General features: G+C 40.1%; 1 protein-coding gene and 1 long non-coding RNA gene across 4 annotated transcripts; one reads left to right on the top strand and one right to left on the bottom strand.

Annotated features, from left to right (window-relative positions):
• The first annotated feature begins 18,269 nt into the window (after positions 1-18,269).
• Positions 18,270-30,434, top strand: LOC307172952 (uncharacterized protein). 3 transcript variants are annotated; one of them, XM_079895717.1, is made up of 7 exons: positions 18,270-18,880; positions 20,043-20,152; positions 20,294-20,488; positions 27,064-27,159; positions 27,264-27,447; positions 29,018-29,212; positions 29,339-30,434. In XM_079895717.1, the coding sequence occupies exons 2-7, from the start codon at positions 20,045-20,047 to the stop codon at positions 29,377-29,379; spliced, it is 819 nt and encodes a 272-aa protein (XP_079751843.1). In that variant the 5' UTR covers positions 18,270-18,880; positions 20,043-20,044; the 3' UTR covers positions 29,380-30,434. The 3 variants fall into 3 exon arrangements, with proteins under 3 accessions (XP_079751843.1, XP_079751844.1, XP_079751845.1); XM_079895718.1 differs by having other exon boundaries at positions 18,775-18,829; positions 29,339-30,259; XM_079895719.1 differs by having other exon boundaries at positions 18,775-18,838; positions 29,339-30,259.
• Positions 30,435-40,363: 9,929 nt separating this feature from the next.
• LOC307172765 lies at positions 40,364-41,356 on the bottom strand. Its single transcript, XR_013823766.1, has 3 exons — positions 41,299-41,356; positions 40,771-41,185; positions 40,364-40,557 (listed from the first exon to the last, which is right to left on the bottom strand). It is a non-coding gene; the product is annotated as an uncharacterized lncRNA (long non-coding RNA).
• Positions 41,357-72,089: the final 30,733 nt, after the last annotated feature.

Here is a 72,089-nt window from a genome sequence, read left to right as displayed (position 1 = left end):
TTCCCCACGGTTCCCGTAGGATCCCACTCGCTTCTCACATTGCCACAGCAGTGTCATCTCCTCCGCTACCACAGCAGCTCCGTCTCTGGCGTTCCTCTGGTTAACCTTCTTCACTGTCACAGCAGTCCATTCTGCTCCCACTGGAGTCTAGTTTCTCTGGCTAACCTTGCCTTCACTGCCGCAGCAACGATGTCCCCTCACGCTCCTGCAGGAGTTCAGTTTCTCTAGCTAATGTTCTCCACTGCCGCAGCAGTGATGTGACCATTGGCTCACGCAGGAGCTCAGTTTCTGTCTAACCTTCCTTAAATAATGGAACGGCCTGTCCTTTTTCTATAATAATCTGATTTCTCTCCCTGTGGATATCCAACTGTTCACCGACGCAGCTCCCTCTATCGTTTTCGGGGGATTCTACCAAGGCCATTGGTTCACGTCTACATGGCCCGCCCAGCTGTTAGACTCACCACAGTCACTAACATTCTCAGCACTGTTAGAGTTGTATCCTTTAGTTGGTAGCAGCTTTCCTGTGGGGTAAAGAATGGTCGTCTAACAGGATCATAGTGCACTGCAACTACAAAGCAACCGTGCATTGCATCAACAAAGGCCGCTCAAATTTCCCCGCACTAATGCCTCTCCTAAGACGCCTCATTTGGATTGCAGCCTGCGACCAGTTCATCATGTTCCCGGGACCAAAAATCAAATAGCTGATTCTCTCCATTTTGCTCTCCAGAAATTCAGGTTGCTGGCACCAGACACAGACCCATTCCCAACCTCAGTACCTCACTTCAGAGTTGATATCCACATTAACCACCCATTGAAACCACTTCTTGACGCCTCTCTTAATTCCATTCTTCAAGCCGTTTCACCCAGCACTCTCCAATCCTACTTAACCGCATGGAAGCATTTTAAGTCTTTCCACTTCACATACAACCTGCCTTTTCCCAATTTTTCTCTACTCGCCATCACTTCATTCATATCCTATCTCAACAGCATCATGCAACTGCAATGCTCTTCTGGCTGGACTTCCATCATGTGCAACTAAACCTCTACAAATGATTCAGAACGCTACAGCTCGTCTTGTCTTCAACGAGCCCAAAAGGGCCCATGTCACTCTGTTCATCTCTCTGCACTGGCTACCTCTCGCATCAAGTTCAAGGCATTGACGCTTGCTCATAGATCTATCACAGGCTCAGCTCCCTCCTACTTTTACTCACTCCTACAAGCATACATCCCTACCAGAAGCCTACGATCGGTCAACGAGCGACTTCTCGTGGTTCCATCACAGAGAGCCACAAAATCACTTTCCAGAACATTCTCATTTACAGTTCCATGCTGGTGGAATGCTCTCCCCACCCTCATCCGGAATCCCTGGCAACATTCAAAAAACAACTGAAAATCCATCTCTTCCGTGAGCAATTAACCTCATAACCCAACCTACTCGCCCAGATGCCAGACAACCAATAACGTTAGACATACTTACTATATGCATCTCCACCCTCCCCCGAGGCTACCACTCCACCAACACTGGGCACACTGGGCAAACCAGGAACCAGGAAAGGCCATTTCATATACCTTTTCAATCTCATCACCAATCCAACCATACCAAACTCTCTCAGCCTACTTGCTTTTCAGAAATTCACAGACTAAATCCCCTTCCGACCCACTTTTCGCAGACGACTCCAACCGCCCCATCAGACTTTTCTGGTTTCAAAAACACCTGAAGTCTGTTTTGCTCAATTCAGGCCAAAAAAAGAGGCCTCTCTCAGCAGCAGATCCAAGCACTTGGCCGCTGGTCATCGGAGGCCTTCGAGAGTTACATCCGCTCAAATCGCTTCCATATCAAAGAAGCCCAACGAACCCTCATCAGCTAAATTCTTTTTGTTAACTTCTCATACACCCAACCCTACAGGCCACCACTCCTGCAGGAGCCACGTTCCCCATCCTACATTGCTTTTCTGCCACAGCAATGCCATTTCTGTTCCAGCCGGAGCTCAGATCTCCGTCCCACTCACCTTTCAGATCACAGTTTGAAAGCAAGTTATTCCCAACACCACAGCAGCATCACCTCTTCCTCCAACAGGAGCCCTTTCTCCACCCAACTGGCTCTCCAGTCAGTTAAAGCAAGTCAACCAAATCCTTCTACTACAGCTAATCTACTCCACTCCCGCAGAAGTTCCGTCACTCCGTCCAAACTTATTCCACTTCCGCAGCAGTGTCTTCTACTCTGCTCCCGCAGGAGCTCCATTACTCTGTCTAAACTTGTCCACTGCCGCAGCAGTGTCATCTACTCGGCTCCCGCAGGAGCTCCGTTACTCCATCCAAACTTGTCCACTGCCGCAGCAGTGTCATCTACTCCGCTCCCGCAGGAGCTCCGTTACTCCATCCAAAATAGTTTGGATATTTAAAAGCAAATTGAAAGCAAGTTTGGTCAACTGCCGCAGCAGTGTCAGCTACTCCGCTCCCTCAGGAGCTCCGTTACTCCGTCCAAACTTGTCCACTGCCGCAGCAGTGTCATCCATTCCGCTCCCGCAGGAGCTCCGTTACTCCATCCAAACTTGCTCCACTGCCGCAGCAGTGTCATTTACTCCACTCCCGCAGGAGCTCAGTTCTATGTCCAAATTGTTTTGGATATTTAATAGCAAGTTGAAAAGCAAGTTTGGTACATTGCCGCAGCAGTGTAATCTACTCCGCTCCCCCAGGAGCTCAGTTCTATGTCCAAAATTGTTTTGGATATTTAAAAGCAAGTTGAAAAGCAAGTTTGGTCCACTGCCGCAACAGTGTCATCTACTCCGCTCCCGCAGGAGCTCTGTTACTCCGTCCAAACTTGCTCAACTCGCAGGAGCTCCGTTTCTCCATCCATTTCACTGCCGCAGCAGTGTTTCCTCTTCCGTTCCCACAAGTACTCAATTCTCCATCCTTTTGCATCAGATAGTTGGAAAGCAAGTCGAAAGCAAGTTTGATCCACTGCCGCAGAAGTGTCATCTCCTCTGCTCCTGCAGGAGCTAGTTCTCCATCACACTTGCTTCCACTGCAGCAGTTATACCATTTTCTTCCGCAAAAGTACATCACGTACGACCATCCCCAGCCTACTACCTGAGAGGCACACCCATCCAACGTCATGACAACCAACTCCCGTCCGATGTTACAAGAAGCCTTTCAGCGACTAACCCCTTCCCACGTCTAATGCCTTAAGCTTTGCACTCTGCAAGATTTTGGGGGGTCATCAGCATCATTCTGGCGGCTGTCCTGCATTTATTTGCAGCTTTTGGGGGAGTACTCTGGGTTCGGGCCAAATACCGAGCCCGGAGCCCTCTCCTCGGACAGCACGCCAAATACGCATTTATTCTATCTGACTTATTTGTAAGTGTGAACTCGTGAAATGATGTTTCATTAACAAAGTTCGGGAGGAGCATGTTCAAATAATCAATCAATTAATCAATCAATCAACTCATCAAACAATTACCATGTCTACCCTATCAGCATGAGAGGAAGCATATATATATATATATTCACTCTGTCAACTCACCTAACTTCCTTGACAGTTTTCAGCATCCCTCCACCACCCCGACTCCTCACTCTTGGCTTGTTCTTTCACAGCCAGGAATACGGGGGGAGTACTCTGGGTTCGGGCCGAATACCGAGCCCGGAGCCCTCTCCTCTGACAGTATGCCAAATACGCATTTATTCTATCTGACTTATTTGAAAGTGTGAACTCATGAACTGTCTAAAAGAGCAGAGCGTCTTTGTAAAGATGTCTCGCACCTTCTGCGCCTTCAGAAGGATCACGCAGCTCTCGCGCTCGCTGCCCTCACTGCGAGCTAATGCCCATGGTGACTCTGAGGACTCGCCTGGCATCTTTCACCGAGACTGCACCTCCGCCTGCTGCGGTGCCGCGCCGTAAAAAGCGCCGTGCTCAGCGGGTCCCGGAACCTCCTCTATCCCGCGAAAGCTTGCCGGTTCGCCCGCTAGCTTCGCCGCCTGCTTCGCCCGAGTTTCTCGCTGACGGACAGAGGCCGCTGTCTGCCGCCGCTTCCGTCATAGATGACGATGATGAAGCCGCGTCTGTGGAGGATGCTAGCTGCTCTATCCTGGCGTCGGGCAGTGAGAACTGGTCGAGCTCTGTGGATCTCGCCCCCTCTGCTCGCGAGCCTTCTGGGAAAAGGGCCAGCATTGAAGCAGAGCTGATGCGTCTGCTCACGCAGGCCGCAGCGAGCCTCGGCCTTGAGTGGTCGACGCCCGAGGAGCCTGCACACAACCGGCTGGTTGGATGTTTCCTGCAAGGGGACAGCGTTCCTTTTCTTCCTGAGCTTCACGAAGAAGTCGCGAAATCTTGGAACCCCCCCTTCTCAGCCAGAATGCGTACCTCTGTCTCAGCAGCATTCTCCGTAGCGGACGGTGCTAAAAACAGAGGATACCATTCTCTTCCTCATGTGAAAGAAGCTGTAGCAGCCCATCTTTGCCCGCCCTCTGCTGGATGGCGTGCCAAAATAGCGCTACCATCTAAAGCTTGCCGCACGACTTCAGCCATGCACAGTCGCGCTTACATCGCCGCTTACAGGCTGCATCTTCATTGCACTCAATGGGCGGAGCATGGCCTCTCTCACCGTAGCGGAGAGACGCTTATGGTTGACGCTCTCTGAGATGTCGGAGTCAGAGCGCACCGCGTTCCTCGACGCCCCCATCTCTTCTGCCGGCCTCTTTGGATCGTCCGTCAAAGATCTCGCGGATAGATTCGCTAAGGTGCAGAAAACGTCACAGGCCATGAATCAATTCCTGCCTAAGCGCTCCAGCTCTGCAGCAGGCCGCTCAAAACAGCCACCTGCTCGAAGCTCTCAGCCGCAGCCTCCGCCCGCCGCGCTCTCACTCTTGTGGCCGCCGCCCCCCTCCGCATGGGCCCCGGCCTAAGATTGTGATAAAGCCCGAGGCCTCAAAGTCTTCCTAGCCCGCCTAGGAAAACAACGGTGTTCGAGTCTCGCTGCGGTCAGACTTCCACCAAAACCTCTCGCTCGTTCAGTTCCAGAAAATGCGACTGTTCCAGTGTATTTTGCAGAAAACAAGCTGGTACTACAGCCCGTTTGCCTGCACACAAACGCTGTTTTTACGGCGACCCAGATAAATCTCATAAAGAGTGTATTTCTGGTATTCCGGCCACGGCCGATGGTGTTATGAGTGTAGTAAAAATGCCCACAGCCCAGTGCTCATTTCTACACACAAGCACAGCCCGCCACATTCCAGGGCTCGCACACATAAAATTCGACTCATGTCGATTGTGCATTAAAATGTAGTAAATGTGCCCACGACCCAGTGCCCACAAACACTACACACTGCATGTCAAACGGTTTCTGTTAAAACGAAACCAACGCACATACGGTTTCTGTAAAAACGAAACCAACGCACATACGGTTTCTGTAAAAACGAAACCAACGCACATACAGTCAGCTCAAGCCGGCGGTGTTTTCAGTGTAGTAAATATGTGCCCGCTGTCGCGCGCCCACATTCACTCACAGACATGACAAGCCCCACGGCGCTCCCCTCCCCCCCGCTCTCTCTCTCTCAGCAAGCCGCCATAGGAGAGTCGAAAGCGGGCAGGCTGCCCGCTGTGATCAGTGCACCCCCCGCCTCGAACGCTGCAAGCACGCCGTCTACGTCCCCGCCATTGCGTGGTGCGAATCGAAACTATGATAGAAAAGGAAGTAGCACATCTACTTCGAGCCTAAATAGCGAAACTGTTAAGCAAAGGGACCATAGAGCCTTTATCTTAAGCTCAGAGTGAAGGGGGTCTATACAGCAGATATTTTTCTGGTACCAAAAAAAATACGGGGTCTCAGACCCATTCTAGATCTAAGACAGCTGAACAAAGTGCTTTCGAAACGCCGGTTCAGAATGCTCACAACCAGGAAAATCCTCACGCAAATTCTCCAAGGGGACTGGTTTATGTCAATAGATCTGAAGAACGCATATTTCCCAAATACAAATAGCGTCACGTCACAGGCGATTTTTGAGATTCGCCTTCGAGGGCCAGGCATACCAATACACAGTCCTGCAGTTCGGCCTGTTCCTAGCACCCCGTACATTTACAATGTGCATGGATGCGGCGCTTGCACCCCTGAAACTTCGGGGCATGCGAGTTTTGAACTACTTGGACGATTGGCTGATTCTAGCTCGATCTCACTCAGAGCTCATAGAACACAGGACCATATTACTCGAACATCTCGAGAATCTAGGTCTCAAAGCCAATTGGGCGAAGAGTTCACTGTCTCCCACTCAGAGAATATCTATTCTGGGCGCAGAACTGGACTCGCTGTCTATGACAGCACAACTATCGCCACAGCGCAGGCTGAATATTCAGCGCATGACGAAATCCTTCCGCTGCGGCACTATAGTCCCGCTCAGAAAGTTTCAGAAAATGCTGGGTCTTATGGCCTCAGCATCATCAGTACTCCAGTTGGGTTTGCTTCGCATGCGCCCACTGCAGTTCTGGTTGTAAGCGCGAGTACCACGTCGAGCGTGGACTTCCGGCCTTTTTCGCCTCAAGGTCGACAGAAATGCGTCTCAGCTCTGAAATCTTGAAGAGCGACCGACTGGTTCCTGTCAGGTGTAAGCCTGGGGACTTCCTCGAGTGTGAAGGTGGTGTCTACGGACGCCTCCACCTCGGGATGGGGAGCGCTGCTCGAGGGCAGACCGTTCTTCAGCCAGTGGTCAGAACGGGAAAAGCTTCTACACATAAACTGCCTGGAGATGATGGCAGTCGACAACACGCTGAGGCGTTTTTGTCCCCAGATAAAAGGACACCACGTCTTGGTCCATTCAGACAACATGTCGGTGGTGGCCTATATAAATCGCCAAGGAGGTGTCAGGTCCCGAAACCTCTACAGGCTGACGGAGCGCCTCCTGGTCTGGGCTCAGCACAATCTGTGCTCGTTAAGAGCAGCGCACGTGCCAGGCCACCTGAACGTAGGGCCAGACAGACTGTTCAGGAACAATGTTCCGGCAGGGGAATGGTCCCTACACCCGCAGACAGTCCAACTGCTGTGGAAGACATTCGGTAGACCTGTTTGCGTCTTGGGAAAACGCTCACTGTCCGGAGTTCTTTTCCAAGAGCAGGGATGCGCTGGTCCACGTCTGGCCCCACTGCCTGCTCTATGCTTTTCCCCCTGTCACGCTCTTGCCTCAGGTATTAGAGCGGATCAGGGAAAACGGATGCTCAGTGCTATTTGTGGCTCCGTTCTGGAAGAACCAGACTTGGTTTCCAGCTCTGATGCAGCTGACGAGCACTGCCCCATGGCCATTACCAGTGAGGAGGGACTTCCTCTCTCAGGCCAAGGGCTTGATCTGGCATCCTCGCCCAGAGCTTTGGTCCCTACATGCATAGGGTACCCACTAACCTCCCGGTGGGAGTGTTAAACACGATCATACAGTCTACTAGACGGCTCTATTCCTCGAAATGGTCTGTGTTCTCTAGCTGGTGTACAGGTCGTGGCATATCACCCCCAGACTGTGGGGTGACGGAGGTTCTCTCTTTCCTGCAAGAGCTACTGGATAAGGGCAGAACCCCATCCATGCTCAAGGTTTATGTGGCGGCCATAGCAGCGTTTACTGAACCGACGCGTCATCCGCTTCCTTAGAGGTAAAGCGTATAGGGGACTTGCAAGCGCTCTCAGTGAGCGCGACGTGTATGGAATTTGGGCCTAATGACTCGAAAGTCATACTCAAACCAAGGCACGGGTATGTTCCTAAATCCCTCAACACACCGTTTAGGGCACAGGTGATTTCCCTGTCGGTCCTGCCGGTCTCTAATGAGGAAAAGGACGCAAGCTTCCTTTGCCCGGTCAGGGCTTTACCCATTTAAGCCCTCCGGCAACTATAGTTGCCGCAGTGCATAGTTGTCATTTTCCTTTTGTAAGTATTTTTCTAGATGTTGTCCATGTTTTATTTCTCAATGACATGCAAGCAAACAACCAAATAAAGGATTTCAAGAAAAAAAAAAAAGGTATTTACTTCCTCCCTGTCACATGAGGCTGTCAACTTCCTACCCCTACTTCCAGGAAGCATGGCGAAGGCAAACCCTCCCGAAGAAAGGTCATTTTCATGTTACTAATAAGTATTTTTTGTTGACATATATATCTACATAATCATGAAGGTCTCTAGAATCATCCAAACAAAACAAATCTTACAAGAGATCTATAGTTGTTTGTATACTTAGTCAAAAGTCCAAGCGGCAACTATAGTTGCCGGTGGGCAAATGCCTTGTAAGTACATATATCATGGGAAAATGGGGTATACTGTGTTAATAGGTTAATAAATCAAGTTTATTGGTCTTGTTTAGTGCATAAACATAACTTAACCCTTTAAATGGCATCTCTATATAGATATATTTTTTTCTTCATTCTATTTATTTGAATTTATTTATTTTCATTTAACTTTTTGATACACAATGCCCTTTTATGGCTGCACTTTGTTCTGCACTATGTTCCACAACTTTAACCCTTGTGCGCTGTTCGTTTGCAGTTTACAGTCAGGCTGTTTGGGGTCTGAGAGACCCCAGGCAACAAAATGTAATTTTGTAACAATATATATATATTAAACAAATGTAATTTTACTCAGTTTATTAATGTTTTTACTCTACATTTGGACATTTTTACTCAATTCAAAAAAAGAAAAGAAAAATTCTCCAAAAAGAAAAAAAACAAATTAATAAAAAAATTGCCTTATAAAATACCCACAGTTCTAACTTTCATTCATGGGGATAACATGGATAATTTGACATAGTTTAGTGTAAGATTTTTGCCCAAATTTTGGAAAATGCAGTTTTAAAAGTAAAAAAAAAAAAAGAAATCACTTTAACAAGTAGATGGCTGCAGAGCAAAGTACTAAAAGTTTCTAAAACTAAAAGACATCTTTTCACAAGTTTTTCCAGTTAGATTCATATCTACATATAATGAAATCACAATTATAACAATAAAAGTTACTTTTTGTCAAAGTTTAGCAGTTTTTGTACTGAAATAAAATCAGTTTTTCAATAATTTTACATTATGATTAGAATCAAACCTGATCATGATGTTAAAAAGAGAAAAGATGAAGTTTTTAGAGTTTAGCATTTATTTCAAACATCTGTTTTTCATATAATTCTACAAATTTAAAGTGTGCCACTTCATTTCTGTTTATGTGTGTTCTGTGTTGTTTCTGATTTTGAGGATGAATTTTGTCCATTGATCAAATTAATTTGATTCTAATCATAATATAACATTACTGAAAAACAGATTATTTTTTTCAGTACAAAAAGTGCCTAAACTTTGACAAAAAGTAACTTTTATTATTATAATTGTGATTTCATAATATGTAGATATGAATACAACTGGAAAAACTTGTGAAAAGATATCTTTCAGTTAGTCAAATAGCAAATAGTTCTGCAGCCATCCACTGGTTAAAGTGATAATTTGTTACTTTTAAAACAGCATTTTCCAAAAGATGGGCAAAAATCTTACACTAAACCATGTCAAATTATCCATGTTATCCCCATGAATGAAAGTTAGAAATGTGGGTATTTTATAAGGCAATTAAAAAGCAATTAAAGACCCCGAACAGCGCACAATGGTTAAGGCAAATGGATTTGTTGTTTGTTGTGTTTTCATATTCAAGAGATTATAAGCTAGATGCAGTTTTTTTGGGTTCGCATCAAATGTTCTTCGACTTTTATACATAATAAATTTGTTTATGAATAAAGATTGATCTGTTGAAAGCAGTTATTTTGAGATAAATGCCAAATGTTCTCCTCCTATTCATATTTTACATTGAAGGGGTGCATACAACATATTTGCCCACCGGCAACTATAGTTGCCGCACATTCAATTATGATTTTCAAGAAAGAAAAAAAAAACCTGGGGAAAATAAATGCAGAACATGTTCACATAGGACACTATTAACACAATTATATGCATGAAACCATTCAGAAAAATTTGGGCACAAATGGGTTAAGGGCTTATGTGTCTCGCTCGTCTGTCTTCAGACAAACGGAGCAGCTCTTTGTTTCATTCAGCGAACGTTCTAAGGGACTAGCTGCGTCGAAACAGAGCCTATCCAGGTGGATAGTTGATGCTATAGCGCTGGCTTACACTTCTAAGGACCTGCAATGCCCGTTAGGTGTCAGAGCGCACTCCATTAGAGGAATGGCCTTGTCGTGGGCTTGGTCTAGCAGGATTGCCTTGCAAGATATCTGTATAGCGGCAGGCTGGGCCTCCCCGTCTACATTTATAAGGTTTTATAACCAAGAAGTTCCCGCCTTGCAGGCTAAGCTGTTTTCGGTCTAAAGTAAGACCCTTAATATTCATCAGTTCAGGCCGAGTTTTCGCCCTGACTGTGTGGAACACTTTGATATAATTTGCTCCTAATAGGACGTTACTTATTACGGGAATGATGCTGTTCTAGCCCCTCTTTCCCGGACTCTCTGCAAGTCCCTGGTGACCATGCACTGTATGAGCCCCGGGCACCTGCCCTTGGGACTTTGGTATTAGATCTCAGCACGCACGGCGTTTTGCATTGTGTTCCCCTAGCGTAAGATATTACGCAGTACGAGAGACCTCTCGTAAGAGAACGTACTCGGTTACTAACGTAACCTCGGTTCTCTCTAGAAGAGGGAACGAGTACTGCGTATCTTTGCCGTGCATGCATCGCGCTCTGGTTCGCTTCGGCGATGAAAAACCAGATTCTATCAGCCTGTCGAGCTATATTTATAGGCCCAAGCTACGCCCGTTTTGGTCTCTTCTTCAAGTCTCTTCTTCAAATGCTGAAACTATATGTACAATGTTTCTGTGACTGTCCAAAGCATGTGAATATGGTTGCCGGTTGCTATTAGCATTTAGCTGTATCATTCACTGCATCATTTCTCACTTTACAAGATTTGGCACTCTAATGTGGGGTTAACACTGTAAAAGCAGTACTAACCCTGCTCCGGAGCAGAGTTTCATAACCCCGGAAAAAACGTTTTCTTCTGTGAAACACAAAAGAAGATATTTTGAAGAATGTTGGTAACCAAAACATTTTGGTTACCTTTTACTTCTATGAAAAAAAAAAAAATACATCACATAGATCACATGCTTGTTGCTTATCGCTGCTCACCACTCTGAAGACACACTTTCACCTTGCTTGCCGGGGTTCAGTAGCTCAGGAATTAACTCAAAATGAAGATTTTGTATATAAATGCACAACATGTTTTATTTGATAAGTTCAGTGAAGATGATTCTCAGAAAGACACAATGTTTGGGAAAGAATCAACTTTTGCACCATTTCAGGCCACAGAATGGCATGTCACGCCGTGTTGAGTTCTGGGTAATGTCGTGGGAAAAGTCTTCTCATTTTTCTAAGAAATCACTCGAGTCACAGAGTTCCAGATGCCAAAAACACAGTCTTTATTGGTGGAGACAATAAAGCTGAGATGCCTCCAGAACATCTAACAACCTCAGTCAAAACCCTCACTTTTATACAGTTTCTTACAGTTTCTCACCTGGTTTATCATCAAAGCAACATATAGAAAACTGTAATTTGTATCAGTGCGCTTGATATATGGATCTTCATATTAAAACATCTGATGTTCCATAGTGGTTGGTACAGCTGTGCTGGGTGTCTGCTCAAGTGAGACATGGTGAATTCTGTGACCTGAGGCCTTCTCTGAGTTTTACACTACATGCTATAAAACATATCTTAATGAAAACTTTTCAAGAAATACACTAAAGTAACTGTCTTGTTTAGACTGCATTTTAGGAATCACGCTGGATTACCGCTAGTGAGTTTAAGGCAGTGTTTTGATTTTCTGTCATGATTGTGAAAAACGTTGCAATTGTAGGTCATTCATGCTGTATCAGAATTGCCGTTGCAATTCACATCATCATTCAGGGAGAAAACTGAACAGCTCTCAAAGTTTGTCGGCATGCGAGTTAGCAGATATTGCACGTAGCCACAACAAAACACAAACTTCTAGGAATTTGATTTTGTTAGTCATGTGAAATAAATAAAATATTCAAATAAAACTAATAGAAATAATGAAGGTCACATTTTCCCAGAGCTGCAGCTCAGTATCAGAGACTGTCATTTAGACATTTCTACCGTGTGATGGCTGAAGCAGCAGTGAGCGTCCAGCATATGACACTATTTTCATGGTAACCAGATAAATTGTGTCCGTTTTTAGTAGGTACATCGTTGTTGTGTAAACATACCCTTGCATGGGTTAAATGCAGAGGACAAATTCCGAGTATGGCCATACTTGACCATATGAACTTATTTTAACTATGACTGTGTGATGTTTTTTTTTTTTTTAGATGTTTATTCAGTGTTAGCATGATCAATGTACAACGTGCCTTCCCGAGGGAAATATAAATACCTTAACAGAAAATCTTCAAAATATTGAAGAAATAGAAAAAGTCGTAGATCTTTGAGTTCAGCTCATGAAAAATGGGGGCAAAAAAAAAAGTGTTTATAATTTTGTTCAGTGTATATATTCATTGCACAGTTCTTCCTCCCATTTGTGAGCCACTGTATTCAAGAGTCCAGAGGCATATAAAAGAATAAAACCTAGATAAAAAATGAGCAGCATTAGTTGTATTGAAGAGGAAACTCTCCAAATTGCTAAGTGCTGGCGAATCCAGCACAGATATTTGCTTTGAAAAAACATAATGCCGAATTTGTAAATAACCAAAGTGGTGTTGCTTTGGGAGATCAGTTGTTGGCAGGACATTAGGGAGCCATCCTGGAACAAGTCCCCCAGTACACGTATCCCCTTCATGTGCCATGCTTTAAAGATAGGCGAACTTAAGCAAAGTCCTGATTCAAGTAAACTGGACTCAGCATAAACATAATTTCACCTCTCCCAAAGAACCTTAAGATCTGTTGCCAAACTTGAATCGAATTGTAAAGTATCGGATTTTTTCTCACTATATCAACACGCTTGTAGGGGCAAGCAAATAGGCTCCAAATAGAGAATGGGAAACAAGCACAGGAATCCACACTAGTACACAGATCACAGTAAGACCTGTACCACTCCCAAATGAGTCTGGCATGGCAAGCCCAATTATAATATAAAATATTAGGCATAGCTAAACCACCCAGTTCTACTAGCAACTGCAAAGATTTAATCTTTTGTCTAGGCTTCCTGCCATTCCATGCAAATCTAGAAAAAGCACTTTCCAGCTCTGCAGAGACTTTTCTGCTTAACCATAAGGGCAGCATCTGAAGAAGGTACAATAATCGAGGAAAAATATATTCATTTTGATTAAACTTATCCTACTGAGCAGCGAAAGAGAAAGAGCTTGCCAGTGGTTTAAATCTTTTTTTACAGTATGAATAATTGGGGCACAATTAAGTTTCCATAATTTATTCAGGTCAGTTGACACATTAATCCCAAGGTAAACAAATCCAGATTTAGACCATTTAAAGGGGAAGTTAATCAAAGATTCAGTATTAAAATTCCTAATGCTAAGGTTTCCGATTTACTAAAGTTAATTTTGTACCCTGAGATTAAACCAAACTCATCAAATAAAGACAGGATTGTTGGTATAGATAATTTGGGTGATGATAAAAACAACAGAATGTCATCTGCATACAATGCTATTTTGTGCTCTGCAAACATCATTGAAATACCCCTTATACCTCTATGCTGTCTGATAGAACGGGCTGCATTAAACTGCTGAGATAAGCCTCTGGAGGGTGACACTTTGAAATCTATCTCCAAAGTCTGAATTTTCTTCTCGAGCTCTGTTATATTCTCATAGCCTCTTTTTTTTAGCTGAGGTATAAGATTCCTTCAGGAGATTTATTAATGTCAATAAAGTATTTCCACTGCTGTTTAAGATATTGCATAAATTTAGAACAGCTCAGTAATGAAAGATTTGCCACTGTCTACTGTACGGATCTCTATACAGGGGTTGAACTATTATTGTAATGGAAGAGTGGTCATATAAAGTCCAAATTCCAATGGAGCAATCCATCGTTCTGTCCAATATCCTTTGTGATGACAAGAATAGATCTATACGCGGAAACGTTTGGTGAGGCTGGGAGAAAAAAGTATAATCTTCCCCCCTCATATGAACTGACCTCCAAACATCAAACATTTCCAGATCCTTGCAAAATTCTAAAAGTATAAGACTTTTCCTTGGTTTGGTACCTCTTGGAGGAGACTGGTCTATGGATGTGTCTAGTACGCAGTTAAAATCCCCTCCCAAGAGTTCGAGAGAGCATGAGAATGAAGAGATGTCAGCAAGTAATTTGGTAAAAAATTTAGGCTTATATGCTGTGTATATGCAGCCAATCAGTTCCCCATATAAAAAACCCGAAAGAAGTACATAGCGACCTTTTTCTAATTTAAAGGAGAGATTTTTATGAAGAAGAATTTGCAACTCCCCTGCTATTGGACTAATAAGAGGCAGTTTCTACGAAGATTCATGTGCTCTATGTCAGGGAGATGGGTTTCTTGAAGCAACACAATCTGACATTTCTCCTTCTGAAAAAAAGAGAGAAGTTTTTGCCTTTTGACAACATGGCTAATGCCTTTCACATTGAGGCTAATTAATTTAAGATCACTCATTTTCTCATAGACAAATTTTACCATAACGTTGAAATAGTCTTGATAAAACCAAAATCCAGGTATAAAAGAGCTCTGGGGTATTAAAACAGCACGAAGAATGGTCATAATAATAAACAAAACAGCACACCAAACAAAACCAAAACATCCCTGCCCCGTTATCAAAAAAGATTGCAAACCTTGCATGATAAGCACATCCCTCCTCCCAACCAAGCTTGAAAACAAAAGTGTGCAGGATGTGAAAAAAAGCAGCCACATTACACCGAAAGATGGAGTTTAACTATCTGTTTCAATCTCCAGCAGCTTGGGCAGCCAGGTTTGAAAAAACTTAACAGGTTGGCGACCCTCCGCGCGCTCCTTCAGACTTTTTCCAGACTTTCTCCTCCTTTTTCCAACGCCGCTATCTTGTTGTGAAGTTCCGCCACTTTGTCCTACGTCTGGGAAACACAGCCCCCCCCCCCCCCCCCTCCGTGATACGCTTCGTGTTATCCTCTAATCGGGTTGTAATTGTGTCCAACGTCAACTCGAAACGAGCGAATTTCTCGTCCAGGAAGGCGCTTAAATTATCAGTCACAGCCTGTACCAGACTGGACTGTTCAGCTGAGGAGCCACCATCTTTGTTACCCTGATTAGCAGGCGGTTGGCCTTTTGCTGTCGTGCGGCCCCTTCTAGTTTCTTACTGAGAAGCCGCGGGACCTGACCCTGCCATGTTTACGAATTGGATAATGAAAATGAAAGGAAAACGGCCACGCAGTTTAATGTAAAAGTGAGAAAATAACGCGATGGTTGCGGGAGCTCTGCGAAAACCTGACAATTAGAACGAGAGCATCACGTGACTCTGTGTGATGTGTTTTATGAATTGTTTGTGTATTATGTATTGTCTGTATGTATATATATTTTTTTCTTAATAGCTTGTATTAGAGTTTGAAACTTGATGCAAACATTGAAAAGAACATTCTGAAAACTTGCCCTGGTGGCACAGAAAGTTATTATTTAGTGCCACAGAAGAGAAGTCGGGGTGGATATTTGTGCTGAGTTGGCTGAAGCGAAAAAAAAACCCATATTGAATTGGCACACAAAGGTAATATATATATATATATATATATATATATATATATATATATATATATATATATATATATATATATATATAAATGAAAATGTAATCAATTTGTTTTTATGGATAGTAAATACAATTTTGCAATTAACACTATACCCATTTTTATACATTTAAGGTCTCTCAATGGCTGCTGCATGTCCTGCTGCTTCCACTTTTATTCAAAGAGAGTCCAAGATCTCTTTATCTTATCAATGAGGTATAGTATACTTAAAAAAATATTTTGGTCCCACTTTATATTAAGTGGCGTTAAGTACTATGTACTTACATAAACAAATAAGTACAATGTACTTATTGTGTTCATGTTGTATTGTAAAACACTTTTGCTGCTATTGAGGTGTGATACGGGTAAGGTTAGGGACAGGTGTGGTGGATTGGGTAGGTTTAAGGTGTAAGGGAAGGGTCAACTGTGTAATTACAAATGTAATTACATAAATTAATTACAGCTGTAATTACATGCAGGAATTTTTAAAATGTAAGTACAATGTAAAAACATGTAGTTACACAATAAGTACATTGTATCAAATGATTAATTTCAATGTAAGTACATGTAAGTACATAGTACTTAAAGCCACTTAATATAAAGTGGGACCAATATTTTTTTATGCCCCATCTCTTTGAATGTGTGCAGGTTCCACTATAGAGTGGTGCAGATATGACGTCGAAACCCCACACCCTGGTTCCCTTGAGATTATATGGAATTTTATAATGGGGGTTTTCAATTTATTAGTAAAATAAAGCGTGTGGTAAACATAATTTGACAACATTTTGTCACCCATACCGGAAACGTGAATTTTGAAGCAATTTTCATTTTTGGAAAAGGACGTTTCTAATAAGTAACTATATAAGTCAATGTGCATATGCACTTTACAGTGTAAAACAAAATGTCAAAGTATCATCAAGTTATGTTAGCACAGGCTTTATTTTGCTCATATATTGAAAACCCCCATTATAAAACCCCATTGGAAACTCTCAAAGGAGCCAGTGACAAATGACTCTTCTGTTTTCTGATGTCATTCTGATGCACCACTCTACATCAGCAGCAACATCGAGGGAGTAAATGAGGAGAGCATTTTGGGGGAACTTTTCCTTTAATGGTGTCCTATAAATTTGTGTATAATTTAAATTTATAATTACATTTTCCCACTGAGATCCACTAATAGTATTCTTGCAATCAAAACATTCATTATTAGTTGTATAACTATATTAGACTAGAACATCCTAATATTCAGCTAATTTCACCAGTTATGATGTCACAAAGTCACAGATTTCTTAATGATCAATTCTTTTTTTAACTTTTTGAAAATGTTTGAAAAAAATTATAATCCTAAATGGTATTTTAAGTGCTATATATCATTATACCTTATATAGCATTATCCTTTCTTTGTTTAGGAACCCCGTACACCCAACCCTGCTGTACATAAAGGGATGTGCCTTGGTTGAAGAGTCTCTTCTAGAAATATTGATAGAAGGGGAGAAGGTCTGTGAAGTGGATGATCTGACCATGGCTCTTGTTGTGATGGCAATACACTTCATCTTCAACATTGAGTATGCTGCAAAGATGAGAAAGACCCTGAAATTTGTTGAAAAGTTTTTAATGTGCAATAACGCAGAAACCAAAATACCACCCACATTGATTAAAATGGCCAATTTCTTGTTTGACTGAATGTGTGTGTGGGTGTAAATACATGATGTAAATACATGGAATGGGTTGTTGTGAACATTATATTTTTAATAATTTTTAATATTCTGAATATATAATATAAATAATAATAATAATAATATAATATACATTATATAAAATATATCACCCAGAGATTAAAATAGCCAATTTTGGCCAATTCAATATATTGTATGAGTGTGTGGGTGTGTAAATACATGATGTAAATACATTAAATGGGTTAATATTTATTGTGAATATCCATTTGCATTGTTAGTTTTTTCATGAAATATAATATTCTATATTCTCTATATTCTATTCTAGTTTTAATAAGTCTTCATTTGTACTTTCTGTCCTGTGTTCAAATTTGTTTATGCCTATATTAAATAAATATTTCAAGAATAATAATAGGTTGTGTCTGTGTTGTGAAATGGGATTAAAGTAGTAATGTATAATAATAATAATAATAATAATACATATATATACATACCAAAAGTGTGTCTAAAAAGGTTCAAAATGGAACCCATGCGGTTCATTAATGCACCTTTAAGTAAAGGTTCCAATTTGAACCTTTTCAAAAAGGTTCAAAAATGAACCTTAAGGTTTCCCCACAGTTGCAATTTCCAGGAACCTCAAAAGGTTCATTTTTGAACCTTTTCTTCTTAGAGTGTAGTTAATAATAATATTAATATTAATAATAATAATGATAATGTGTTACATATCGCTTTTCTAGGTATTCAAAACGCTTTTACATATGGAAGGGGGAATCTCCTCAACCACCACCAATGTGCAGCATCCACCTGGATGATGCGATGGCAGCCAAATTGCACCATAACGCCCACCACACACCAGCTTATTGGTGGAGAGGAGACAGTGATGAAGCCAATCAGTATACGTATATATGGGGATGATTAGGAGGCCATGATGGACAGAGGCCAATGGGCAAATTTGACCAGGATGCCGGAGTTAACCCCTACTCTTTTTCCGAAGGACATCCTGGGATTTTTAATGACCACAGAGAGTCAGGACCTCGGTTTAACGTCTCATCCGAAGGACAGTGCTCTTTGACAGTATAGTGTCCCCATCACTATACTGGGGCTTTAGGACCCACACAGACCACAGGGTGAGCACCCCCTGCTGGCCTCACTAACACCTCTTTCAGCAGGAACCTGGTTTTCTCAGGATGTCTCCCATCCAGGTACTAACCAGGCTCAACCCTGCTTAGGTTCAGTGGGCAACCAGTCTTGGGCTACAGGGTGATATGGCTGCTGGCAAAATTGGATGGGTTAAATGCAGAGGACAAATTCCGAGTATGGCCATACTTGACCTTAACATGTCACTTTCACTTTTATTCAATGGGGTGTGCTCATTTCCAATCCGGTTATGTGGGCTTTGACTTCTATTTAAAATGTAAACACAAAGAAATTCATTACTCATTTTCCAAGGCATTGAGGATCAACGTATCTACTGGTGAAGACATCTACAGGTAGAAGAAGTAAAAGAAGCATATCTTATGCAAAGTTTGATTTCGATTAAGGTTTGTGTAATTGATTTAATTTTCATCAGTATTTTGATGTTTATTTAATCCATGCCAATTATTGAAGTTAATATATTCAAAAGTCTTAGACCACTGTAAAAAACAAAACAAAACAAAAAAACACTCATCTTTTAATTTTTTTGGTGTGCTTTTTTGAATTTTACTTGAGTTGAGATAACTTTTTTGATTTTGTAAATAGAAATGCATTGGATGAATCAATTGAAACACTCAATTAAGTTCACTTTACTAATATATATATATATATATATATATATATATATATATATATATATATATATATATATATATATATGTCAGTAACATTGGTTTGTCTCACACCAATATATATATAATATATGTTGAATATATGAATATATATTTATGTTTTTTTTTTTTTTTTTTTTTCTAAGGCAAGTTTATAAAAGCTACTTAAATGTCCTAATTGCTCTAAAGCCTAATCCTGGATTAATCTTAGCCCTGTCTGTGAAACCAGGGCATATATTTATAATTATATATTTATTTATTTATTATTATATTTATTAATATTATTAAATTAATTATTCTGATAATTTTATTTGTTATGAAAAATATATGTATTTAAATGTTATGTTAAATGTTTATATATATATATATATATATATATATATATATATATATATATATATATATATATATATTTATTTATTTATTTAAATAAATGAATATAGTTTTCGTAACAAATTTAATTATCAGAATAATTATTTGCTATATTGAACAGAAAGTGTACACGATTATAATTTCATTGAATTTGGCATGAATACCACAGGTTTGTGCAAGATCTTGTGCTTCAGTGGAAGAAACTAAATTTATGCTAAAATCTAATCTTTTGCTTTATAATGTTTCTTTAATTTACATTTTTCAGAACCCTAAAACTCTGTTTATTTTAAATCAAACCCTTCTATTCTTGAACAATTATCCATTTGTTATTTGAACAATTAATTGTCGAGAAACACATGCTTGTTTGCAGAACAGTATTTATTATAGACAACATTTAGTTTAATTAAAAAATGTTGTATCTTAATTGTAATCCATAAATTGTTAATTCCATAAATATGTATGATATCAGATGTATCATTCTAATTCAGATTCGTTTTATTTAATGCATATATAATCTTTTCCTCAGACATGGAGAGTAAGCGGATGTTTTTAGTGGTTTGCGTGATAGGCTTTGCAGTGTTTTTCATTGAGGCTGCAAGCAACCCAATCAACCTATCAACACCAACAAATTTGACTGTAAGAATACCATTTACTTCTTTCCACAATTATTTGGTTCAAAGAACCATTATTAAACAATGACAGACAAATAGGTCATTTGTTTAGAATCAAGATGTGATTGTTGAAAGCAGTTTATGCTGTTTTTTTTTATATTCATAGTCCAAAATCACTCGCAATGAGTGTGGAAAAACCAAACTGTGCTTGGACAACCCTAAAGGATGTGATCCTTCGGCTAGCTCCCAGTGTTTCTTCACCTCAGTTATCTTAACTAACACCAGCCTCACTGTTGAGCTCAGTGGCAACTCTACCGGATACATCGCTTTAGCAGCTGGAGTGACATCTAATATCTCTCAGGTATACAAAGTACATTTTACAACACACACACTTCAATGCCTCTGTGGACCAAAAGTCATAAAATTGAAAGCTGATTTGGTGCTCAAGAAACATTTATTATTATTATCAATGTTGAGAACAGTTTTTGCTGCTTAATATATTTGTGGAAACTGGTAAGTCTAGGGTAAGTTCATCCCTTTTGAAGAGGAACTTCAGCGCTGCGTCATGGTGTTGATGCTATAGAGATGCCATCAGCATGCCCGGTGTCTGAAGAACGTCTAAACACGTCAATAAATAATTGGCAGACGGCAGTCCATGACATCTCATGCAGAGTATAAGGGGCACCTGAAATACATATTATCAGCTTTTTTGTCTTCAAGAACCACTTGTTTGTATGTGCAACATACTACTCTGTTGGAGAATGTTTGACTCCCGAGGGAGCTGAATGCACTCATTATGATAAACTTGCAGCAAGAAGTTCTGTTCTTGTTTGATTCTCTCACAAGTGATATGAATCTAGTATTTGTGCGATCTCTTGAGGAATGAGAGTCGAGGGTCTACACATCATGGCTCGGGTCCCGCCAAGGCGGCAGGTTGGGATCGATCGTGGGGATTGTAGTCGGAGCGTGGGAGGATTCTGGAAGTTTTTTCCTTCTCCTGCTGGCTCTGTTGCTTTCATGTCGGTTCAGGAAGCCGCTCAGTGGCCGTTTCTGACCTGACTGATTAATGTGGCATGTCTCATTTTAAGGAATTATTTTTCAAGGCTCTCTCCATGCCGATGAAGTGATGCATTTGGCTCTCAATGTAAATTTCTGGAAATGGCCGAGCACCTACGGGGTCGGCGCTAATGATTATTAATAATAATGATTATTGTTAATAATAAATCCTATGGTTTTGAAGAATGAATGAAGGCTTTTGCTCCTTGGCCGACTTAAGTTGTCATGGAAATGCTTGATGTATTTTGTAGCCTAGTAAAAGTGCTGGTAAAAAGTATTTTGTATTGAAAGTACACCAACCCCTGTCTATAAAAAGTGAGAGTATTTAGAATATCACAAATAAATAGATGGACAATAAGATTATGACGCACATAATTCTTAATAAATTGTTGTCTATTTCACCCCGCTGCCAACTAATAGCCAAGAAGCATGCAGTTAATACAGTTATATTCATCTTAATTATTCACAATAAAACAATATACAGAAAGAATTGTTAACAGAACTGGGAGCTTGTTCTGTTCTTGTGTCTGTAGATGAGATTTCTAAAATGAGGGACAGGCTACAAATCCTTGAGTACAGTTTGCAAAACTGTGGAAACGGATTGTGAAAGCATGTGCATGGATTATGAATTTGTGGGTATGGATTGAAATACCGAAGGTACGGTTTACAAATCTGAGTACACGGATTGGAAATTCGCGGGTATGGTTTATTAATCGGTGGACGCGATTTGTTAAACTGAGGGAACAATTAAAGAATCTGAGAGAATGGTTTATAAACTGAGGAGACGGATTGGAAAACTGTGGCTACGGAATTGCTGGACTTGTTTTTTGTTTTGTTTTTCTCCTACAGGTGATTTGTCGTGGCCTCAAGATCCCATGTTGAGGGAACAGCATCTTTTTGTCATGGCCACAAGTTTAATACATAAACAAACCTGTGTGACCATAGCAAAATGGGATAATAATAAAGGGATATTTTTACTAAACTGACTTTTTATTTATAATTAAGAATGGCATAAAGACAGCTCAGCATGAAGACATGGCTATATTATATTAATTTATAATATTTTATATTAGATTTTTACTAAACTGACTTTTTATTTATAATTAAGAATGTCATAAAGACAGCTCAGCATGAAGACATGGCTATATTATATTAATTTATAATTCATTCATTCATTAGCGCCGACCCCGCACAATGTAAATGGGCTGATGGCCTCCCTGTTTCTGTTTTTGCAAACTTGTTTGTAATTACAATGGACATCACTTTATCCATAATCCTGTGAAATTTCTATTTTAAAATCGTTATTTTATAAATTTGTCATACCTGCCCAGGGACTACAGGTGGAAATTAGCAATTGTTGCTATAACCTGGCCCAAGACATATTCTCTTGTTTAACAAGTTTAAAGTTTATTTGTGTATTGTCCCTGTTTCAAATTAAATAATTTCCATTCCATTCCATTCCCATGTAGACATGCCTGTGACAGCATTAAAAAAATGTTAAAGAACATACATATACAAATAAATACAGTAAATGCCTGACAATCATGCCAGTAAAGCTTTGATTCTATGATTATTTCTCCAGGCCTGCACCAGTAGGTGGCAATAAATGAATTAACTTCACTTTAAAGGAATTTAACAATATTATGCTAGAATATTTAATTTAATTTCATTTCATTCCAGGGCTCCCTTGTAAAAGAGATTTGAATATCTCAGTGGGACCTGGTAAAATAAAAAAATTCCGGCTAGTCATCAAAAGGCTATATATTATACTAAGTATAATAATAAACATTTAATATGTTTTGATAAGAATGATAATAAGTATACATAAATTCCAAATATCCATTTCTGAAAATCCCATGTCACGTAGATTTGTTTACACAATAAACTTGTGGCCACAACAAAAAACTTGTAGCCACGACAAAACTAAGTGAACCAAACATATCCCTTCCCGGTCAAGTCAAGTCAAGTCTCTGTATGTGACCTCACAAAAGACAGCAAAACATTTTTTTTAAACATTCTTGATAAGAATGATTAATAATTGAGCATCAATAATAATAATAATAATAATAATAATAATAATAATAATAAAGCAATACATTTACATATTAGAATTATTTCTGAAGCATACTGTGACACTAAAGTTTGAAGTAATGGCTGTTGAAAATTCAGCTTTGCCAATTGGAATAAATTACAATTTAAAATATATATTTAAACAAAAAACAGTTCTTTTAAATTGTAATAATATTTTACAATATTGCTGCTTTTACTGTATCTTTGATCAAATAATACAGCCTTGGTTAGCATAATAAATAAATAAATGAATAAATAAATATTTCCAACTTTTGACCGATAGTGTGTTAAACAGCAAAATACTGTAATGAACTACTCACACATTGCTTGAAATAAGGTCCATCATGGGCTTAATTAAATTAATTTAAATTACACAAATTAAACAGGCAGTGACAGATACACAAACAATGTCTATAAAGTAAATGCATTCAGAGGTTTATGTCGGGGTTAGGTTCTGTTTTGCTTTAGTTTTAGATGTTCCCAGTTCCTGTGTTTATTTCCATTCTTCCTTAGGGTACGTTTACATGACAACGATGTACTAAAAACGGACACTTTTTTTTTTTTTTGTACAGATGACAACGTTATCAAAACATCCCCTTTCACACAGATCTGGCCAGGCCAGTAGTTGATGTCACTTTGAAAGAAAAACTACACTCACCTAAAGGATTATTAGGAACACCTGTTCAATTTCTCATTAATGCAATTATCTAATCAACCAATTACATGGCAGTTGCTTCAATGCATTTAGGGGTGTGGTCCTGGTCAAGACAATCTCCTGAGCTCCAAACTGAATGTCAGAATGGGAAAGAAAGGTGATTTAAGCCATTTTGAGCGTGGCATGGTTGTTGGTGCCAGACGGGCCGGTCTGAGTATTTCACAATCTGCTCAGTTACTGGGATTTTCACGCACAACCATTTCTAGGGTTTACAAAGAATGGTGTGAAAAGGGAAAAACATCCAGTATGCGGCAGTCCTGTGGGCGAAAATGCCTTGTTGATGCTAGAGGTCAGAGGAGAATGGGCCGACTGATTCAAGCTGATAGAAGAGCAACTTTGACTGAAATAACCACTCGTTACAACCGAGGTATGCAGCAAAGTATTTGTGAAGCCACAACACGCACAACCTTGAGGCAGATGGGCTACAACAGCAGAAGACCCCACCGGGTACCATTCATCTCCACTACAAATAGGAAAAAGAGGCTACAATTTGCACGAGCTCACCAAAATTGGACAGTTGAAGACTGGAAAAATGTTGCCTGGTCTGATGAGTCTCGATTTCTGTTGAGACATTCAGATGGTAGAGTCAGAATTTGGCGTAAACAGAATGAGAACATGGATCCATCATGCCTTGTTACCACTGTGCAGGCTGGTGGTGGTGGTGTAATGGTGTGGGGGATGTTTTCTTGGCACACTTTAGGCCCCTTAGTGCCAATTGGGCATCGTTTAAATGCCACGGCCTACCTGAGCATTGTTTCTGACCATGTCCATCCCTTTATGACCACCATGTACCCATCCTCTGATGGCTACTTCCAGCAGGATAATGCACCATGTCACAAAGCTCGAATCGTTTCTTGAACATGACAATAAGTTCACTGTACTAAAATGGCCCCCACAGTCACCAGATCTCAACCCAATAGAGCATCTTTGGGATGTGGTGGAACGGGAGCTTCGTGCCCTGGATGTGCATCCCACAAATCTCCATCAACTGCAAGATGCTATCCTATCAATATGGGCCAACATTTCTAAAGAATGCTTTCAGTACCTTGTTGAATCAATGCCACGTAGAATTAAGGCAGTTCTGAAGGCGAAAGGGGGTCAAACACAGTATTAGTATGGTGTTCCTAATAATCCTTTAGGTGAGTGTATGCGTCTTCGCACAGATGGATTCTTTCACAGAGCACTCGCGCCAAACGCTCATGCCTATAGAGTAAACGTAATACGTCACCTATCATTTTCAATTTCAAAAGCTTGTACTTTGAAACCCGTTTTCAAAAGTTTGCGTTTTTAGCCCGCCAAAACGCTGTTGTCGTGTAAATGAACGGCCAAAACGCATAAAATCAAAGTTTTTATTTGAAAAAGGTGTCGTGTAAACGGCCCCTTAGTTGACTTATTTTGCATTGTCCACACTACGTTTTCGTTTTTAAAATGCATCCTTTTCTCTCCGTTTTGGCCATCTGTCTACTCTGACACCCCGTCCTGAAAAAAACTGAGCTTTTTGAAAATGCTTTCCCAAGTAAATAAATTTGAAAAAACGGTTTTCACATTGACTGTAAACAGAGGTATTTGAAAAAGAATGACACATTAAGTCATGTGACACATATTGATCTGATATGTATGTTTATACTGCTGTTGTGCCTGCTATGTGCTATTCACTTTCACACTGTTGCTGAAGATAATGTTACTGTGTACACTCCTCATATCACAGTCCTGCAAACATTTTAATTTAAATTTTAAATACAGAAAATGCTAGTGTGAACGGAAAGCGTTTTGAAACGAAAACACCGTTTTCAAATGTATCCGAATTAATGTAGACGTAGCCCTAGTGTGGCCTAGTTTTCTAGTTATTTGAAACCATAGCAACCAGTTGTGTCCATCTGCCCCTTGTTAACTTACACATTTATTCCGTTTAATTTAGTTCCTTGTCCGTTCTTACAGTAACCCTGCATCTCAATGTCCATACTGTCCATCCTAAACAGTATATGAGAATAAAATAAGTGTGTACCAAAGCATAGTCTTTTGAAAAGAGTATGTCAGAAGTCCCCGGATGGTCTACCATTTCTGGTTGATTTTCGAAGGGTGGATCCGTGCTCACTATAACAGCTAATATTGTCCACAACCCATTAACTTTTAAATGTAATGGTATATGCATGAAAATGAGGAGAGTCTCCGCATTAAAGACCCGTGACTGGCAGATCAACGTGCTTCTGCATTTCTCTCCGATACGGTAGGAAATTATATTAAATGTGGAGAATTTTATCTTTGACAAGATGATTGACAGGTTTATCAATCATAACCGACAGAGAGCATCTGTTAAAGATGGTATTTTATGATGTGATAGTTCAGCCCGTTCTCATCCCAAGGCGTCATAGGCTACTGACGCTTTTGACATTTCGTCTACATCGAACGCACATGGCACCCTTTAGCGTCAATATGAGACACAGATAGATATGGGCCAGAAGGCGCCTCCTAGCGGTCTAACCCTAACCCTACCCCAGACCTAAACCTACCCATAACCGAACAAAGCTCTGTGCGTGTCATATTGACGCTAAAGGGTGCCATGTGCGTTCGATGTAGACGAAATGTCAAAAGCGTCAGTATATGACGCCCTAGGATGAGAATGCGTTGGATAGTTTGTCCCAAAGCTTGTCTACTCTTCTGCAACACATTCAAAAGAATGTACTTTTTCTTCACAAAAAGTGTACATACTTTTAGGGAGTAGTATAAGTAGGCGAATTGAGACGCAGAATATGTTTGTTTTCAGTGGTTGTTCTGTTCCTGAGTGTTGTTAAATCTAGTGCTTGTTATTTTAAATTATTGTTTATTAAAGTTTTACTGCTGAATTTAGATCCTTCCTCATCTTTGTTGTAACCACACTGTGACAGTTTAAGCAGTCTGCTATTTGAGGTTTAGATATTTTATTGGTTTTATTTATTTATTTGAAAAGGGACCTGTAAAAATGAAAACATAAATGTTGCCATTTCATGCATTGTTCCGGATCTGGCCAAAGGCCAGTAGTCTGCTTGGTGCTACGTCCATTTTCTCCTTCTCATAACAACACTCCCCCATCTTTTTCTTTTTTCTTCTTTTTGCAGAACAATCATGTCATCTTTGTCTGTGGCAATAATAATGGCAGTTTTGTCTTTCGAACTGCAATGTTCTACAAGAATACACTGGCGATCACAGATTTAGTAAGGATAATATTTTTGAGCATATTGTTTGTGTACTTTTTTTTATCAAATAATTATCAAATAATCAGATTATGATGTATGAATCAATATCTTTTTTTCCCCAGCCTTATGTAAACAATATCCAGGGTTCGATGCAGTCAAGCTTGATTCAGTGTGTTTTCAGCATCCCCATTGATGTAAACGTCACATCCTTCCTAAGCAGTGTCAACGGCACACATTTCAACATCAGCGACATTGCTAATTCCAAAATTCTCATGTTCCTTGACATCTTGAAGGGATCAAACAATGGTGAGTTTGTTACATTACAGGTTGTTATAGGATATGTAGCTAATGCTGAAAGTAATACATTTCACAAAAAAAAAAAAAAAATCTGCAATTCAAATACAGTGCAAATGTCAAAGACATTGAAAATTTGGCATTGAAAAAATCATTTTTAATAATCACAAAGATAGATAAATCTTCTTTGGTTGTTCCAAGTCTAGAAACTGTCTTGTTAGCCAGTTAGGCCATATGCAACAAACATGGGTGTTATATTTGATTCATTATCTCTGACTTGATTGAAACCATTTTGTCATTTAAAAATAGTTTCTACCAGTTGAGAGTTATTTTCAAACTTAAACAATTTCTGACTTCATGATTTGCAAAAGGTTCCATGCTTATATTACATCAGGAGCAGACCATTGCAATTATCTACTGTAGGTTTTCCCCACATCCCCAGTCCTTATTAACACACTTGCAGACTATTTGGTGGTTGTGGTAAGACAGCAGAGAGAGAGTGAGAATCCAAACGCAATTTAATCACAATCCAAAGTAGTATACTCCAAACAAGTATAATCCATGGTCCATACTAGGCATACTATTACATGATCAAGCACATGTAATCAGTCCAAACACACATGCAATCCATGAAATGCAGAAAGGAACAAGGATTCCAAGACTCAGGCAAAGATAAACTTAAGGAACACAAGTTTCTTAACACACTGCTCGAAATACTGACAGAGGAAAGCTAATCAAAAACAAACAAGACTTCACAACAAAGGCAAGGCAAAGGGCATATAAATAGACAGGGGTAATGATCAAATGAAACCATACACAGCTGAAACAGATAAACTAATAATGAGCAGAGGGTTCTGGGAAATTAAGTCAGGGAATAACAGATTATATGGGAACAGTGAGGGACTAGGCTGCCATCTTCTGGTACATGATGGCACCCGCAGCTGACGGATGTAACAGATAGTTCAGAATGCAGCTGCAAGACTGTTGACTGGTACTAAAAAAAGGAATCACATTACTTCAGTTCTGGACATGTTTGATTGGCTCCCTGTCCATTTTAGAATTCATTTTAAGCTTATCTAATTGCTTACAAAACCTGTAAATTTTTCATGCCCTTTGTGCAGCACTGGAACACTACATGTGCTTTAAAAATAACATTGACTTATTTTGGTAAAACAATTCATTAAAAATTAGTTCAATATTGTAGACTTTGCACTATTCCTAGGTCACTTATCAAATAAGCAAATTTGTAACATGACCATGCAATCTTTTTGTTTTTTTGCATGGATCATTATGTTTTGTTTAAGGAGTCTATGTCAGCTTAAGTGTTCCTATCATTAGAGGAAAAGGTGGGCATACCGAATACTCAAAATTATGAAATATGACTTTTTTTTCCTATTAACTTTTGATTCACCTATTCAACTCAAATTGTTTATATAATATAAATTGTAGTGGGGAAAATGTATAATAAATATGAAAAATGCAAAATAGTAGCATTTTTAGTAGTTGCCTCAGACTTTTGGTTGCAACTGTAATGCATAAACCCTGAGCTGATTATACAACCATTTTGCAATTTCTTTTAAAGGAACTGTGCTGGTAGCACCAACAAGTGTACTTGAGTCCTCTGTTCTGGTTAATCTAGCTAATGTCAATTCTACTAATGTTGTAAGCACCACAGCTGGCACTACAGCTAAAACTACAGCTGGCACCACAGCTGGCACCATAGCTAGGACCACAGCTAAATCAAATGCCAGCATCTCACTCAGCTTTCTGAGTCGTGGTAAATACATTTCTCAAAAGTTCTCCAATGTTATGTTAATCACAATTTATTTAACAATAACATTTATGTTCTTTTCTCAATGCATACAGTTCAAATAACTCTCTCTTTTCTTGTTATGACTTACAGCAGCAATTTGCCTTCTCAGTATCTTCTTGTATCTGATCTGATGAGACCCGAGAGAGACCTGAGGACTAACCATGCTTTAGAGTAGTATATGTATATGTAGTAACGTTGGCATGTATTCCACAAAAAAAAAAAAAATCTTATTTCCATTGGCTCTTTCTTTTTCTGATTCTATCTATTCACAAACATATATAAGAAACCCATGTGTGTTTGACCTTTACATGGTGTTATGTATGTTGGACACATAAAAGCCTACTTTTTTATTTTGTTTTAATTATCCTATGATAAAATTATTTACTGATAGTAGAAATGATCACATAAATTTGCACTTGTATTTTGAAAGAGATTCAAAGTTACTTTAAAGAATTGTTAAAATAATACACAAATACCAAATGGCATATATATATCTACAGGTTCAGTATCTATCATTAATTACAATGTTATTAAAATGTTAAAACATTTTGTTGGTCAATCAAAATTGCAATAAAAACAACGTTGAAACTTAAATGTTTATTGTGATGTCTCTTTAAAGTGCCTCTATTATGCTTTTTCGAATATTTCATGCAGTAATAAAGCTGTCTGTGAATGTAAACGGTCTGCAAAGTTGTAAAGTCAAAAGTGCACGATAAATAAAGTTATTGTCTCCCAGAAGAAAGAACAGACCAACGAGTCATCAGGAAGTCCAGTTTCACTTCCGTGACCTGCATATATAACACGGTATCACATTTGCATAATGTCATGGTCTTCAAACGTCTACTTTGACCCTATAGCAACTCATAATGTAAAAACTGCACATAACGTAATAATAATTGTAATAAAATGTTCATAATGTAATTATATTCTCAATGTAATAAAATCTGGAGCTCATGATGTAATCATTTTTATATTATGAGAAATGTATTACATTATAAACTCTCCAAAAAATTGTTATATTGTCATAGGCCTAATTGTTATAGCTTTTAAAACATAAAAAAAAATTGTACAACTTACAATCATGTACAGTGGTTGTAAAATGTCTACACACCTTTGTTAAAACAGTTTGGTTTTGTCATGTAAAGAAAGAAAGAAAGAAAAATAAAATCAGAACTTTTGCACCTTTAATGTGTAATAATAACCTATGCAATCCCACTGAAAGAATGTATAATCAAGCTCATGTGTAATAGTACACGCCTGTCACCTGAAGTGACTGATTAACACCAAATAAATCTCAGCTGTTCTTGAAAGATTTTTCTGACATCATCTTGGTTGCAAGCTACAACAAAATTTCCAAGCCATTAGGCATACCATAGTATATCTATATCAACACAATGACAACAGTCATCAACAAGTGGAGAAAGTATGAAACAACAGTGACAATATCAAGAACATTTTTCCTCCAAAACTGATGAGAGGACAAAGAGAAAACTGGTCAGGGAGGCTGACAGAAACATTAAAAGAATTTCAGCTCTTTCTGGCAAGTACATGTGACAACTATCTCCCATATTCTCCATGTCTGAGTTTTGAGTGAAACCTTTTCTGACCAAAAAACATAAAAGCTCGGCTAAACTTGCAAAACCATATATTCAGTCTCAAAAAAGACCAAGATTGAACTTTTTGGCCAAAATTGCAAAAGGAACGTTTGGCACAAAAACAGCACAAGCACATCAGCAAAAGAACACCATACCCATGATAAAGCGTGCAGAATCATGCTTTGGGGCCAGGGGCAGATTAGGGTCTACACAGGCTCCTATAGGCTTAGGGACTTCAGGAGCAAAAAGAAAGCCTGTTTATACCTGGTATTAAGATGCGTTTTCGGTGATCCGATCACAAGTGGTCAGCCAAGACGCATTACTGTTACACCTGGTATTATCACGCGTTTCAAGTATCTTAATAAATCTGATTGAGCTCGATCCGAATGAAATTTCGATCGGATTGAAAGAGGTGTTTTATATCTTTTCTAATCTGATCGAGAGGACATGTAAACGCTTGATCGAATTGAAAACCTAAACTGAAAGGACTGCGCATGTGCAATGACATAGAAATAGCATAATGACATGGCATGTAAACATATAGCCACAGTTCATTTCTTTCTTTCTTTCTTTTTTTTAATTAATACGACACTCATCGATTGGCTGGGTTGGTAACTCGGTTCGCAGCATGGTTGTTTCCATCCCACTTCTGACTGATTGTGCTTATCAGACAGTATATTGCACAGTGCTGACATGTTAGCTTAACAGTCAAAATCACAGTTTGTGATCCTTTTGATTGATTTGTATTTTATTGGGTTTGGTTCTTTTTTCTTTTCCTATTTTCATATGTATTACTTTTTGTTGTGGCTGAATTTGTCTTGAATATTTTCTTTCATGTGATTTATTTGTAATTATTTGTATATTATTAAGGGTGCTAATCATGGCACATTGCTGTTGCCCTTGCCAATGCGGTGTATTCTTTGGCCTGTGGGCCTTGTTGTTTGGTTATGTTTCTCGTTTGGTCTCTTTTTCACACATTGATCCTGTCTGCCTCAATGCTCAGTGGTCTGTGTTTGTCCATATGGCTTTGTTTTGAATCTTTGTAATCATTCCCTGTTATTTATATTTCTACATATAACTTACTCACCATCATATATCTGATATTGCCATATATTTTCATACATAGATCACATTTATTTGACACCGTTAGATTTTAATCTAAATCATTATGACTTATCACAATGCGTTAGCATTTCGCTACCCTGTTAACTTGTCATCTGTGCTTACCGTTTTTAGCGCAATTTTCCTACGGACAAAATTGCGATTGTTAACTCATGATTTCTGTTCTGTCTGTGCGCACCAATCTTGCACTTCTATCTCCTCCTCAACCAGACCACCTAGAGACTTCGGGTTTTCGGCATTATGTTAAGGAAGGTCTAATCTCGGGAACGCACACAAAAAAAAAAAACAAAAAAAAAAAAAACATAAAAAGATTTACTATCTCTTAGTGTTGTGATCCCATGACATCAGAAAATTGCGCTAAAACACTCACTGAGTTTTTATTACTTGTTTTTCTCTTTTGCGCTAGAGTCCATCAAACAACTGTGGTAAGTCGAAATCAGTCAACAAACACAGTGAGTCATGTCATCTTCTACTGTTTTTCAGCGCTGCATCACTGGTCTGTCTGTCTGCCTGCATCACTGACATTGGATCACGTTGATCGATTGCTCTTGTTTGGCTGATCGATTGCTCCTGTCTGCCTCTCTGCCTGCTGTGAGTTTGTTTGCTTCGGTGCTAAGCTCCGTCTTAGCCTCGTATTTCTTTGTTTTGAACCATCATTTACTACAATTTGTAGTTTATACTAAATACTATACTTATACTAAATACAGCTTACCCAACATCTCAGATTGACATCGCTAGCTTCCGTTACTACTAGCACAACACGCTAATTCGCTACTGTTAGCCTGTTAACGCGCCACCCGTGCGCTCAGCTATTTTATTTATTTATTTTTCTCTCGCGCGCTCGCGCCTTTGAGTTAATAAAAGCTCAGGTAAGTAATAATCAGTCAACAAACACGGTGAGTAATGTCTTGTCCTGTTATTGTCACCTGCACTTCATGTCACATGTTTAGCATAGGCTTCTCTGCTGGCAATATAGGATTTATATGTGATAAATGCAAGGAGTCAGTTAGGCTGACAGAGAAGATTTCAGAATTAGAGACACGCATCCAAACCTTAATTGAGGATAGTAAGAGTGCTAGAGCTTTAGATACTATTTTGGATGCGCCTAGCGTGAACTCTTTACATGATGCGGGAGAGGGAGTAAAATCTTTCCGTGGCAGGGGCAGCTGCCACTGGCGCCTGTCACTCGACCTGCCACCGCTATACGCGCCTGTCACTCGACCTGCCACCGCTATACGCGGCTGTCACTCGACCTGTCACAGTTATACGCGGCTGTCCCGCGACCCGTCACGGCTATACTCTCCTGTCCCGCGGGTATACTCGCCTGTCCCGCGACCCGTCACGGCTATACGCGCCTGTCCCGCGTCCCGTCACGGCTATACGCGCCTGTCCCGTGACCTGTCACGGCTATACTCTCCTGTCCCCCTTCTTCTTTGGCTCTCAACGAAGGCGGTCGCATTTTCTTCCCCTCCTGTCCCTTATCTCCCCTGCTTTGCTGCTCTCGTCTCGTCTACTGTCTTGTATGTACTTTGAGAGACTCTCTCCGCACTGCTCTCCAAACTAAGAAATTATGGATTTGATCAACTGGTCTCTCAACGCAATTGACACCATCTTCTCGACGAGAAGTTTGGGTTCGGGGGAACCTGATTGCCCTGCCAGAACGTTCGCAGCTGGCTACACGATGGACGCGTGGGAGAAGTGGCGGGTCATGTGTCTGGCGGCTCTTTCCGTGGAGGACATTGAAGATATCTACCTATTCGGAACCATGATAACAGGTTTTCTGCTGTTTGGATTAGGCATTGCCCTGGTTTATCGAGGAATAAAGAAGACGGTGACAGCTGTCCAAAGCCCCACAAGGCTGCCCGTCATGATTGAAGCAGTGGGCAGAGCTGTCAGCACTCAGACTGTGACTATGAACCACTATATGGATAACATCATGGAGAAGCTCACAGCTTTGCAAAGGAAAATGGATCGTTTCGGAGACCAAGATGGACCAGGAGCTGTGTAAGTTGGAATGCGGCTACTCGTCCCAAGACCAAACAACCACAATCTTATCTGCTTTCGGCCCCCCTCTACCAGCACTGGCCTTGGCCGAGGCCACTGCTGCAACAACAACTCCTCCGTAAGAGCACTGCAGTGAGACGCTCTTGCGTCCCTCCCCCCACTCCCCTTACACATATACAGATATGCAATCACCCCCCCCCCTCCCCCCATCCCTCGCCTTCGACGCTTTGTACCACCAGTCTGACAGGCGGGTCTGTGACCAGCGCCGAAAATGGCTGCAGGAACCGGATGGCTGCTTGCCTGTGCTGGGTTACCTCCATTCCCCACTCCCCTTCCCTGTTGCAAGTCTTGTGTGTTCATGTTGTGTACTGATTATGTGCAAATGTTGCTGAGGTGTTTTTTACTGTTCCCAAACTGTACTCCTTACAGGAGCATAGTCTGGGGGTTGCCTTTTTTTTCTCCTCACCTCTCCTCATGTTATGCTGTATTTTTTTCCTCAATCCTCTGTCTTCCTGTCCTGTCTACCCCCTTGTCATATTGTATGTATGTTTGTATGGACAGGTTGATGGCTAATTTCACTGGTACTTGTGACTATGTGACAATAAAGGCTACTACTACTACTACTACGGCTGTCACGGCTATACTCTCCTGTCCCGCGGGTATACTAGCCTGTCCCGCGACCTGTCACGGGTATACTCGCCTGTCCCGCGACCTGTCACGGCTATACTCTCCTGTCCCGCGGGTATACTCTCCTGTCCCGCGACCTGTCACGGCTATACTCTCCTGTCCCGCGGGTATACTCTCCTGTCCCGCGACCTGTCACGGCTATACTCTCCTGTCCCGCGGCGGGTATACTCGCCTGTCCCGCGACCTGTCACGGGTATACTCGCCTGTCCCGCGACCTGTCACGGGTATACTCGCCTGTCCCGCGACCTGTCACGGGTATACTCGCCTGTCCCGCGACCTGTCACGGCTATACTCGCCTGTCCCGCGACCTGTCACGGCTATACTCTCCTGTCCCGCGGGTATACTCGCCTGTCTCGCGACCTGTCACGGGTATACTCTCCTGTCCCGCGGGTATACTCGCCTGTCCCGCGACCTGTCACGGGGTATATGCGACTGTCCCGCGACCTGTCACGGGTATATGCGACTGTCCCGCGACCTGTCACGGGTAGCCTATACTCGCCTGTCCCGCGACCTGTCACGGGTATTCTCGCCTGTCCCGCGACCTGTCACTGATATACTCGCCTGTCCCGGGTGCGGCTGTCCCGCGACCCGTCACGGATATGCGGCTGTCCCACGACTTCCCGCGAATTAGAGGAACAAAGAATTTCTTTTCTAGCCCTTTTGATTCAAAAGTTATTAGCATAAACATGTGAACAATAGGAGCCTCCGCACCTTCGGAGCTGGGCCCCTAATAATAATAATAATAAATTTATTGTAGCTAAATTATTAACTGTTTCATGAAATATTTCATTAAAGAGGCCAGGTAGGCCTATATTTATCTAAAATGCACAGTGATGTAGTTGCTTTGCAACAGAGTTACAACAGTAACCTAAAATGCAATATATGTATATGTATATGTATAAATATAAATATCAATTTTTCACTATTTCACCTACGAATTTTTGTAAATAAACTTCCAAAAAGTCCCCTATTGAAATGTTCACGCATTTTTATGATAAGAAATATTTTATTCACACACATTTTTATAAATATATTACGCTAAATATGTATAAACATGTATATAAATTAATATTTCAATAACAATCTTTACATAAATATGGATCTTTACAGAAACATAATTTAGAGACAGGGCATGAAACAGATTTTGCAGAGGGCCTCCTCTGCTCTTTGGCCAGAAGTACAGTTGCTCAGTTGTAGCCGACCTCCCTTATCACACAGGACAAAATTCCCGCTTATGACATGCCTTCAAAACCATGGTGGATTTGATTTTTTCACCCTTTAAAAGAAAAAAATGACAGGGGTATAAGTTTTTTGGAAATGTTTTAAGGAGGAACAAAAAAAGAACAACAACAGTAAAAGAAAGACGTACTCCAAACCAAAGTTTGACTGTAAAGCCATTTCTGCCTGGAACCTGTGAAAGCCCTCAGTCTTGTGCAGAATTAAGAGTGTTAGCTTTAAAAGACAAGAAGATACAGTTATGAAAGGTGTATGTACTGTGCATTTAATGCTTTTGTCAATGTACTGTATCAAAGTGTCTGTATATGTACCTCAGGGGTCAAAACATCAAGAATGTAGGTTGTGTTTTCCAGGGAGTCTCTGGGCAGTTGTGTTACCGTGTATAATCTTTCAATTATCCTCTCGGTCTGTAGAAAAACGATTGTTAAAATTGTACTTATTAAAATTTATATGCTTTAAAAATATATTACAATGTATATATTAACTTTGTAAAAAAAAATCTGCTGAAAATCTACATTGATAGTGTATGGATGTGATGAAATGTGAGATGTTCAAATATGGCTGACATATATTTTCTTATGCATCTGTATACAGTCTTCTATTCTTATGGTTCAACTTAAATAAATACAAACTTATTTTTACTATATAAATTGTTAAACAAGGCAACAATGTGAAATGTTACCTGTTCTTCATCAAAAAAACAAAACTTTTCATTGAGCTTCATCTTGAGCTTTGGAGAAAATGTAGGATTTTTAAATAAAAACATCCTGTTGGATCGGATTGTGTCAGTCTGCAAGCCTTCGTGTAAATTCTGGAATGTTATATAGTTACAAAAGTTACAAAAGACAAGTATATATATATATATATATGTGTGTGTGTGTGTGTGTGTGTGTGTGTGTGTGTGTGTGTGTTTTATGTGTCTGTGTGTGTCTCTGTGTGTGTTTGTGTGTCTATGTGTGTTGCATTTAATTAATCTAATTTGTTGTGCCCCCCAACAAGGTCTAACAGATTACATTGCTATACATTATGTACAAAAGTGAGATGTAATTGAGAGACTACCTCTTTGTAAATAACAATACTCAAAATAATACAGCTAGGATATAAGTAGTAAAATGGTTTGCTTAGTAATTGTTAATATTTACCAAGATCTCTTGATCCTCTATTACCATGTCAACCAACCAGCCTTGCTCCAAGAGTGCCAATGTTCTGTAAAATCAAAGTGGCATTAAAACCTGTATTGTAATTTATTATGCAAAAGATATAAGTTAAGGTAAAACATACTTCTCAAAGGTATGCACATGTTTAGTGTCACATCCACAGCTGAACAATGTTTCTGCTGTGACCACTTCAAGACTGATGCCAGCGCAGTCAGCGTGCAGCCATTTTTGGCAAAGGTCAACACTGAATCCAGCCCAGTGACTTGATTTGTGGGTGCATCACTCTGCAGACAGATACATGATAACAATGAGTGACTGCTTAATCAAAACTGTAGACCAAGTGGAAATGAAATAGTCATTACATACTTTGATCGAAATTTTTGGTACATGCAGACTTCAAAATCCTGGGCCATACAGCTGTTTTTTGTTGCACTCTGGACTACTTTCACCTCAGGTGGAAAGTCCTAGGAAATTTTTTCATGTTAAGCTTGGCAAACCCTGTAAACTGTAAAGTTTTTTTTTTAAATTCCCAGCAATACCTCTGGTTGCAGATTTTTCACCATGCACGAGGCATGGTAAAGACGAAGATATGCCATCTGCTCATTGTGCAGAATTTCCTGGCACATTTTAATATTTTTAGCTTCCATCTCTGCCATCTAGTCCAAAAACGATTTAACAGAATCAGTCACAGTTACATATAAAAATTATTTCACAAAATATATAAACAAAATCAACATAATGCATTTATATAAAAACAGTTAACTCACTGTGCATACGAAAACACCACAGTTCCTTCCATCATCTCTGTTCCATTGCTTTGGACTGGACACAGTCCAATCTTCTAAATATGCGATATTTCTAAAAGCATCTCTGAATTTTTTTTAATATTTTGATAATTTATTATTTACATATCATTATACATTGGGCACAATTTATAATTACATGAAATAGTGTGTAAAAAGAATTACAGTAAGAAAGTCTTACTTCAGAATTTCCATGTCGAGGTCGGATATTGTCAGATATTGACTTGTGTTGTCATAAAGTCTAATGTTTTTTGTAGTCATGTCAAAAACCTGTTAAGTAAAAATAAGAGTAACATATTTTACATATGAAAAAGCAATGGCTACTGTAATATGAAATAGGGTGAAATAGAAATATTTCATTAGTATATCATTTGTTTTTACCCAAAAAATGAAGTGTATTCCCATCTCTGGGTTATCTCCAGGTCCAACAATCCTTGGAAAAATGATTTTCTGGAGATCTGAAGCATTCTGAAATGAAGAAAACTGTAAACATTCACTTTTGAGACATTTATGACACTATTATGTCAAACTATTAGTATTGATGCTTATGCTGAAAAACATGTGCATTTTGTACTGCACATTTTGTAAATACCCCAAGAACTTTCAAGTGCTCGTCTGACACTGTTGCATTACTCTGCCAATCTCTGTGCCATAGGATAAACGTGTCTGTGTTCAGAGCCAGAACCTGGAAGGCAAAATCACAGGTTTTAGTCTTTATATAACAAACTATTAATGTCACAGGTAAGTCATAGGTTCTGTTTGAATAACTTACATCCTTAGTCTCTTCCGCAAGTTGAGCAATGCGGCAATTGACAGCCTTTCAACAACAACAAAAAAGTTTTATATTGTTATATACAGGGGTGACACAAAATAAATATTACATTTCTGGATAAGACAACTTTTATAATGCTTTATAGCATTTCATACTTACATTATCAGTTAGCCAAGGCATTGCTATACTGCTTGTGTCACTCAACAGATGAGGGGGTAGAACAGATTTCAGGTCCTTCAGAAATAAAATGGCAAAGCGAGAAATCCTGGCAATGACATCATCTTCTTTCCTCGTTACAGCGTACAGTTTGGAGATTGTCTCCTAATGATGAGAAAGTACAACGAATTACTATTAAGCGTATATGTTGATAGTACTGTTCAATTTCTTATTGTTTTTCATGGTTGTCATTGGTGTGAAAATTCCAATGTTGTTACCTTGTGCATCTGCTCAATGGGGAACATTGCCACAGAAAACTTCTTCCCCTCCTCAGGCAATTTGTCAAATTTTGCTGGGCCATGTGGATCTCTGCCCTGTTCTTCCATTGGTCGTGTGTTTGTTTCTGCAATTATTTATGAATACATTACTCCACAGTAAATATTACAGATTCGCTATAATGAAAATGTGTAACCGCACACATTACTTCAAATTTCACATTATTACCTTTTTGCCCACACATCAGTTTTCCCTGTAGTCCTAGGTATATGTTTTCCTCTGTACGTTTCTGCATTTCTTTCAAAAATGCAGAGTTTTTCCTGGTATTGTGTAGATGGAAGTACAGGCGTAATGAAAACATGTAGTGTGTATCTCTCATCTGGCACAATGAATACCGGCTTGAGGACAGCTCCCTATTCACTTGTTCGGCTTCTGAAGTGTTGATAAGAGAAGCCAGTTCAGGGATTATTTTCAGACTCCGCAATTTCTCCTCTGGTCGTTTTTGGTTCTTTTGGTGGAACCTATCATAAAAGGAGAAGCGGTCTGATGTTCCAGTTTCTGGATGTGGTTGTAAGAAACTGTCCATTGTTGAGGGTTCTGAGTTGAGTCTTGCTTTCATCTTGATGTTGTTAACCCAGTCAGGATGTACCCTCAATTTGCCAGCAGAAGCCAATGATATGTTTGCCTCTGTTGGCTCACACACCCTCCCATCATGTGGCTGGAAAAATCGCTGCTGTGTGCGATTGTTTACATGTCTGGCAACACGTCCAGCAATGTCACTTATGTACACAGTGGGAGGGTGTTTGAAACTCAACAAGGCATCCCCATGGTCCCGAGCGGACTCCTGCCACCATAAAGGTGATGCATAGTAGACCACTCCGTGGGTGCATCCCATGTGTAAAACTCCACCTGTATTACAACAAATATTTGGAACAGAGTAGGTTATTTTAACCAAAAAGATATTGTATCACAAAAGAACATTTCTAATATATTGTTCCCTACTATAAATTATGTACATGCCAAAGAGTAACAAAACCCATCTTACCTCCAGCTTTTTTGAGTTTCACGAACATTTTAGGATAAACATTCTTATAAAGGAGAAGCTCCTCAAGTCTGTTTATCATGTCAGCGATGGATCCACTTGCTGACACTCCGAGGACATTGCAGGCTTTAATCAGTTCATCCTTTTTTGGCTGATCAAATGATAATTTACATTAAACAATGTTTAGGAAGGCAGTATTTGTAGGTAATGTGTTGCATGTTAATGTGAATGTAAGAAAACAATGTACATTGTACTTTACCGATTTTGCATCGAGAATGTGTAAAATTTGGTCCTCATCGATGTCCTTTGCAACACGACTGCTGCTGGCCCTGTCACTGAAGGATAGCCCTTTGAAAACTTCAGTTTTCGGTAGGGTATCACTGGTGCGTGTATGTTGCCCCATCCATGGAGCAAAGGCAGAGTATGACAATGAGCTTTGAAAGGGATTGCCAGATGCACCTAAAGAATGAAATTTGTAAGGTTCATTCTGTCATGTATTTAAATGAAGTACAATAAAAATGCATGGCATCAATCAAATTGTGAATTTTTACTTAAAGAATTATACAGAAATGTAACTTAAGTACAATTAGTATAAATTAATATTAAGAGTAATAAGATTAATAATGTTGCAAAATTTACAGAGCACTTAACGTATTAACATATTATGCTTACCATCACAGAATCCGGAGGCTATAATTTCCTTCTCCAGGTTATCCCATCTTGCTGCCACGTTAACTTCCGTGTCCTGGGGAGTGATATTATGTTTCTCCGGACGTTTTAGGAGATGGACTGGTAGTTGTGATAAAAAGGGAAGTGACAATGAGCATGTGAATGTGGGATAAATTATGCTAGAAGTTTTAAAATACATTTTAAATCAACTGTCACCTGGCAATTCAAACGCAACTTTCCAGTTTGCGTCAGCAATGACAACAGATGGGTGGTGTCCACAGCGGTAACAGAAATAGCTGTAGGAATACTTTTTGAGAGCGCAGAAGTGATAGAAAGCCTTCCTTAGGGAGTTGTATGGCACTTTAGTCCCAGAATGGGACTCAATTGTGCGCAACATCCGTCCAACAGCAATGTGATTCTGCAGATAATTAAAAAGAGACAATGTTTTTAAACATATGTTGTTAATATTTTTGTATGTGCTTAATTTAGTATAAACACGTCCCACATAACAATTCGATTGGACGAACTCACCGAAAGGCCGGTTGTCAGAAAAGAACATAATGGTATGGAAAGAAAGATCTTATTGTTGTAATTGTGAAATCCAGTATTGTAATCCTGAAAACGAATTACGTTTTTGCATACTGGGCACTCCTTTCCATAGACTGAAATACCTACATGAAAACACATCAACACATTGATTTGAATTGAATTGGCATTTCACTTTTTATATATGCACAATTTATATTAGTGGCTTAAGTGTAAAAATTGTAAAGAATGCCCTATCTTTGTTCTGCGAAAATATCCCATAGACTGTTGCTTGTGTTGTTATGACAAAAGCATTGTTCAGTTCAGGAGGACACGGCCCTGGACAGTAAGGACAATTTGCTTCTGCAGGCTCAAATTTCTCTGGAACGGGCTTCTCTGTCTTCGTTAAATCAAGTGGAAGATCCTCTGGTATTCTCTTGGAATTCCACAAGTAGTTGGTCATAATGATCACACTACTATGTGTGAATTCTGGCTGATAATGCATACCCAGATTTCCACTGACCATTTCCTCAATGTCTTCAATATCCTCATTTGAGGTATCCACTGCATTTTTGGCCAGGTGTGGATGCTCTTGGAACAGCCACCACATAGACAAGTATCTATGTAAACAGCTAATTCTGTTTTTTGATCCTATACACTTGCAGTGCCATTTACCTGATTTGGTGTCAAATGTTGAAATCGTCCTTCCAAACCTACACCAGTTGTCCTTCTCACCAGTGTAGACTGAGAAGAAGACGTATCTATCAGAGAGACTGTGTTCCCCCCAGAAAATTGGAAACACACAGTCGACTTCCTCTGAGTAGGCACGTTGGTAGAGTGCCACACATTCTTCTTGCCTTGATGTTGATGTTGAGATGAGTCCTTTTTCCACCATCTCATTCACAGACTCATTTTTCAGTATTGGTGGTGGAATATATGAAAGGGCTTTTCTGGTCCTCTCTAAGTGGTAGCATTCTTTACCAGGGTTTCCACTTTGGGCAGCTATGCTCATAAAGTCCCTACATTCTTCCACTTCACAATCATACAGCCGTGCTGGTAAACACTTCTGTACATGTATAGGAAGTCTAATACCATGGGAATGTTCTGTTGTCACATAGAGTCCATTTTTTGGGTCAATGCACATCATGGGTTCTTGTCCATCGTGCTGCTCTTTTTCATGACGTCTCAAGTTTGAGGTGGTGCTAAAATGAATCCCACATATAGGGCATACCTTGGTTCCTTGTTGGGCTTGGTCAGTTTCAACAATAGGCACAGAAGGTTGTTCCACATCTGAGAAAAATAAGATACATTCCATTTTGATTATGATAATTTCAGTTATAAACTACTGTTGTATCTCTACTTCTGTTTGGTTAAAATGTATCAGTGTACTCACCAGAAGGTGTTGCTATTACCATCAGACCTGTAGCAAAGAAAAGGAATAATACATTTGACAGATGTAGTTTGACTTTTAAACTTGTCAAAGATCCAAAGAGTATGATTTTAAATGTTTACATTGACCTACCATGCTTTTGTAAGTGGGATTTGAAATCTCCGGATCTATTTATTATTTTGGCACACTTAGGACAATGCCAGTGGCTCCTTTTACCACTTTTACGATCTGGACAGTGACATGGTATGGTGAACTTGCCTACGAAGACAATAAGATGTTTTGTAAACAATGTTTCAATACGTAAATTCTACATTAGATTCTACATAGATTATTAATATTTGCAAGATTTAATTATCAAGATATTACTCACTTGTGCCACCCTCTTTAAAGTGTACAGCAAATCTCAGATGCTTTATAGAAAAATTATCTTTAGATGCTGTAACTAAAGAAGAGCAGTAACAACAATTCTGATCACCTCCAAGTCCAAAAAAGTGTTCTTTGTTGAGAAACTCAAATACCCTTCCTTTAAAAAAAACAACAACAACAGAAGACAGGTTTATTGAGAGAGGGAGAGAGAGAGAGAGAGAGAGAGAGAGAGAGAGAGAGAGAGAGAGAGAGAGAGAGAGAGAGAGAGAGAGAGAGAGAGAGGTGCATAGAGCATATGATTTATTCAATTATGTAATTGGAAAACTCACATCCATTTATACTTTGTTGCCAAATAAATATACAACACAACAATAGAGCAAATAGCTATATCAATATTGATTGGTACATTTGTTAGAAACATGTTCATATACATACAAAAAAATATAAATACATAAATAAATAAATAAATAATCTTAAGTCAATCATGATCAATAATGAAACTTTAGGGTCACGCAATTAAGAATCAGGCTATGAATTGTATAGGTAGCCTACATCGCACATGCGGAGGTTTCATAATCTGAACGAACTGAACGGATCAATTATCTGCTTAATATGACTGTGACTGAAGTTTAATTTTGCATGAGAGGCACTCAAATTAGAAAGCTTTTTCTATTTATTGTGGTACATTTTGACAAGTTGTTGAATTTATAGCCTAATAGATAATCTCTGTTAACCCTTAAAGGGGCAAGCATAAATAAATTTGATGGAAAAATTATTCATTGCTATTTTTGTATGTATCTAGACTAAAATGACACAGTTCATGCATTTTTTCAAAAATATGACCTTTATTTTCTAAGTTACACTCTGTATCTCCCGAGATACATTGCCCATTTAGGGTAACATTTTGCAATGTATTCTTTTTTATTATAGTTTTATATTATAGTTCATATGACAACTTTTACACTACACTACACTACACTACATTACACTACATTACACTACACTACATTACACTACACTACATTACACTACACTACACTACATTACACTACATTACACTACACTACATTACACTACACTACATTACACTACACTACACTACACCACACTACATTACACTACACTACACTACACCACACTACATTACACTACACTACATTACACTACACTACACTACATTACACCACACTACATTACACTACACTACACTACACTACATTACACTACATTACACTACACTACACTACACCACATTACACCACACTACACTACATTACACCACACTACACTACACTACACCACACTACATTACACTACACTACATTACACTACATTACACTACACTACACTACACCACATTACACCACACTACACTACATTACACCACACTACACTACACTACACCACACTACATTACACTACACTACACTACATTACACTACACTACACTACATTACACTACATTACACTACACTACACTACACCACATTACACCACACTACACTACATTACACCACACTACACTACACTACACCACACTACATTACACTACACTACATTACACTACATTACACTACACTACACTACACTACACCACATTACACCACACTACACTACATTACACCACACTACATTACACTACACTACACTACACTACACCACACTACACTACACTACACTACATTACACTACATTACACTACACTACACTACACTACACCACACTACACTACACTACACTACATTACACTACATTACACTACACTACACTACACTACACCACACTACACTACACTACATTACACTACACTACATTACACTACATTACACTACACCACACTACACTACATTACACTACACTACATTACACTACATTACACTACACTACATTACACTACACTACATTACACTACATTACACTACACTACACTACACTACACCACACTACACTACATTACATTACACTACACTACACTACATTACACTACATTACACTACACTACACTACACCACATTACACTACACTACATTACACTACATTACACTACACTACACTACACTACACCACACTACACTACATTACACTACACTACATTACACTACATTACACCACACTACACTACATTGCACCACACTACACTACACTACACCACATTACACCACACTACACTACACTACACTACATTACACTACATTACACTACACTACACTACACCACATTACACTACACTACATTACACTACATTACACCACACTACACTACATTGCACCACACTACACTACACTACACCACATTACACCACACTACACTACACTACACTACATTACACTACATTACACCACACTACACTACACTACACTACATTACACTACATTACACTACACTACACTACACCACATTACACTACACTACATTACACTACATTACACTACACTACACTACACTACACCACACTACACTACATTACACTACACTACACTACACCACATTACACCACACTACACTACATTGCACCACACTACACTACACTACACCACATTACACCACACTACACTACACCACACTACATTACACTACACTACACTACACTACACCACACTACACTACATTACACTACACTACATTACACTACATTACACTACACTACACCACATTACACCACACTACACTACATTACACCACACTACACTACACTACACCACACTACATTACACTACACTACACTACATTACACTACACTACACTACACTACACTACACACTACACTACATTACACCACACTGCACCACATTACACCACACTACACTACACTACACTACATTACACCACACTGCACTACACTACACTACACTACACTACACTACATTACACTACACTACACTGCATTACACTACACTACACTACATTACACTACACTACACTACATTACACTACACTACATTACACCACACTACACTACACTACATTACATTACACTACACTACACTACATTACACTACACTGCACTACACCACATTACACTACAACCCACTACACTACACCACATTACACTACACTACACTACACTACATTACACTACACTACATTACACTACACCACATTACACTACACTACACTACACTACATTACACTACACTACATTACACTACACTACACTACATTACACTACACTACATTACACTACACTACACTACATTACACTACACTACATTACATTACACTACACTACACTATACTACATTACACTACACTACACTACACTACACTACATTACACTACACTACACTACACTACAAGTTAAAGAAAAACCTTTATCCTATTTAATATCTGTAGAGAACAGGCCTCAAAACATAAGAATATCTGTGAGTGATCAGCCCTGTTAAATACCCTTATATGGGCAATGTATCCCCCAGGATACAGGCATTCAATGCCTGATAATCAAAGTTGTGAGAAGATTATTTTAAAAATATCCACAAGAACATGTAAAACTACCCTTAAAAAACTATTTTCTAAAACAAAATCACTCTAAAATATCATAATCGTGAAAAATATAAAAACACTTACTTCATGGCCAGTGTCTTTGTCCACGTATGCTGCCATTTTGGATTTTGATACAAATGTTTGGAATGTTGGCATAAAGTCACATGACCTGATTACATGACCCATCACCCCATTAGTGTTTCTCATCAACTACAACCACATAATGCCCCTCCCCCCATGGCCATTCCCCCTACAGCCTGTTAAATGACTGTATCCCCCAAGATACAGAAACTCTTTAAGGGTTAAGGGAATAGATTTTTCACTAAATATTTACTAGCTACAACTCTGGCATATTTTAGTTATAGTTTCTAACTGAGTAGGTTGCCATTTGCCATTACAAATGCTATAGATAAAAAAATTAAATAAAAAAGGAACGTTGGCCTAAGCATAGGCTTTATGAGGAGCATGCTAAAGTTAAAAAATTACAAGATGTTACTTTGAAGGCCGAGCACAATTTAAAAAAAGAGCTTTAAAATAAAGACCTTATTGAATTATCGACTTAACAATTGCTTTTCCCCATGTGGAAAATGTGTTCTGCTATGACAGATTTTCCAGGAAGATGACAGGAAATTGGCAATTTGGAGTAAATTTTAAGTAAAGTTAGTTGGACTCTACATTGCACTTTTTAAACAACTAACTTAACTATAGGCTACTTAATTGCAGTTATGTTGCATGTGTTATGTTCCAATTTGCATGTTTGGACCATTATGCAAAAAACAAACAAACAAACAAATAGACCTCACGATGGAGCATGCCCTGGTAACCCGTTAAACGGTTCACACTTCCACCCCCCAATGTTCAATCCAAAACTACTGTGGAAAACAACCAACCCCCACCCACAATAAAAGCCCCACCCACTTTGGTGAAAACCGGCACTTGAATTTTTCCACTACAAGCACTAAACAATCATAATTTGAAACGTGTCACTATCACCTTAAAGCCAAATGTCACATCTCATCACTTCAACAAAGTGATAGGCCTACACTATGAATACAACGCCATACAAAAGAAACCCAGCGCTCTTAAAGCTATGCAAGTTGTTTAAATTTAATTGTACGAACTTAAGTCTGCTGATACCCAGCAAAAATTGGTCCGACGGTATCCTAGTGACTCGTGTTCCTGGCCATAAATAGTCGCGATTTAAAATAAAAAGTATTAACACAGAACAGATCACGTCAAAGACGTGCGTTCAAATTTCATTTTGGAACTATTTTTCAAACATGATGGGACGTGTTTGTGACTTGTGCATAGTAAGACTAAGACTTTTAAGACATCTTATAGCCTACTAATTAAGACCTTTTTATACAAATGGATCTGCGGACACCTGTGAAAGAATTATAAAAATAAAATGCAAAACAAATAATAAAATGTTATGACTTTGCCTACCTTCCATAATTGAGTCAAACAAGTGTCGATTTACCTATAAAAAAAGGCCTATATTCAGTCCCAATACGAAAGAGATTGACATACATGTATTTATTTATCAAAAGTATCAAATGCTATTTTATAAAAGACAAATCATGCAAATCTATGGTTAAGCTACATCAGAACAAATTTGTACTTACGCTGATGATACTCCTGCATGTAGGCTATGATCCTTGAAGCTCATCATCGCTGGCTCCGACACGCCGTTGGTGTCGATTTTGGACCAATCAAATTAAACTGGTCAACGCACTTAGACCAATCAAATAGCTAGCTTTCAGGGTACTCGAGGTTAAAAAAGGTAAAGGTAAGGTATGGTATGTGACGGGGAGGGGGGGGAGGGGGGGGGGTATTTTCAAACTTGCAGTAAAACACATTAAAAAAAAAATGTTCTCATTCTTACACACCCAATCCCCCACCTCAACAACTTCCCTCCTCATTTACTACAAATGCATCTCATCAGCTTGACCAGCTTGGACATGAACTTCAAACAAATTGTTGTTGAGCTCGCGCACTGTTATTTGCGCAAATGACAGAGCATGGACCTCCACATCACTCTTCTCCATTTTCCAATGAACACCTTCAACAGTTTGTCTGAATATAGACTTAATTTGTCACCGTGACGTAAATTTACTCATTAACACAGTCCATTGATTTTCGCGTACACAGCCTTCACGTTAACCAGGTTCCTGTGTCCATTCGGTCTAAGTGTAGGCTAGCTACGTTTGAAAGGTCCACTAGTGCGCACATACTGAACGAGTCCTCAACACACCACGCAGCCAGTGTGTCGCCGGCCTAAGGTCAATAAACTTAAATGTTCCTGTAGTAGTATGCTTTTGTTGTTTTTACAGAGCGATATTCTTATTGGCCTATATGTAGCTATCCCGCTGTCGTGCCTGCCCTATACATCTCATTCCCTCGGCTTCACAAGACCTAGGCTAACATCTAATAAACTCCATAACTTTAAGTTTTAATGTTAATTTAATTAATCGTGTATTTTTCTTATGTTAGCCTATTTAGAAATCGAGGCTATTCATTCTTACCGAATGCTTTCATGCAGCCTCGTTTAATCGTTTATTTCATCTGCGTTTTTCTGACTGCATGTTATCAATTAGTCCTACAGTACAAAAAAATAAGTTGCACAGAAAAACAAAACATAACAAAATAGGCTACAATGAAATAGCTTGGCCGTGAGTAACGACTCAGTAGTCCAACAGTGCAAGTTTACCTTAAGATAGCATGCAGTGAGGTTGGCTTGATATAGCCTATAATGATTATTATCACTATGTTTATTATTAGTATTATCATCATTATCAATATTATTATTGGTATTATTATTATTATTAGGCTTAGCCTAGCCTATATTGTGTAGGCTAGGCTACATGTAGAATTACAACTAGCCCATGACATCTTTATTTAACCGTGAGTTACAGGCGCATAGCCGTGACAGGTCGCGGGACCTGCTGCGCATATATCCGTGACAGGCGAATATAGCCGTGACAGGTGAGTATAGTTGTGACGGGTCGAGTGACAGGCGAGTATAGCCGTGACAGGTCGCGGGACAGTCGCATACCCGTGACAGGTCGCGGGACAGGCGAGTATACCCGTGACAGGTCGCGGGACAAGCGCATATACCCGTGACAGGTCGCGGGACAGGAGAGTATAGCCGTGACAGGTCGCGGGACAGTCGCATATACCCGTGACAGGTCGCAGGACAGGCGAGTATACCCGTGACAGGTCGCTGTACAGGAGAGTATAGCCGTGACAGGTCGCGGGACAGCCGCATATACCCGTGACAGGTCGCGGGACAGGAGAGTATAGCCGTGACAGGTCGCGGGACAGGAGAGTATAGCCGTGACAGGTCGCGGGACAGTCGCATATGGCTACCCGTGACAGGTCGAAGGACAGGCGAGTATACCCGTGACAGGTCGCAGGACAGGCGAGTATACCCGTGACAGGACGCGGGACAGGAGAGTACAGCCGTGACAGGTCGCGGGACAGCCGCATATACCCATGACAGGTCGCAGGACAGGAGAGTAGCCGTGACAGGTCGCGGGACAGCCGCATATACCCGTGACAGGTCGCGGGACAGGAGAGTATAGCCGTGACAGGTCGCGGGACAGGAGAGAATAGCCGTGACAGGTCGCGGGACAGCCGCATATACCCGTGACAGGTCGCGGGACAGCCACATATACCCGTGACAGGTCGCAGGACGGTCGCATATACCCGTGACAGGTCGCGGGACGGTCGCATATCCGTGACGGGTCGCGGGACAGCCGCGTATAGCGGTGGCAGGTCGAGTGACAGGCGCGTATAGCGGTGGCAGGTCGAGTGACAGGCGCGGCAGGTCGAGTGACAGCCGCGTATAGCCGTGGCAGGTCGAGTGACAGGCGCATATAACTGTGGCAGGTCGAGTGACAGGCGCGTATAGCGGTGGCAGGTCGAGTGACAGGCGCATATAGCGGTGGCAGGTCGAGTGACAGGCGCGTATAGCGGTGGCAGGTCGAGTGACAGGCGCGTATAGCGGTGGCAGGTCGAGTGACAGGTGCCAGTGGCAGCTGCCCCTGCCACGGAAAGATTTTACCCTTACTGTGATGCGGTTCCAGCTGAAGTAGAGCCTGCGCAGCCGGGCAAATGGGTGACGGTGAGGGATCGCTCTAGTCGCGGATCTAAAAACCACTCTTCCGTTCCGATTACCATAACAAATCGATTTGCCCCGCTCAGTGAAACACCCACTGAGAATTCTGTTGATTGTGCCCTAGTAATTGGTGATTCGATCACACGGAACGTGAAAATAGAGACACCAGCGACCATAGTCACATGTTTGCCGGGAGCCAGAGCGCCTGACATCAAAGCAAATTTAAAAGTGCTGGCTAATGCTAATCGTAAATTCTCTAAGATCATTATTCATGTCGGCACTAATGATGTTCGACTCCGCCAGTCGGAGATCACCAAAATTAATATTAAAGAGGTGTGTGAACTTGCAAGTACGATGTCGAGGACTGTAATCTGCTCTGGTCCCCTTCCTGTTCGCAGGAGTGATGAGATAGTCAGTAGATTGTGTTCACTGAATCGCTGGCTGTCTGAGTGGTGTCCGTGTAATAATATAGAATTCATAGACAATTGGAAAAGTTTTTGGGGCAAACCTGACCTGTTGAAAAGAGATGGTATTCATCCCTCCTGGGATGGTGCTGCTCTTCTCTCTAGTAATATGGCTCATAGTCTTAGAGCTCAAACATGACAAATTGGGCACCAGGTCAGGAAGCAGACAGACTGGCTAAACCAACCGTCTGCTAGCGGCCTCGCGTCACCCAGGTCAGATAAATCCCATCACATAGAGCCTCTTTCACCTAGCTATCATCATATAGAGACTGTGTCTGTTCCCCGAATTTGGAAATCCAAAAAATGTTTAAACCTATCTAAGGTTAAAAATTTAATTGATGTTCAACAAATAAAAAACAGCTATAATACAGATGAGCAAATGCTAAAGCTTGGGTTACTGAATATTCGATCGCTTACTTCAAAAGCACTCATTGTTAATGATATGATTTCAGATAATAACCTAGATGTGCTGTGTTTGACAGAAACCTGGCTAAAACCAAACGATTACATTACTTTAAATGAGTCCACCCCGCAAGATTACTGTTATAAACATGAGCCTCGTCTTAAACGCAAAGGGGGTGGTGTTGCTGTAATTTATAGTAATATTTTCAAAACCACTAAGAAATCAAGTTTCGAATATAATTCTTTTGAAGTGTTAGTGCTTAATGTAAAAATATATAGTATAAATGATAAATCGCGTTTGAGATTTGTGCTGGCTACTGTATACAGGCCACCAGGGCACCATACAGACTTTATCAAAGAATTTGCGGACTTTCTATCAGAGTTAGTATTGGCTGCAGATAAAGTACTAATTGTTGGTGATTTTAATATACACATCGATAATGAAAAAGATGCATTGGGTTTGGCATTTAAAGACATTGTAAACTCAATTGGAGTTAGACAACACGTGTCAGGACCTACTCATTGTCGTAATCATACTCTAGATCTAATATTATCACACGGAATAGATGTGGATGCCGTTGAAATTCTGCAGCAGAGCGATGACATCTCAGATCATTATCTAGTCTCGTGTAAATTACATTTAGCCAAGGCTGCAAAGCCGACTCCGTGTTACAAATATGTTAGACCTATCACTTCTGCCACTAAAAATTGCTTTATCAATAATATTCCTGATCAGTTTCATCATCTCAGCATCCCAGATAGCTTAGAAAAACTTGATATTGCAACAGAAACTTTTAACTCTCTCTTTTCCAGCACTTTAGACACAGTTGCTCCTTTGCGCTTAAAGAAGATTAAAGAAAATAATCCAACGCCGTGGTACAACGAGCACACTCAGGCCCTTAAGAGAGCAGCCAGAAAAATGGAACGAAACTGGAAGAAAACAAAACTAGAGGTATTTCGCATTTCATGGAAAGAGAGCTCGATTGCATACAGAGAGGCTTTAAAGGCTGCTAGATCTGCTTATTTTTCAACCCTATTAGAAGAAAATAAACATAATCCTAGGTATTTATTTGAAACAGTGGCTAAACTAACGAAAAAGAAAGCTTCAAACACAGAAGTTTCCAAGCAGCACAGCAGTAATGACTTTATGAACTTCTTCACTTATAAGATTGATAATATCAGGGAGAAAATTATAACTATGCAACCGTCTACTACAGTATCGCATCAGGCAGTGCATTGTAGTCTCCCTGAGGAAAAATTTGATTCATTCGTTGCTATAGGAGAGGAAGAATTTACTAAACTCGTTAAATCATCTAAATCGACAACATGTATGTTAGACCCTATACCGACTAAGCTACTGAAAGAGATGCTTCCAGAGGTCATAGATCCTCTTCTTAATAACATTAATTCGTCTTTGTCTCTAGGATACGTACCAAAAAACTTTAAGCTGGCTATGATTAAACCGCTTGTTAAAAAACCGCAACTTGATCCTACAGAATTAGTCAATTACAGGCCGATCTCGAATCTACCTTTTCTATCAAAGATACTAGAAAAGGCAGTATCTTCACAACTGTGTTCCTTTCTAGAAAGAAATGATATCTGCGAGGATTTTCAGTCCAGATTTAGACCATACCATAGTACTGAGACTGCACTCGTTAGAGTCACAAATGATTTGCTCTTATCATCCGATCGTGGTTGTATCTCGCTATTAGTGTTACTCGATCTTAGTGCTGCGTTTGACACCATCGACCACAACATTCTTTTAAATAGACTAGAAAACTATGTTGGCATTAGTGGAATTGCACTAGCATGGTTTAAATCATACTTATCTGACCGTTATCAGTTTGTAGCAGTAAATGAAGAGATGTCTCATCGATCACAAGTTCAGTATGGAGTACCACAAGGCTCAGTACTAGGACCGCTGCTGTTCACTCTGTACATGCTACCATTAGGAGATATCATTAGGAAACATGGAATTAGCTTCCACTGTTATGCCGACGATACTCAGCTCTATATTTCTTCAAAACCTAACGAAACTTACCAATTCACTAAATTAACAGAATGCATAGCTGATATAAAAAATTGGATGACTCGTAATTTCCTACTTCTAAATTCTGAAAAAACAGAGATTCTAATTATTGGACAAAAAACGTCCTCACGTAATAACCTAGAATACTGTCTAACACTTGATGCTCTGTTAAGTCTTCGTCGTCAGTTAGGAACCTGGGTGTGCTCTTTGATACCAATCTTTCATTTGAAAGTCACGTGTCTAGTATCTGTAAAACCGCATTTTTCCATCTTAAAAATATATCTAAATTACGTCATATGCTCTCATTGACAAATGCGGAACAATTAGTTCATGCTTTCATGACATCAAGGCTAGATTATTGTAATGCTCTACTGGGTGGTTGCCCTGCACGCTTAATAAACAAACTACAGCTAGTTCAAAACGCAGCAGCTCGAGTTCTTACTAGAACCAGGAAGTATGACCATATTAGCCCAGTTCTGTCAAAACTGCACTGGCTCCCTATTAAACATCGCATCAATTTTAAAATATTGCTGATTACTTACAAAGCACTAAATGGTTTAGCTCTGCAGTACTTGAGCGAGCTCTTAATGCATTATACTCCTTCACGTCTATTGCGATCTCAAAATTCCGGCCAGTTGATAATACCTAGAATATCAAAATCGACTGCTGGCGGTAGATCCTTCTCCTATTTAGCACCAAAACTTTGGAACAGTCTTCCTAACATTGTCCGGGAAGCAGACACACTCTGTCAGTTCAAAGCTAGATTAAAGACACATCTCTTTGACCTAGCATTCACATAATACATTATAGACTTCTATAATTCAATATTAGGCTGCATAGATTAGGTCAGCTGGAACCGGGAACACTTCCCATAAATCCTGATGTACTTGTTACATCATGAGAAGAATGGCATCTACGCTAATTTTAGTGTCTGTGTTTATCCCGAGGTTTTCCCGCAGCCTGCCGGATCCGGGCCGTATCCAGATCTGACGAAGGCCCTTCGCCTGGACCCGATGACAACGCAGTGCTGAAGTGCCAACTAGTCTCTCCCTATGGAGGATCCCTTTCCCACTCTACAGATAAAGCGTCGTCGGGAAAACTCAATTTGCTTATCTACCCCGAATTGATAAAATAAAATAAAATTCTGAATTAAAAATGAAAGCTTTAGCATAAAGTTCTGCCGGGAAGACTTAATTGTTACGTCACTTTACCTTTCATCTATCCAATCACATTATCACACTCGTGGTATAAAAGATCGGTACTTACTCATGTTTGAGTTCGCAGATGCTGACGCTCCAATTCACCACCATCCTCCCCACCACCTCCAAGTCTAATTCTTCCCTCCATCCTCCCCATCACCACCACCAGGATGGTCCCTTCCATACTTCACGGGGGTCGGCTGCGCCTCTGCCTTCATCTTCAGGCAGGATATGCAGAGTCCAGACCCTCAGATTGCGAGCTACGGACGGGGCCTATGCCAAAGTACTTTATTGCTTGCTGGGTTGTTAATAAATGGATAATTGTCACAGTATTTATTCTCCCGAGTCTTTCTGGTAGAACTATAAGGAAACACCAGTAATTTGTTTAGGCTTGGTTTGTAGGGAATTCCAAACCTGCACACATATATTCAAACGCACATAACTATTGAACCCGTTCTTAATGCGCATCTGAACGCCATCAGCGTTTCTCACAGGATCGCGTTTAAAGTTTGTGTTGAGAGAATGGTGTCCCCTTGGCGGCCCCTAATTTAATAACAAATGATCATTGCGACGGAAGCGAATCAATCAAAACCAACTTTAGCTGGAAATTAACTTTATTAAAGAACCGCTATAAAGCCAAAACAATCTTACGTTAAATTATACATTTATCTCTGTAAAGCTGCTTTGAGACAATCTACATTGTTAAAAGCGCTATATAAATGAAGATGACTTGACTTGACTTGTTTTTGACACTTGCACTGCCTGCCACATGTTTAGCTGAAAGTGATTCCAACAATATTGTTTCTCTGTGCCCTTATTGTTAGTTCAGACAGGACCACTTTGGCAAGTTACTTGAGTTTATTAAACACAATTTATCTCTGGCGGTATGATTCCTTATGGGGGATCTTGATCCATAATTAATGGCATACAGAGCTTAAAATTTATTTTTTTGCCTTAATGTTATAAATAAGCTGGTGTGTTCCAAAACAATGACAAAATTTGCATTTAGGATATATAAGCATTTAAAACTTACAGTCTCTCCCTTCCGCTATAATGGATCATGGATTTTTATGACGTCACCGCAGACTTCAGCTTCCGGACATAACTACCGTTGACACGTCACGGAGCAATATGGGTTGGAGATGTGTGTTCGGTCGCTCAAATGCTGGAGTTTTATTCCGTTTTCAGAATGAAATGGCTAGAATTTATTCACAGCTCTAACGTTACTATTGAATCCAGCGTATCAGCGCTCGGATTTGTTTCCATGGTGCTGTCAAGTACAACCATAGAGTACGACTCGCAGTCTGTGAGGTTAACTAAACGCTATTGGCTATTTGAAAAGGCAGAGGAGCCATTCAATATGTCCCACCTTAGCTTCCTGTTTCAGTGGAAATTACGTCAACGCATCATACAAAGTTGCATGTTTCAAGGCACTTCAGTGGGCCTTTAAGCATTAACCCCCCATAGAACCATCAGCTTGAGTGATATACAGATGATTAAGACACTTTAGAAATGTCTTTAAAGGAGCAGTAGAATCCGTGGCAGTAAATCCCGGGATGTCTATACTGTAGCTTGGCTATGAGGATGAGTGTCTCTCAGCAGTGATATCCGTGATAGCTAGGACTTGAAAGCCTTGGTAATCTGAAACAAAAGAAGACGACAGCCAGAAGGTGCACAGTAATATGCTTGATACTTATAGTGGTGAGGGCGGAAGGGTTGCGAGCAGTTTGAGGATGCTTACCGAGCAATAATGCCACGTATATATATACTCCCGGTCTAATAGGAGAATTGTAGTGGTTGGAGCGATTTGACAGCTGACCGCAGCCTATGCCTATGTGGCCTGCCTGAACTAACGCTGCACTCAATTTGTGTTGTGGACTCTGCTATTCCTTTAAATTTAGAAAGATGTTTAGAACTATATTTTTAGGGGCCAAGCCCTGAAAGGGCGAAGGCCCTATTGTTTCCGTAAGGATTTTTTTTTTTTTTTTTTTTTTTGCTTTTTTGCCACTTTTGGGGCCCTTAACATGCTCAAAAACTCTTGAAATTTTGCACACACGTCAGAACCTGCGGCCATCAGGGCCGGACTGAAGCTGGTTCCCGGGCGTGGCAGAGGGGCTTGACAGCGCCCCCTGGAATGGGGTCCGAAAACTTGGTCCATAAATCAAACACGCTTGCATGTAATAATATGAAACTCAGTACACATATAGATCTCATCAGGCCGAACAACTTTCATGCTCTAAGTTTTACGCCAGCCCAACAGGAAGTCGGTTATTATACGTTGTTTGGAAAACGCATACAATGGAATGTGAAATACTCCTCCTAGGGAATTCATCCGATCACCACCAAACTCGGTGTGAATGAAGTCAAGACATTGAGGATGAATTCTTGTGAACGGATTTTTGATATCTCGAACGGTTTGGCCGTGACGAGGAAACGAATTTATGGCGAATAATGGGACACAGGCAGTGTGTTATAACTTCTGCATACATTAACTGATCTTGATGAAACTTCCGCAGTGTGTTCATTGTAAGAGGCCGATCACATGGATGTGACTATTGTGAATCAAAGTTATAGCGCCACCAACTGGCTGCAGGAAGTTTGTCACTTTCAAAATGCTTTGAAATCACTCTCTTATTTTTACCCGATTTGCTTCAAACTTTATGTGTATAATGTAAACACACGGCAGATGTAGACCTGTGGAAGGATTATTGATATCTTAGATACTGTTGCCGTGGCAACGCATCAAACTTTAATATTCTTTTCGAATGCTTTTGAGACTCTTAGCATGCTTCAAATTGGATGAAACACGACAGACACATCACACTTATTAGCCAGTAGACATGTGAAAAGTTTCAGAAACGGGCGTGGCAGGGGGGCTCAACAGCGCCCCCTTGAACGGGGTCTGAAAACTTGGTCCATATGTCAAACACGCTTGCATGAATTCATATGAAACTTGGTACACACATAGATCTCATCGGGCCGAACAACTTTCCCTCGGTCAAGTTTTACGCCAGCCCAACAGGAAGTCAGCTATTATGGGTTGTTTGAAAAACGCATGCTGTGGAATTTGATGTACTCCTCCTAGAGAATTCATCCAATCGCCTCCAAACTCGGTCAGCATGAAGGCAAGACATTGAGGATGCTAAATTGAGGACAGATTTTTGATATCTCCAATGGTTTGGCCGTGGCGGGGACACGAATTTATGGCGAGAAAAGAGAAACACGAAGTGGTATAACTTCTGCACACATTAACTGATCTTGATGAAACTTCAGCAGTGTGTTCGTGGTAAGAGGCCGATCAGATGGATGTAACTATTGTGAGTCAAAGTTATAGCGCCACCAACTGGTAGCAGGAAGTGTGTCACTTTCAAAATGTTTTTGACAAAAGTGGGGGGGGGGGGTTACTTTTACCCACAGTTACAAAAATCAGTACGTATATTGGTCTCATCGAGCTGGACAACTTTCTAATTTACAGTCATTAGCTCCGACCAACAGGAAGTCAGATATTTTGGTTTGAATGTAGATTTTTTGGATATTTCAGACTCTAAGTTTTTAGCTACTCTTCCTAAGTGGTTTATTTTATTCACACCAAACTTTTTCAACATGATGAAAATACATTAAAGATGCTAAATTGTGAACGGATATTAAATATCTCAAACGGTTTTGCTATGGCGAGGGTTTAAAGGAATGTCAAAAAAGGAAACACTAAAAGCCTCATATCCTTTAAAAATGTAATTGTACGCCATTTATTTCTATATAAAATTATACAAATATCAGAACTAAACCCATTTTATTCTTTTTTTTTTTTTTAATTTAAGAATTATGTTTAAGTTAAGTTAAGTTTAAAAACAGCCAGAATAGTTGTTTAGTCCAAAAAATAAATAAATCAAGTGATTCATAGTGCTATGCTGCCCTCTTGCGTTCAAAATCAGGTAGGCCTATTGTATTTATATATAAATATGTTAGAGTTGTGACTCTAAGAATATTTCCCCACCGGTTAATCGACGTGTGACACCGCTGGGGGCTTTTGAATCGCTAACTTAAAAACGAAAGTAAAATATGTTTGTGGTGCAGAGCAGGGCGAGCGTTTTCAATGAATTCTTATGGAAGTAGGAATGAACTAAAAACGTTGACTCTGTTCTGCTCGTTCCTCGCCGTGGACGCGCACAGTTATGAATGCCCGTGCAGCCGTGAGCATTTTAGTTTAATTTTAAAATTAGCGCCTTTCGGGGGCGGATTGCTTGAATTTATTTTACAAAAGCACAATGTTGTGTTTTATTGCGACTGTACACAAATATAAGTTAACACTTTGCAGTTTGAATGGTGTCCTGTATGAACAAAATGACGGAGTATGTTTTTATGTGTCCACTGTTCAATCGCGCCACACACACACACACACAGACATTCCAGCATTGCAATCTTGACATCGCAGCCTGTTCATTATAGCCTTAATAAAATATAATAATGAAATAGTCAACCTTACATGTAACAATTACACTGCTCTGTTTAAATAGTCAGTAGTACAATTCATTAGTATATATTTATTTTAATTATTTTTTAAGTGACAAGACAGAGAATATTACTTGTGTGATATGTGTGTATATATATATATATATATATATATATATATATATATATATATATATATATATATATATATATATATATATATATAATTATCATTATATTAAATGTCCTTGGTGGGGGTGGCATAGTCTGTACATTGAGGTGTGGTGTTCCTTATTCTTTCACTTTCTGTTTATCAATATACATTCATTATAAGAATGACTGCATCCATATCACCCTGTAGCCAAAGGCTGGTTTCCCACTGAAGCTAAGCAGGGTTAAGCCTGGTTAGTACCTGGATGGGAGACTCCTGGGAAAACCAGGTTGCAGCTGGAAGAGGTGTTAGTGGAGCCAGTAGGAGGCGCTCGCCCTGTGGTCTGTGTGGGTCCTAACGCCCCAGTATAGTGATGGGGACACTATACTGTCAAAGAGCACCGTCCTTCGGATGAGACGTTAAACTGAGGTCCTGACTCTCTGTGGTCATTAAAATCCCATGGCACTTCTCGTAAAGAGTAGAGCTGTAACCCCGGTGTCCGGGCCATATTCCATCCATTGGCCCTTACCAATCATGGCCTCCTAATAATCACCATCCAATGAATTGGCTCTATCACTCTCTCTCCTCTCCACCTATAGCTGTTGTGTGGTGAGCGCACTGGTGCCGTTGTGCTGTGGCTGCTGTCACATCATCCAAGTGGATGCTGAACACTGGTGGGGGTTGAGGAGAGATCCCCGATATGATTGTAAAGCGCTTTGGGTGTACAGTAGTAGTACATATGAAAGTGCTATATAATTGCCTCATTCATTCATTCATCTCTGTAAAGCCACTTTACTTCACTGACTGCTGTACTTGACATTGTGTGTTCATGTGTGGCTGATGTGTCCTTCTTTATTAGAAGATTACGGTTACCCCCTTTGATGGGGTTTATATTGAGGTGTGGTGTTCTTTATTCTTTCAGTTTCTGTTTATCAATATAATCCAACTCTTGTTACTTTTATTTTTCCTGGTCCTTATTTGCACATCATGCTGTCAAATTAGCTTCCTTGTGTCTTCAGTGGAAATACTACACATTTTATTATAGTTCAACAAGGAACTGATTTTGTTCATGTAAATTGTGCAGGGAGAAAAAAATGTGGTAACACTTTCTATGAACCCATGCTTATAATGAATTATAGCCCCACATATACTTTAGTTTATTAAAGTTTATACTTATTTAGTACTATTCTATAAATATTTATAAAGACTCATTAAGACCTGTAAAGCTTTATAAGAACAGTTATTTATATTTATATTATATTTATAATTACTTATAAGTCATGCATTTGCTTTTTCAATGCATATCCTCATAATCCATTATACACTTTGTATACATATTAATTAGTCAGTCGTATGGTTCTATGAATGATAATTTTGATTTGTTAAAATCCCCCCCCCCCCCCAAAAAAAAAAAATCTTATTTCCATTTCCTTTCTTTTTCTGATTCTTTCTGTTCACAAACATATAATAAACCCATGTGTGTTTGACCTTTACGTGGTGTTAGGTATGTTGGACACATAAAAGCCTACTTTTTTATTGTTTTATTGTTTTAACTATCCTATGATAACATTATTTACTGATAGTAGAAATGATCACATAAATTTACACTTGTATTTTGAAAGAGACTCAAAGTTACTTTAAAGATTTGTTAAAATAATACATAAATAACAAATGTCATATATATGTATATATATATATATATATTTACATTTACATTACATTTATTTATTTAGCTGACGCTTTTATCCAAAGCGACTTACAATTGCTATATATGTCAGAGGTCGCACGCCTCTGGAGCAACTAGGGGTTAAGTGTCTTGCTCAGGGACACATTGGTGTCTCACAGTGGATTCGAACCCGGGTCTCTCACACCAAAGGCAGGTGTCTTATCCATTGCGCCACACCACCCCAATATATATACAGGTACATCATCTATCATTAATTACAATGTTATTAAAATCCTAAAACTTTTTTTGGTCAATCTTTTCTTAATATAAATAAAAACAACTTTGAAACTTAAATGTTTATCGTGATGTCTCTCTAGAGTGCCTCTATTATGCTTTTTTGAATATTTCATGCAGTAATAAAGCTGTCTGTGAATGAAAACGGTCTGCAAAGTTGTAAAGTCAAAAGTGCACGATAAATAAAGTTATTGTCTCCCAGAAGAAAGAACAGACCAACGAGTCGTCAGGAAGTCCAGTTTCACTTCCGTGACCTGCAAATGTAACACGGTATCTTTGCATAATGTCATGGTCTTCAAACGTCTACTTTGACCCTATAGCAACTCATAATGTAAAAACTGCACATAACGTAATAAATATTAGACTACATAATAATTGTAATAAAATGTTCATAATGTAATTATTTTCTCAATGTAATAAAATCTGGAGCTCATGATGAGAAATGTATTACATTATAAACTCTCCAAAAAATTGTTATATTGCCATAATTTTAATAGCTTTTAAAACATTTTTTTTTTTTTTTACAACTTACAGTCATGTACAGTGGTTGTTAAATGTCTACACACCTTTGTTAAAACAGTTTGGTTTTGTCATGTAAAGAAAGAAATAAAGAAAAATAAAATCAGAACTTGCACCTTTAATGTGTAATGATAACCTATGCAATCCCACTGAAAAAAATGTATAATCAAGCTCATGTGTAATAGTACACGCCTGTCACCTGAAGTGACTGATTAACACCAAATAAATCTCAGCTGTTCTTGAAAGATTTTTCTGACATCATCTTGGTTGCAAGCTACAACAAAATTTCCAAGCCATTAGGTATACCATAGTATATCTATATCAACACAATGACAACAGTCATCAACAAGTGGAGAAAGTATGAAACAACAGTGACAATATCAAGAACATTTTCCCTCCAAAACTGATGAGAGGACAAAGAGAAAACTGGTCAGGGAGGCTGACAGAAACATTAAAAGAGTTTCAGCTCTTTCTGGCAAGTACATGTGACAACTATCTCCCATATTCTCCATGTCTGAGTTTTGAGCGAAACCTTTTCTGACCAAAAAACATCAAAGCTCGGCTAAACTTGCAAAACCATATATTCAGTCTCAAAAAAGACCAAGATTGAACTTTTTGGCCAAAATTGCAAAAGGAACGTTTGGCACAAAAACAGCACAGCACATCAGCAAAAGAACACCATACCCATGATAAAGTGTGCAGAATCATGCTTTGGGGCCAGGGGCAGATTAAGGTCTACACAGGCCCCTATAGGCTTAGGGACTTCAGGAGCAAAAAGAAAGCCTGTTTATACCTGGTATTAAGATGCGTTTTCGGTGATCCGATCACAATTGGTCAGCCAAGACGCATTACTGTTACACCTGGTATTATCACGCGTTTCAAGTATCTTAATAAATCCGATTGAGCTCGATCCGAATGAAATTTCGATCGGATTGAAAGAGTGTTTTATATCTTTTCTAATCTGATCGAGAGGACATGTAAACGCTTGATCGAATTGAAAACCTAAACTGAAAGGACTGCGCATGTGCAATGACATAGAAATAGCATAATGACATGGCATGTAAACATATAGCCACAGTTCATTTCTTTCTTTCTTTCTTTTTTTTAATTAATACGACACTCATCGATTGGCTGGGTTGGTAACTCGGTTCGCAGCATGGTTGTTTCCATCCCACTTCTGACTGATTGTGCTTATCAGACAGTATATTGCACAGTGCTGACATGTTAGCTTAACAGTCAAAATCACAGTTTGTGATCCTTTTGATTGATTTGTATTTTATTGGGTTTGGTTCTTTTTTCTTTTCCTATTTTCATATGTATTACTTTTTGTTGTGGCTGAATTTGTCTTGAATATTTTCTTTCATGTGATTTATTTGTAATTATTTGTATATTATTAAGGGTGCTAATCATGGCCCATTGCTGTTGCCCTTGCCAATGCGGTGTATTCTTTGGCCTGTGGGCCTTGTTGTTTGGTTATGTTTCTCGTTTGGTCTCTTTTTCACACATTGATCCTGTCTGCCTCAATGCTCAGTGATCTGTGTTTGAAGCTACATATGGCTTTGTTTTGAATCTCTATTTGTTACCATTGCCTGTTATTTATATTTCTAAAAATAACTTACCACCATATTTCTGATATTGTCATATATTGTCATAAATATATCACATTAATCTGACATCGTTAGATTTTAATCTAAATCTCTATCACTTATCACAACGCGTTAGCATTTCGCTACCCTGTTAACTTGTCATCTGTGCTTACCAGTTTTTTTTTCTCTTGTGCGCTAGAGTCCATCAAACAACTGTGGTAAGTCGGAATCAGTCAACAAACACAGTGAGTCATGTCATCTTCTCCTGTTATTGACACTTGCACTGCCTGCCACATGTTTAGCTGAAAGTGATTCCAACAATATTGTTTCTCTGTGCCCTTATTGTTAGTTCAGACAGGACCACTTTGGCAAGTTACTTGAGTTTATTAAACACAATTTATCTCTGGCGATTCCTTATGGGGGATCTTGCTCCATAGCTTAAAGGCCCCCTGAAATCAAAATTTAATTTAATAACACCACAGCTGGCACCACAGCTGGCACTACAACTAACACCACAGCTAACATCACAGCTGGCACCACAGCTAACACCCCAGCTAGGAGCAGTAGAATCCGTGGCAGTAAATCCTGGGATGTCTATACTGTAGCTTGGCTATGAGGATGAGTGTCTCTCAGCAGTGATATCCGTGATAGCTAGGACTTGAAAGCCTTGGTAATGTAACGGTCACCAGCTGGAGTGCCCTTGAGAGCCACTAGAGGGCACTCCACACCAGACTCTCATGTTCACTCACAGACTACATCTCCCATCATTCTCTGCCTGGACTCATCAACACTCATTATTACATTCACCTGTATCTCATCTTCTCGTTTAGTTCACCCCATATAAGCCTGGTTCACCCCATCACTCACTGCGAAGTTTTGTATGTTGTTGTACTGCACTTCTGAGCATTTTCTCTGGTTTTCATGTCTCTAGTTTTTTTGGATTTCTTGCCCGTTCCCGTAGATTACTCTTGTGCCTCTGACCCCTGCCTGTTTTGTTTTGTTTTGTTTGTTTGTTTGTTTGTTTGTTTGTTTGTTTGGACTGCCTTCCTGTGCTTGACCCTCTGCTTGTGTTGGATTACGATTCTGGATAACCCTTTAAATAAACTGCATTTGGATCCTCTACCTTTGTATCTCGGAGCAGTTTGTAACAGAAAACTTTGCCACACCAAGATCCAGCAGCGATGCCAACCATGGATACAGGAGTACAAATCCTGCGTCTCCGTCAGGGGGATCGGCCAATTGAGAAGTATGTCGAAGAGTTTATTGAACTTGCACATCTCACCTCAATGAACACAGAATGCCTAATGATCTTTTTTCGGGGAGGACTATCTGAACCGCTCCGGTCATTAATGCCCGACCATGATCCTCACGGGACATTAGAACAATAGATCTGGCCCTGTTGTTGAGCGGTTCATCGTTTATTGTGGGCGTGGAGGAGAAGGAGCTCTGTGAACCAGCAGTATCCCCTCAGCCTGATCTTCACGTCACGCCTGCCCAGCCTGAGAATCTTTACATCACGCCAACCATAAAGCCTGCCACCGGATTGGTCTATGGGCGTCCAGGACATATTTCCAACGTGACAGATCCACCGCTGATGTCAGCACGTACTGCCAAGAGGGCCGCCCGAACAGATTCTCGTTCCGCCGAGACCACCGTTCCAGGGCCATATCCTAAGATGGCCACCATTCCTGAATCTATTTACGTCAGCCCTGCCGAGCCTGAGCTTCTTCACGTTAGCCCTGCCGAGCCTGCGCTCCACGTCAGCCCTGCCGAGCCTGCGCTCCACGTCAGTCCTGCCGACCCTGCGCTCCACGTCAGTCCTGCCGAGCCAGAGCTTCACGTCAGTCCTGCCGAGCCAGAGCTTCACGTCAGTCCTGCCGAGCCAGAGCTTCACGTCAGTTCTGCCGAGCCAGAGCTTCACGTCAGTCCACGACTGTTCATGTCACGTCTGCCGATCCAGAGACTGTTCACGTCACGTCTGCCGATCCAGAGACTATTCACGTCACTTCTGCCGATACAGAGCCAGTGTCTCCGGACGAGATGGCCGCTGCCACGTCGCCTGAGCCCTCAGCAGAGATGGCCGCCGACACGCCTGAACCTGAGCCCTCAGCAGAGATGGCCGCCAACACGCCTGAACCTGAGCGCTCAGCAGAGATGGCCGCCGACACGCCTGAACCTGAGCCCTCAGCAGAGATAGCCGCTGCCACGGTGTCTGTTCCTGAGTCTGTGTCTGTTCCTGAGCCGGTGTCTGTCCCTGAGCCGGTGTCTGTTCCTTTCCCTGAGCCGGTGTCTGTTCCTGAGCCGGTGTCTGTTCCTTTTCCTGAGCCAGTGTCTGTTCCTGTTACTGAGCCGGTGTCTGTTCCTGTTCCTGAGCTGGTGTCTGTTCCTGTGCCAAGGTCGCCTGCAGGGTCGTCTCCTCCCTGGCCTCCTGAACAGTCTGCTCTGCCCTGGCCGCCTGAAGGTTCGTCTCCTCCTTGGACGCCTGAAGGTTCTGCTCCTCCCTGGCCGCCTGAAGGGTCGTCTCCGCCCTGGTCGCCTGAAAGGTCGTCTCCGCCCTGGCCGTCTGAAGGGTCGTCTCCGCCCTGACCTCCTGAAGGTTCGTCTCCTCCCTGACCTCCTGAAGGGTCGTCTCCTCCCTGGTTGCCTGCACTGCCTGCTCCTCCCTGGTCACCTGCACTGCCTGCTCCGCCCTGGTCGCCTGCACAGCCTGATCCGCCCTGGAGCCACAAGAACCAGACAGGTCGTTCCACACAGACCCTACGGCCAGCTTCGGCTCCATACCGGCGTGATGAATCACTCTTCAAGCAAAAAGGAACTAAATGAATATCGAAATGCTACCAATCCCAATCTGAATTCTGACTTGTGATGCAGCCTGAATCATAATGACACCATGTTCGTTGTTGGCCAGAGGAGAACTGGCCCCCGACTGAGCCTGGTTTCTCCCAAGTTGTTTTCTCCATTCTGTCACCTGATGGAGTTTGGGTTCCTTGCCACAGTCGCCTCTGGCTTTCTTTGTTGGGGACACTTAATATTCAACAATATCATTGATCTGACTGTACTGAGGCCAAGAACTTTTATGGGAACTGAGCTGAGCTGTACGATAACATCATTTTCTGCAGAACTGCTTTATAGATTAAATGAATTAATTTAATAATTGATCATCTTTACAATGGAACTGAATCAACACTGAACTGACTTCAGCTGAACCACATCCAAAATGCATCCTTTTGCTGTATACCATTTCCTGATATGGCCAGCAGCCATATCACCCTGTAGCCAAAGGCTGGTTTCCCACTGAAGCTAAGCAGGGTTAAGCCTGGTTAGTACCTGGATGGGAGACTCCTGGGAAAACCAGGTTGCAGCTGGAAGAGTTGTTAGTGGAGCCAGTAGGAGGCGCTCGCCCTGTGGTCTGTGTGGGTCCTAACACCCCAGTATAGTGATGGGGACACTATACTGTCAAAGAGCACCGTCCTTCGGATGAGACGTTAAACTGAGGTCCTGACTCTCTGTGGTCATTAAAATCCCATGGCACTTCTCGTAAAGAGTAGGGCTGTAACCCCGGTGTCCGGGCCATATTCCATCCATTGGCCCTTACCAATCATGGCCTCCTAATAATCACCATCCAATGAATTGGCTCTATCACTCTCTCTCCTCTCCACCTATAGCTGTTGTGTGGTGAGCGCACTGGTGCCGTTGTGCTGTGGCTGCTGTCGCATCATCCAAGTGGATGCTGAACACTGGTGGGGGTTGAGGAGAGATCCCCGATATGATTGTAAAGCGCTTTGGGTGTACAGTAGTAGTACATATGAAAGTGCTATATAATTGCCTCATTCATTCATTCATCTCTGTAAAGCCACTTTACTTCACTGACTGCTGTACTTGACATTGTGTGTTCATGTGTGGCTGATGTGTCCTTCTTTATTAGAAGATTACGGTTACCCCTTTTGATTGGGTTTATATTGAGGTGTGGTGTTCTTTATTCTTTCAGTTTCTGTTTATCAATATAATCCAACTCTTGTTACTTTTATTTTTCCTGGTCCTTATTTGCACATCATGCTGTCAAATTAGCTTCCTTGTGTCTTCAGTGGAAATACTACACATTTTATTATAGTTCAACAAGGAACTGATTTTGTTCATGTAAATTGTGCAGGGAGAAAAAAATGTGGTAACACTTTCTATGAACCCATGCTTATAATGAATTATAGCCCCACATATACTTTAGTTTATTAAAGTTTATACTTATTTAGTACTATTCTATAAATATTTATAAAGACTCATTAAGACCTGTAAAGCTTTATAAGAACAGTTATTTATATTTATATTATATTTATAATTACTTATAAGTCATGCATTTGCTTTTTCAATGCATATCCTCATAATCCATTATACACTTTGTATACATATTAATTAGTCAGTCGTATGGTTCTATGAATGATAATTTTGATTTGTTAAAATCCCCCCCCCCCCCCAAAAAAAAAAAATCTTATTTCCATTTCCTTTCTTTTTCTGATTCTTTCTGTTCACAAACATATAATAAACCCATGTGTGTTTGACCTTTACGTGGTGTTAGGTATGTTGGACACATAAAAGCCTACTTTTTTATTGTTTTATTGTTTTAATTATCCTATGATAACATTATTTACTGATAGTAGAAATGATCACATAAATTTACACTTGTATTTTGAAAGAGACTCAAAGTTACTTTAAAGATTTGTTAAAATAATACATAAATAACAAATGTCATATATATGTATATATATATATATATATATATATATATATATATATATATATATACAGGTACATCATCTATCATTAATTACAATGTTATTAAAATCCTAAAACTTTTTTTGGTCAATCTTTTCTTAATATAAATAAAAACAACTTTGAAACTTAAATGTTTATCGTGATTTCTCTCTAGAGTGCCTCTATTATGCTTTTTTGAATATTTCATGCAGTAATAAAGCTGTCTGTGAATGAAAACGGTCTGCAAAGTTGTAAAGTCAAAAGTGCACGATAAATAAAGTTATTGTCTCCCAGAAGAAAGAACAGACCAACGAGTCGTCAGGAAGTCCAGTTTCACTTCCGTGACCTGCAAATGTAACACGGTATCTTTGCATAATGTCATGGTCTTCAAACGTCTACTTTGACCCTATAGCAACTCATAATGTAAAAACTGCACATAACGTAATAAATATTAGACTACATAATAATTGTAATAAAATGTTCATAATGTAATTATTTTCTCAATGTAATAAAATCTGGAGCTCATGATGAGAAATGTATTACATTATAAACTCTCCAAAAAATTGTTATATTGCCATAATTTTAATAGCTTTTAAAACATTTTTTTTTTTTACAACTTACAATCATGTACAGTGGTTGTTAAATGTCTACACACCTTTGTTAAAACAGTTTGGTTTTGTCATGTAAAGAAAGAAATAAAGAAAAATAAAATCAGAACTTTTGCACCTTTAATGTGTAATGATAACCTATGCAATCCCACTGAAAAGAATGTATAATCAAGCTCATGTGTAATAGTACACGCCTGTCACCTGAAGTGACTGATTAACACCAAATAAATCTCAGCTGTTCTTGAAAGATTTTTCTGACATCATCTTGGTTGCAAGCTACAACAAAATTTCCAAGCCATTAGGTATACCATAGTATATCTATATCAACACAATGACAACAGTCATCAACAAGTGGAGAAAGTATGAAACAACAGTGACAATATCAAGAACATTTTCCCTCCAAAACTGATGAGAGGACAAAGAGAAAACTGGTCAGGGAGGCTGACAGAAACATTAAAAGAGTTTCAGCTCTTTCTGGCAAGTACATGTGACAACTATCTCCCATATTCTCCATGTCTGAGTTTTGAGCGAAACCTTTTCTGACCAAAAAACATCAAAGCTCGGCTAAACTTGCAAAACCATATATTCAGTCTCAAAAAAGACCAAGATTGAACTTTTTGGCCAAAATTGCAAAAGGAACGTTTGGCACAAAAACAGCACAGCACATCAGCAAAAGAACACCATACCCATGATAAAGCGTGCAGAATCATGCTTTGGGGCCAGGGGCAGATTAGGGTCTACACAGGCCCCTATAGGCTTAGGGACTTCAGGAGCAAAAAGAAAGCCTGTTTATACCTGGTATTAAGATGCGTTTTCGGTGATCCGATCACAAGTGGTCAGCCAAGACGCATTACTGTTACACCTGGTATTATCACGCGTTTCAAGTATCTTAATAAATCCGATTGAGCTCGATCCGAATGAAATTTCGATCGGATTGAAAGAGTGTTTTATATCTTTTCTAATCTGATCGAGAGGACATGTAAACGCTTGATCGAATTGAAAACCTAAACTGAAAGGACTGCGCATGTGCAATGACATAGAAATAGCATAATGACATGGCATGTAAACATATAGCCACAGTTCATTTCTTTCTTTCTTTCTTTTTTTTAATTAATACGACACTCATCGATTGGCTGGGTTGGTAACTCGGTTCGCAGCATGGTTGTTTCCATCCCACTTCTGACTGATTGTGCTTATCAGACAGTATATTGCACAGTGCTGACATGTTAGCTTAACAGTCAAAATCACAGTTTGTGATCCTTTTGATTGATTTGTATTTTATTGGGTTTGGTTCTTTTTTCTTTTCCTATTTTCATATGTATTACTTTTTGTTGTGGCTGAATTTGTCTTGAATATTTTCTTTCATGTGATTTATTTGTAATTATTTGTATATTATTAAGGGTGCTAATCATGGCCCATTGCTGTTGCCCTTGCCAATGCGGTGTATTCTTTGGCCTGTGGGCCTTGTTGTTTGGTTATGTTTCTCGTTTGGTCTCTTTTTCACACATTGATCCTGTCTGCCTCAATGCTCAGTGATCTGTGTTTGAAGCTACATATGGCTTTGTTTTGAATCTCTATTTGTTACCATTGCCTGTTATTTATATTTCTAAAAATAACTTACCACCATATTTCTGATATTGTCATATATTGTCATAAATATATCACATTAATCTGACATCGTTAGATTTTAATCTAAATCTCTATCACTTATCACAACGCGTTAGCATTTCGCTACCCTGTTAACTTGTCATCTGTGCTTACCAGTTTTTTTTTCTCTTGTGCGCTAGAGTCCATCAAACAACTGTGGTAAGTCGGAATCAGTCAACAAACACAGTGAGTCATGTCATCTTCTCCTGTTATTGACACTTGCACTGCCTGCCACATGTTTAGCTGAAAGTGATTCCAACAATATTGTTTCTCTGTGCCCTTATTGTTAGTTCAGACAGGACCACTTTGGCAAGTTACTTGAGTTTATTAAACACAATTTATCTCTGGCGATTCCTTATGGGGGATCTTGCTCCATAGCTTAAAGGCCCCCTGAAATCAAAATTTAATTTAATAACACCACAGCTGGCACCACAGCTGGCACTACAACTAACACCACAGCTAACATCACAGCTGGCACCACAGCTAACACCCCAGCTAGGAGCAGTAGAATCCGTGGCAGTAAATCCTGGGATGTCTATACTGTAGCTTGGCTATGAGGATGAGTGTCTCTCAGCAGTGATATCCGTGATAGCTAGGACTTGAAAGCCTTGGTAATGTAACGGTCACCAGCTGGAGTGCCCTTGAGAGCCACTAGAGGGCACTCCACACCAGACTCTCATGTTCACTCACAGACTACATCTCCCATCATTCTCTGCCTGGACTCATCAACACTCATTATCACATTCACCTGTATCTCATCTTCTCGTTTAGTTCACCCCATATAAGCCTGGTTCACCCCATCACTCACTGCGAAGTTTTGTATGTTGTTGCACTGCACTTCTGAGCATTTTCTCTGGTTTTCATGTCTCTAGTTTTTTTTGGATTTCTTGCCCGTTCCCGTGGATTACTCTTGTGCCTCTGACCCCTGCCTGTTTTGTTTTGTTTTGTTTGTTTGTTTGTTTGTTTGTTTGTTTGGACTGCCTTCCTGTGCTTGACCCTCTGCTTGTGTTGGATTACGATTCTGGATAACCCTTTAAATAAACTGCATTTGGATCCTCTACCTTTGTATCTCGGAGCAGTTTGTAACAGAAAACTTTGCCACACCAAGATCCAGCAGCGATGCCAACCATGGATACAGGAGTACAAATCCTGCGTCTCCGTCAGGGGGATCGGCCAATTGAGAAGTATGTCGAAGAGTTTATTGAACTTGCACATCTCACCTCAATGAACACAGAATGCCTAATGATCTTTTTTCGGGGAGGACTATCTGAACCGCTCCGGTCATTGATGCCCGACCATGATCCTCACGGGACATTAGAACAATAGATCTGGCCCTGTTGTTGAGCGGTTCATCGTTTATTGTGGGCGTGGAGGAGAAGGAGCTCTGTGAACCAGCAGTATCCCCTCAGCCTGATCTTCACATCACGCCTGCCCAGCCTGAGAATCTTTACGTCACGCCAACCATAAAGCCTGCCACCGGATTGGTCTATGGGCGTCCAGGACATATTTCCAACGTGACAGATCCACCGCTGATGTCAGCACGTACTGCCAAGAGGGCCGCCCGAACAGATTCTCGTTCCGCCGAGGCCACCGTTCCAGGGCCATATCCTAAGATGGCCACCATTCCTGAATCTATTTACGTCAGCCCTGCCGAGCCTGAGCTTCTTCACGTTAGCCCTGC

This window comes from Squalius cephalus (genome assembly GCF_949319135.1).
Source record: "Squalius cephalus genome assembly, chromosome: 15".
Lineage (NCBI taxonomy): Eukaryota > Metazoa > Chordata > Actinopteri > Cypriniformes > Leuciscidae > Squalius > Squalius cephalus.
Note: the sequence above shows the minus strand (reverse complement) of the source record. Positions and strands in the feature narration are given on the sequence as shown.

Bases quoted from the DNA above. Each gene is read 5' to 3' on its own strand.
- LOC307172952 (XM_079895717.1), top strand. From the start codon at position 20,045: ATGGAGAGTAAGCGGATGTTTTTAGTGGTTTGCGTGATAGGCTTTGCA. The intron at 27,448-29,017 runs GTGAGTTTGTTA...TTTCTTTTAAAG, and splicing joins CTTGAAGGGATCAAACAATG to GAACTGTGCTGGTAGCACCA. The intron at 29,213-29,338 runs GTAAATACATTT...TATGACTTACAG, and splicing joins ACTCAGCTTTCTGAGTCGTG to CAGCAATTTGCCTTCTCAGT.